Raw genomic sequence first — 60,948 nt, forward strand, 5'->3', positions numbered from 1 at the left:
TAATTAGAACGCCTTATGTTATTATTAGCAACTAGAGGCTTGAGGCTTTTCAACAAACCCAAACTCGTCTTGAAACCGATTTTATTTAAGGGAGGACGGGGTGAGACGGCCACCCTAAGCATGGGGTACAATCAAAATTTAAAAATTGAAGCAATCAAAATGTATACAAAACGTAAGCATTTGATTGTGTCAACATCGATCTTTAGGATGTTTTTCACAATCTCATTTATTTTCAGAAAGTTTAATTAGTAAAGTATAATTAAATTAGTTATATATAAGTATAAGTAAATTAGTTAAGTAAAGGACTACGTCTTTGATTTCTGTATAGGGTGGTCACTCTACGAAATTGGAAATGAGGCATGTAATGATTATTTAGTTTGAAAGGAAATTTATCCAGTTTTTTTTTTTTTGCTTAAAAGATGAACAGTAATATAGGAAAAAAAGGTAACAATTTGACGATAAAAATGGGTATGTTATTTCGATTTTACTAGCTCGTTTCCCCCACAACGCAACGAGCTTTTTTTTTATCTACATCCGGGCGTTAGCTTCCAATGTGAGTCGATGCGTACTATGCATTATTCTTCAATTGCAGATAATAGGTATTAATCAGTTGTTGTATTGTATGTTGTCCAATCAATTCGTGCTGAATTCACGTTTTTATCGTGTTAGGCTTGCTACTAAATATGTAACTGTAGTCCAGGATATCGTGATATCGAGTATGTTGTTTGGTAATGTAAAAAATGCAATTAAAGAATTTAACTGGCTGCTGATTCAGAGGTTTGATAAGGTATAATCACACATGTCAGATCATGACAGCTTAAGTAGTCACGATCTTAATAATATGTTACCCATATATGTCTTCCTCAGAAGTAATTATGTTATTTCTTTGCCCGTTTCACTTTCCTGAGTTCACTTGTCCGTTCTCCACTCCCTTCTCCATAAATAAGCAGAACCTAACACCCGAAAGATCAATTTTCTACAGCAGCTACACGAACTTCCCAAGAGAGCACTCTTGGCCATACGATACTTAATACGTTAAGACCCGATTTTTTCTTGCTGCGTTTTCCGTTCAGCCCGCATCAAGAGCGTTTGCACAATATCAGTGTCGGTCCCAGTTCCTGAAGATACCTATTGTATAAATAGAGAATAGACAGCAATTCGACTAAAAAGTGTGTGGTATACATCATTAAGGTGAAGGTGGAAGCTAGCCACAAATGGCTGCCACAATGGCGCTCATTTCTTTCATCTCCCTCCCTCACCCCTCGCCAGAAAATCAATAATTTTGCGAAACAGTGTGAAGAAAATGATCATTTTCGCACACTTCCTATCAAATAATATCAACCAAACTCTAATCGATTACTCACAAGATATTAAATTTTCATCTGCTGTCGCACTGTATAGTGAAAAACGTCGGAAAACTCGAGCAAGTGCTCTGAAAGTTAAATTTTCATCTTTCAATCTTCGTCAATGGTTTTGTTTGTGTTGGTGAAAGCATCGTTATTTTTTCGACACTGATGCCAGACAACATCAGCGAAACTGCTATAGAAACCACTCAATAAAATGTAATTTCTGAGTCATAGCGTTTCATGTCATGAAAATCAATAGAATAAAATAGTGTTGATATCAATACAATTTTTTTTTTTACGTTTAATGGGTCCATAATGTAAGTTTTAGAAACTTTAACATTGGGTAAGAAAAGTGTATTGCAGAGCTCGGAACACTGCCACGGCTGCCTATGCTTTCAAAAGCAGTAAACGGAAAAGTATTACATTCAATCAAAATGCCACGGCCAACGAAGAGAGGGGTCATGGCTCTCCAAAGTGAATATGTGAAAACAATACCAAAAGAGCCCCAATTCGTATGAGTTATAAATTTGCTCATGTTACGCTCCCGTATAATCAGAATTTTACTTCATATGCAAATGCACCTTCTATATATATTTATGTTTGCAATTGTTCATCGGAACATATCGTTCATACATTCTACTTTAGTATTGAATTGTTATTTTTTCATCAAATGTATTCAAGACTCGTGTCAATGATGCGCCACACAGTCTGATAAGTGGATTGATCTATTTACGTGTGCTTTGCTCTTCTCTCACAAACACTATTACCCCATTTTTACACGTGGGTTTACCTATACTACTACAATGGCTAGCTTCCACCTTCACCTTAAGCAAGTGTGAAATGAGCTTATTGATCTAACAGAAGTGTCAACCGAAATGAACATGACGTACAACTACTTGTATCTCATAGCAGGCGATGCTTTGGTTTACACGTACAACCATAAAGCGCGCTACACAACACCGTCCTGTCACCGTGAGGGAATGAAATGTCAAATATTCTCCCATGAAAATCGTATGGTAGCATTCACATATACCATCATCGGCAACATTGACGTCGGCAAAATAAGTCCAAGAGAATAGTTGACGGGACGGTGACGCTATATGTGTAGCGCACTTAACTCGGCCTCTTTCCTCTTTGGGCATTAGTACTAGTGAGACGTACTTTGACATCGGGGGATTTCCCTTCCCAGCGGGAATTTCACAGAAAGTAGTCACATTTTGTAAAACATCCGAAAACAAACCGTATATATTTTTATTTTATTATTTTGTAATTGTCAGTCCCAGTCAGTCAGCGCTTTCCTATCAAAAATCTCAACCTCGGCCCTAGGGACCGATGCTGGGCTCAACGTTTTAATATACATAACCTGGCTATAAAGTTAATACAACCCTCTACAAACAATATTCCGGATAACGTGGCAACGTAGGAGTAGTAGTAGTATTTTTATCCACACTAGATTTCTGCAGTTAATTTATATCTATGTAGATCTTACCTATTTAGACTTTTGTTCAAAAATGCACTGATAAATGATGACTCCTCTTCTGCATAATTCAATAAATAGAAGAAAAGGGTGGTAATGGCTTTAATGGTATTTTATCCACATTTTTGAACATAAAACGATAAAAAATTAAATAGCGCCGAGTACCTCGTGTCCGTGTTAGAATTTGGTTCTGGATTTTACCTCATCCTACCCGTTCCAAGTATATAATTTTATATGAGATGTTTTTTCCAGGACCTTCATTTAATGTATCAAAAGGGTAAAAATTACAGATTTTTAAACAATGGAAAAACTCAATTCAAATGCAATTACTACGAACAATCACAGCCCTACGTCAAACTCCTGTCCGTGGCCCGAGGCCCAGACCCATCTACTTTTTTTCATTTTATTTCCAATTTTCCGATTCTACAGCTGAGAGCGATATAAATTGGCTCACTCTTTTCGAAGACATGTTCTAGGATATGACCACAGGTGAACTGCCCAGCAAACATTAAATCGTATAATTTTGCACGTGTCAAGTCTTACAAGAAATCCGAATAAATCATAATCGCATATAATATTAATCAAAGTATGTATCGTGTATATTTGAAATCGCATAAAATGTAAAAACTCGATTTTATATACCATTATCAAATTAAGTCACAATTCAGTATAAAAAACATCAATTTTATGATGTACATTGTCGTAAAATATATTTAATCCGCATCATATGCGTATATTAAGCTGATGCAGTTTGTTTGTCGTATAAGCGTATAATTTAAATCGATTCAGTACTGTAGTAAATCGTGTTGCATGCTGAAGAAAATCATGAAACAGTAAATCATATTAGATCCTAATAAAGAACATATTGCGTTTTAACTGCTGTTGAATTAAATTTCAGATAGCCGCGCGAGATAGCTGGTGGATGATAATGGATGAATTCGAACCCACATCGCAGCAGTTTTCACCAAACATCAATCAGTGCCATTTTAAACATTCATATACCACTCTCAACACAAGTCAATCAAACAATTATTATTTCTACAAACATAAATACTCATATATAAAAATGGCGATTCGTGAGGCTATAATAAACATTTCACGAAAATATTTTGCGCCATTTGTTTTTTCTATGCCTGTAATAAATCGTATATGAGTATGGAAAAAGTCGTATTTGGTGCTTTGACAATTCATGAATATATTCACATTAGATCGCAATTCAATTCAACATGATCGCTATTATAGCATGTCAAAGTTGCATATTCATCCAAACTAATTCGGTAAGCATTTGCCATGTATGTATATAGCCTCCACTTTTGCATGCATATGCCAGTTAGGCGCATTATATGCCAACCAAATTTTAGGGTAAGGGGATCAGCTAATTCTCTCTCAGTAAACGCAATTACCAGGATTGCAGAATCACAATGCAACGTCATCAGAACCGTATCGTCCGCGTGAATATCCAACTCACTTGCAGCAAGGAGCAACATCGTCCGCAAATGTACAGAGAGTTCCCGTACAGTCGGAGGAGATTCGTCAGGCGTGGCAAATACAGACGAAGACGCCGCGCAGTGTATACATCGATGCAGTTCAGCAGTCAGCGATGCAGCCCATACCATCTTTATGTTACTCAACACAACCTACTATAGCACATCCCCCGAACCCAACCGACGTACAAGTGTCAATAAGGAATGAGGTAAGCCTACCGCGTCCATTGTTCGGAGCGTGCCTGACATCCAGTGTTCAGCCACCAGCAGGTCAGTGTACAGCAAATGTTCAATCGAATCCGAAATTACACTCAATGCAAACAATAAATTGCCATCCATTGACTTATACAACGCCTCGAGCGTATCATAATCACCAACACCCGTCTTCCGTTGCACCCAATTCTATGCATAGTACAGCGATTTGTGATCATAACGGAACGCCATCTATGACTATTTTAAATCCTCTATTATTTCTATTATTTCCACCTCGTTAGCCGCAAGTACACCTATTAATGTCAATGGTGGACCGCCAAGTCGTTCCAAAGGAGTTACCGATATTTAGTGGAGACCCTTCCGATTGGCCAATCTTCATCACCAGCTACAACAACTCTACGCAAATATGTGGTTATTCAGATTCGAAGAACCTTATGAGGTTGCAAAGAAGCATTAAGGGTTGTGCTCTCGATGCCGTAAAGTGTTTTCTTTGACATCCGTCAACTGTCCCAAATGTTGCACCAAATGTTCTCTCCACCCTATACACGCTCTATGGGAGACCCGAAATAATTACAAACAATCTTCTAAATAAAATACGATTGACCCCATCGCCAAAGGCGGACAAATTAGAGACGTTGCTGAATTTCGGACTCATAGTCCTGAATTTATGTGCTCATCTCAATGCAGTGCGAATGGAAAATTTCTTGAAAAATCCCATGCTGCTGAATGAGTTAGAAGGTAAACTGCCGACAAATATACGGTTAGATTGGGCACTATATCAACGCCAATTCGAATCACCAGATCTAGCAACGTTTGGGGAGTTTATGTCTTCGATTGTCACAGTAGTCAGCCACATAGTTCCGCCTGTATTTCAAAGTTCTCACAAAAATGAACAGCAAAAAGAGAAAAGATTCATAAACGCGCATGTCATCGAAGAAAACAGCAATGTATTCAATAACTCCGACAACCAACAAAAACCTTGTCCTGTATTCCAGAGGATAGGACATAAAGTAAAAGACTGTTTCGAATTTAAAAAAAACTTGATGTCGATAGTCGTTGGAAAGCAGTGCAGCAGAACCATTTGTGTCGACGTTGTTTAGTGCCACATGGAAAGCGACCATGTAAGAGCTTTCTGTGTGGCATAGATGGCTGAGAATACAAGCATCACAGACTTCCCCATTCAACAAAATTGCGCGAAAATACCAAACCGTCAACAACGCACGGCATAGTCATAGTCAACTGAGGATAGTCGGCTGACTAACCGACTGACTCTATCCGTAGTCAGTTAGTAATGGCTTTTGGCTTCTTCACGCAGTTTCTCCGCCAAAACGACTGAACAGTCAGTCGGGCATTTAGTCGCTATCTCCCTCTACTGACTCGACTATATCATTTCATTCTTCCCAGTCAAATTGTCCTCATTGCATTTTGAAGGGACTTCCCCCAAAACGAATTCGTTCCTCTCTCTCTTTCCCATGTCGTACAATTACTCAAAACAAATAGCGTGTTGTGTGTGAGCTATTTTGCACGCCTAAGGCGGCTCGCACACCGGAGCAATGAGCAACTAGCAACTGTCAACATGCAATAAGCAATATTATCACCAATGGATTTTTCCATTTAATCTTTGTTGATCTCGCACACCGACGCAATACGATATCGCTGTCGCCTTTACAGAGCAACACATGTCGCTAGCAACACGGCGTGTCGGTTGAATAGCAACTTATCGCTCATATTTTGACAAGTTTCGTACATTAAGGCGATTGTTTGCATAATGTCAGGGGTTTTTATTGCTCTGGTATGCGAAGAACAACAAAATATGTTTCCTGTTGCATATTGTGTACTGCAGTTTGCTAGTTGCTTATTGCTGCGGTGTGCGAGCCGCCTAATACTAAAGGCTGATTTAGACGATGCCAGTCAGCGCTCTAGTTGAAGTATCCAGTGAATAGAGAACAGACACTCTGTTGTCGGTTGTCGAACTCCAAGAAGTTAATGGAAGTGATGGGAGAAAATGCGACAGACAAATGCAAGCAATTTACTGCCGATAAAACAAGTGAATGCGGGCGAGTCCTAGGTCTACAGTGGTTTATGGAAGAAGATGCTTTTCAATTTACCTTCGGCGATCGCAATGTGGTTCAGACTCTTTTCGAACGCGATTCTCCGCTTAAAGGGTGTGTCACATCAAATTGCATCACGGAAAAAACGCTGTAGAAATTTAATTTTTAGGAATTATATCTTCAGCTTTCGCTTATAATCAGATAAGAGTGTATAGATCACGTTGGCCATGCTTCACTTTTTCGTAAATTTGGAAAAATGTCGTCGAACGAAAAAGAGCGTCGTGAATTAATCCTGCGCACTCATTTCGAGAATCCGGAGTTGTCACATCGGGACATCGGTAAGATGCTGGGAATCGTCCAATCCACGGTCAGCAGAGTACTAAAACGATACTTTGAGAACCTAACCATCGACCGGAAGGTGAAGAACGGCAAAAATGGATGCTCCGTCAGTGAAAAAGATCACAAGCGCGTAGTTAAGCAGTTTAGACGTGATCCGAGAAGTTCGGTCCGGGATGTCGCCAATGAGCTGAATTTGTCAAGTTCATTGGTCCAGCGGACCAAGCAGCGGGAGGGCCTGCGTACATACAAGGTTCAGAAGGCTCCTAACCGCGACGAAAGGCAAAACATGGTGGGGAAGACGCGAGCCCGGAAGCTGTACACCGAAATGCTGACGAAGCCGCATTGCCTGATAATGGACGACGAAACCTACGTCAAAGCGGACTTTCGTCAGCTGCCGGGCCTGTTGTTCTTCTCCGCAGAGGACAAATTCAGCGTTCCGGAGGAGATTCGCAAGCAGAAACTATCCAAGTTTGCAAAAAAGTACATGGTGTGGCAAGCGATCTGCTCTTGCGGAAAGCGGAGCGCCCCCTTCGTGATGACCGGCACGGTAAACGGGCAGGTTTACCTTAAGGAGTGCCTACAGAAGCGCTTACTACCACTATTGAAGCAGCACGAGGGCCCGACCATCTTCTGGCCGGATCTCGCTTCGTGCCACTATTCAAAGGACGTGTTGGAGTGGTACGAAGCCAACGGGGTCACCTTCGTGCCAAAGGAAATGAACCCGCCCAACGCGCCGGAGCTTCGCCCAATAGAGAAATATTGGGCGATTATGAAGCAGGCCCTCCGGAAGAACCCAAAAGTTGTCAAATCGGAGGCGGACTTCAAGAGAAAATGGATTTCTGTTCAAAAAAACTACAACCTGACGTTGTACAGAACCTTATGGACGGGGTAAAGAGGAAGGTGCGAGCATACGGGCTTGGGCTCGAAGTATGAATAAAAAGAAAATGCCAAAAGTTGTTTAATAGTTTTTATTTTACTGTCTAAAATTTTCAAAAGGATCGGTCTACTGGGCGAATTTCTTCCGTTTTTTCCGTGATGCAATTTGATGTGACACACCCTTTACTAAACGGGAAATTCCCCGCTTCGTTATAAGCCTCTATGACCCTCTTGGTTTTATATCAATGTTGGTAATACATGGGAAAATTATCCTGCAAGATGTATGGAAATGTGGTTCAGATTGGGATGAAGCAGTGCCACACGAAATATATATTCGGTGGAAACGCTGGCTAGTCTCTTTACGATGTTTAGAGTTGATCACGATTCCACGTTGTTACTTTCCCATGTACGATCGATGTAACTACAATGATATGGAGCCTCACGTCTTCGTAGATGCAAGCGAGGAAGCTTATTCAAGCGCAGCATATTTTCGGATTGTGGAACGAGGGGAAGTCCGATGTGTCTTGGTATCGTCAAAAACCCAAGTTGCTCCTGTGAAATCCCTTTCCGTTCCCCGTCTCGAACTGCAGGCTGCTATAATCGGAGTCCGTTTGGCGAAGATGATCACAGATTCTCACACCCTGGAAATAAGTGTCGTACATTCTGGACAGATTCTAGCACTGTTCTGTCCTGGATTCACTCCGACCATCGCCGTTATAAACAGTACGTTGCCGTCCGAGTAGGAGAAATCCTGAGCGAGTCAACCATGGCCGAATGGAGGTGGGTCCCATCACAGATGAATGTAGCTGATGAGGCTACAAAATGGAACCAGAACTCCGTGTCCAGTTCGGAGTCTCGTTGGTTCAAAGCACCTGAATTCCTGTACAACGATGAAGAAAACTGGCCTCGTTCGAAACACGTTGTGACAGAAACAAACGAGGAAATCCGTATGGGTCGCGTACATCAACACGAGAGAGTCGAATCTCTTATCACCTTCGAACGTTTCTCCAAATACGAACGATTGATCAGAGCAGTGGCGTTTGCCTTCTTCTTCGCACGTACCTGTAAAAAATCGATTTCGATAAGCTATCCTCAAGGATTGTTGCAAGAGGATTTGAAGAAAGCAGAGACTTATGATTACAAACAAGTTCAAGCAGAGGGATTTTCCATGGAATTGGCAATATTCCAAAGAAATGAGTCGCAGAAATGGAGCCAGTTGAATAAAAATAGTGTACTATACAAACTCTCACCGTACCTGGACGAAGACGGAATCATTAGATCCGATAGCCGCATTAGCGAGGCTTTATGTGTGCCTTACGAAGCAAGAAAGTCCTCCAAAGGATCACTATGTTACAAGGCTGCATGTCAACTATTATCATCGTAAATTCGGACATAGTAACAATGAAACAATAGTGAACGAATCTTCGAGAACTTCTACATTTGTAAAATGCGAGTAGTCGTTCGCAAAGTGGCGAAAGAATGCATGTGGTGTCGCGTATATAAATCTACCCCGAAAATTCCACGAATGGCACCACTACCAGCAGCTCGTTTGACACCCTACGTTAGGCCATTTACGTTTGTAGGCCTAGACTATTGCGGGCCATTCCTGATTCGGCTCGGTAGATCAAATACCAAACGATGGATAGCGTTATTCACCTGTGTGACTGTGAGGGCAATTCATCTAGAAATAACAGGCTCTCTTTCTACAGAATCCTGTAAGTTTGCAATCCGTCGGTTTATAGCCAGAAGAGGTTCTCCACAGGAAATATATAGTGACCAAGGAACAAATTTTCGCGGCGCAAGTAATGAGCGGTATTCTACAGAGGCCAGTTACTAAGTTAGCGGTCCTTGAATTTGAGGATAACGGTATGGCTGGGTAAAATCACCAGCAATACGGGGTGGGGGATGTTGCGAGAGAAAACCGCAGGGCCGATCACAGCCACATCATTAACCAAAGACTGTAACAGTGACGTTGCAAAAGCTGTCACGATTGTCAACAATGATAAAATGATTTGTACTGGTCAAATATATTCGACGCAAAACACGATGAGCAAATATTTAGTACTTGTTTGCTTAAACTTTTTTAGACCAATTTGTTAAACCATGTATTGACGTACGTTAAATATTTCAGTCATTTTTTTTGTATTCTTGATGTTTGGCAGTGTTTGCCACTGTTGAATTGGCAAGCCAAGTGGCAAGTGGCAAATAAAACTGCCAACAGGAATGACAGATTTTTTTATTGTAATTTTCATTAATTCCCCCTATAATGAACAGGACGCATTGAAAAAGACGAGTGGGTAATGTCGGGGACATAACCGGAGTGACGTAGGACTATACAAAGGGGACAGCTTTTGCTAAATATATATTTTAAATATATTGTTTTATTTTCTTATCCTACGTGAATACCTACCTATCTAATTGAAAAATGGATTAGTTTACTGTTTACTCTTTATGAACATGTTAAAGGTTCTGAAAAGAATCTTTGATGTTGTGTTTTTGCGTTTTTTTTACAAACTTTCTCAATTTTTTTTCACTATCTTATAGTTACTTCTGGATATTTTTTTGAAGGCTTTGTACTTATTAAATGTTCAACGCCGGTCATCTTTTGGCATATGCACATATCGTGCAATCAAAATGACGGCTATGATAGGGAATGCATAGTGGTCCTCAGCTCATTCACTATTATATATTTCACTATTGAGCACATTACTGTACCTTAAACTGTGGTTTCGGAAACTAATGAACTGTTTGTAGTCTCCGCAAACAATGTAAATAAAAATGAAAAAGAACTGAGGTTTTGGAGACGAACTCTACTATCTGTCGAGAAATAGACGAGCTATAAGTGTTCTGAAAAACCAACAGTGAATACAGGGACGGATGACCTTCGGATTGAAGTCCTTTAAAATAAGAACAGAGCAGCAGGAAATACATAGTTCATCATGTTGCTCCTTAGTTATGTTTCTATACAATGCAGATGTAACCTCAGTCAATTTTCAACATCAGTTATCAACCAAAGAAAGCAGTTCTTACTACCGAGAAAATTCGTGAATGCCATCCTGCATACAATGTGTTGTAATTTGAAGCCACTTTCAGTTCAGGAACCATGCATGGGTTTGTGAAAACTGAATGATCAATCTAAAAGACCCCAACCACCAATAAGTTCAAAAACAAGCATAAACAACATAAATCAGTTCATATTATATATCATATTATGTCACTTTAGAATGCATTGGTATTGTGAATAACTTTTAATAACTCTTCTTTAAAAGGTTTAATGGCCCTGAAAAGCACCGTGTTTTACGGTGGCTGGTTTTGCCACCAAAGCAGTCTGTATAAACAAACTTTTTCCTTTTTCTACCTGCTGCCGTTTTGCGATTGCGTTTGCCACTCGCTGAAACTAGTTGTTACCACCAAGCTGAATGTGCTCTGTTCTGTAGACGGGTTTTCTTATTGTCGTGAGCAGCTTTGCAAGCCAACTTGAGCACTCCGGCGGCCGAAATTCTATAACCGCTATTAGGTATACTGGTGCTCCGGCACCAATCCGTTGATGCGATGTGATGTGAAACGATGCCATACAACTACACTGATTTACGGTTTGAAAGAGAATGATATATTTTTCTGCGGATCCGCGCGTTTTGTACTTTAGCGGTACATGCTCACAGGATAGAGACAAATCGGCAGACTCAGCCAAAGGGGCGAGCCCAACGAGACGAACGAATGAGTGTTAAAAGGCAACGATGGAAAAAAAAACATTCACGGCGCTTTTGGATCTCGGACTGGAACGTCACCCTCTGGCGCCTTGGAAGGAGTTTGCAGATTTTACCTGTTTTTTCACACCTAAAAAACTAACTTTTGCTTCTAGCAGCCTTTCTGAAGGCTAAGTTAGTCCTCAATATAGTTTTAGTTTACAGATTTGCTGCAGCAGACGACATCCGTTTACTTCGACCGCAGTGAGCGGTGCTTACCGGCGTGCCGGAAAAGCGCGCGCTTTTCGGCTTCACCAACGCCACGCCCCCTTTTTTCTTTTGGGCAGTGTTGGCAGTTTATTTGTAGCGATTAGTGATTTTAAATATAAAATATAATTTAAAAAGAAGACGTGCGCTTACGGACAGTGAAGTGACTGGTGAAAACAATTTCAAAAGCTTATACGCGATATTGGTGGTTTTACAAGTGCTCTGGTTAAAAAAGTGTGAATTTCTGGGCACATATCCCTAAGTGTAAAGCCCCCATAAATATTATATAGTGTTTTAACCCGAAGAAAACCCCAGTCATCGGCTATACCTAGGGTGTAACCAGACAACAGCATGGCTTCAAGTAGCTCCGGGCCTCCGGGAGGACGATCTACAAACATGTACGAGGGTAAACCTACCCAACGTACCGCTCCAAGGTGGGCCGACCCACTAAACGGAAATCTGCAAATCCTGCTACTTCGTGCAACAGGAGAGAACGTAATCCCGACTAATCCGTTCGTAGTAAGTAAGACGATCGCCAACGCTGTAGGAAAAAAATATTACACAGCGCGACCGCAACGAGACGACAAGAAGAGGACTCAATATATCCTTACGGCCAAGGATGAGGATATCATTGGTAAGCTCCTTTTAATTAATCAACTGATTGACGGAACCCCTATTGAAGTGATTTACCACCCAACCCTTAACCAACGTAAATGTGTTGTTACTTGCCGTGATGTCATGGACATCAAGGAATCCGAACTGGTTACAGAACTTTCCGATCAAGGCGTGATCGATGTCAAGCGCATCACCAGGAAGGAGAATAATATTGTTGTGCCAACTGCCACTCTCATTTTGACTATTCGTGGAACTGTAGTTCCAGACTTTATTAATTTCGGATTTATTCGGGCTGGGACTAGAAATTTCTATCCCAACCCAATGCAATGCTTTAAATGCTACAAATTTGGGCATACAAGCAAACGATGCAAACGCGATAACCCGCTTTGCAGAAATTGCGGTCAAGAACATCCAGAACAAAAGGATGGAACTCAAACCTGCAACGCTTCAGCATTTTGCGTGAATTGCCAAGGGGACCATTCCTCTTCGAACAGGAAATGCCCTGTATGGCAATGCGAAAATAATATTACCAAAATCCGAGTCGACTATGGTATCTCCTATAAAGAGGCAAAGGACAAATACAATGGACAAATTAATGGACCAACATATGCAAGTGTCTTGCAAGACAAACTCTCCAACTTGCAAAAATCAGTAACCAGCTGCAACTGTAAATGCAACTGCGCTGCAACTGCCTCGGCCGTTTCGGCCTCTTCCAGCCGCGAAAGCACCCCTTCAATTGATACTACACTCGACACTACCATGACAGATTCGACAACTGATAGTTCAACAGCTGAATCTGAGAGCGAATCAGTCATCTCCATGGATACTTCCGATGTTCCAAACAAAAATAAAAATAAAAGAAAGATTGCGAAAGGCTCATCTTCAGATTCAGATCAAAAATCCGAAGATGAAACCCTAACTAATAAAGACAAGAAAAGAACAAGAAATGAACAAAAACAGACACCAACAACAAATAACAACACAACCCCAACAGAAAACAACAACAACAACAACAACACTCATCAAACAAAAAACAACAATAACAACAACAGCAACGCACATTCAACAAAAAACAACACAAACACAACAAACACCCCAAAGACTTCTACACCAAACAAAAACAACACCAATACCAAGAAAGCTTCTCTTTCCAAGGGTAAAGGAACATCGAACTAATTCTCTTTGAATAGTTCAAACATACACACAATCAAGACTTAGGAATTAGAGTTAAAAACACCAACACATTCACTCCAATACAGAAATTCGGGATACAATGGAACATCAGAAGTATCCGACAAAATATTTTAGAACTAAAAATTCTTATTTCGAGCTCTAATCCCACAGTCATAGCCCTTCAAGAAACTATGACACCAAACAATTTCAACAAACACTTCATCACATCACAAACACCGTACATCACATACTTCAAAGAGGGTCCCAACCCATCTAAACACGGAGTTGCAATCGCAATCAAGGATGGCACTCCACATGATCTTCTGGCAATTACCACCGACCTTCAGGCAGTGGTAGTACGCATTAAACACCCCTTTCCAATCACTGTCGTCAGCATCTACATCACTAATAATTCTAATCCGGCCACTCTACGAGGCCAACTGGACCATCTGTTCTCTCAACTTCCCGCCCCAATCATAATTATGGGTGATTTCAACGCCCACTCATACGCCTGGGGAGGCGCATACCTCGATCAAAAAGGATCTATAATCGAATATTTTATCTCCGACCATTCCCTACTCCTTCTAAACAACGGCCAACACACCAGAATTCATCATACTGGTACTACTTCGGCCATCGATCTTACTATGGTATCACACAAACTCTCTTCAAAACTTTCTTGGAACATTCACGATGATACCTGCGGCAGCGATCATTTTCCAATTCTCATCTCCTTCGGCCAATCTTCTCCAGAGTTTCCAACAAGGCCAAGATGGAAATTTGAATATGCTGACTGGGCTGGCTATCAATTTGATATTGAAAACCGCCTTTCCGCCAAACAAGACTGGACAGCCGAGGAATTCTCCAAAGTTGTCCTTGAGGTTGCAATGTTGCACATCCCTAGAACCAGTGGCATCCCTGGCAGGAAATGCGTCCCATGGTGGTCGCCTGAGGTGAAGGCAGCGATCAAAGGTCGACGTAAGGCCTTGCGCAAACTAAGAAAGGCCCATCCGGATAACCCCCATAAGCCCACTCTGCTCACAGAGTTCCAAAGGGCTCGCAACGAAGCTCGAACTGCCATTAATTCAGCCAAACATAATAGTTGGGCTAAATTCGTCAGCGAAATTAACCCTAACACGTCGACAAAGGAGTTATGGAGTAAGATTGGTAGGCTTCATGGCAAGAAAAGAAGCAAAGAGTATAATCTTCTTATTAACGGTCAATACACCAATGACCGGAAAATCATCGCCGAGGCGTTCGGAGATTTCTTTGCATCTGCCTCCTCCAATCAAAATTACGACCAAACCTTTCAAACCCACAAAACGGAATGCGAAAAAATTCCCATCGATTTTCATACCGATGTGGAATTTGACTTCAACAAAAACCTCTCCCTCAAAGAGCTCGATTGGGTACTGAACAAAGTCAAACAAGGATCCACCGGACCCGATGACATCAGCTACCCGATGCTAAAGAAACTACCTCATCTCGGGAAAAAAGCACTTCTGAAGCTCCTCAACAAAGTCTGGGACAGTGGAACCCTCCCCAGTTGCTGGAAAGAGGGTTTAATGATCTGTATCCCGAAACCAGACATGAACAATCATCTTCTCGACAATTTCCGCCCCATCACTCTTCTAAGTTGTGTTGGGAAAGTCATGGAAAAAATAATAAATCGACGCTTAACGACCTTTCTCGAGTCAAATAAGCTGATTGATTCCAGACAATTCGCATTCCGCCCGGGGAAAGGTACAGAAGATTGCCTCGTAGCAATCGAAAAAATCCTAGACGACGCAACTGAAAAATTACAGAACATAGATATCGTTTCACTTGACCTATCCAAGGCCTTCGATCGGGCATGGAGATACCCAGTGCTGAAAAGCCTTTTCAACTGGGGGATTCGTGGGAGGTTAGGCCTCTTCATAAAAAGTTTCCTTGAAAACCGGTCTTTCAAAACCATCATCAACAACCATAGGTCTTCTTTAAAAATACCTGAAAACGGTTTCCCCCAAGGCTCAGCACTTTCACCTACCCTTTTCAACATTGCTATGCAATCCATCTTCGAACTAATTCCCGATCACATAAAGATCATAGTCTATGCAGATGACATAACTCTCATCTCTACGAGCTGCTTCGGCTTAAATCAGAGAAAGAGGCTTCAAAAAACCTTAGACTCCATCCAAAACTGGGCTCTAAAAACAGGTTTTAAAATTTCCCCGGAGAAATCCAAGCACATGTACATTGGAAAACATCTCAGTAGGAGAACCTATCTTCAACTTAACAAAATCCCGATCCCCACAACGAGGACATTGAAAATACTAGGAGTTACTTTTGATAAGAAACTCAACTTCTTACCACATTCCCAAAAGACCATAATAGCCACCAGAATGAAGCTGAACATCATCAAGGCTATTGCAGGTAACCTAGCCTCTGGTCACAGAAAAAGACTGCTGAATATTGTAAACGTTTGGTTGGTCCCAAAAATCCTATACGGAATAGGCACCTTCAGCCGCGGAGGGGACGGTGTGTTAAACACCATTCAACCAGTTTACAATAAAGCAGTCAGGATTGCAATCAGAGCTTTTCCCACTAGCCCCACTCTTGCCGTAATGGCTGAAAGTGGTCAACTTCCCTTCAAACACCTGGCGACAAAAGCCATCACAAATAAAGCCATCCGTCACCTGTCACTTCCCGACAGTGACCACAATGTCCCACTAATACGCAGGGCCAAAACATCATTCAACAACCTCACAAACAAAGACCTCCCCAATATTTGTGAACGGCCATCTGCTACGGGAAGAAATTGGAACGTCAAACCGCCGAACATTAACCTTGATCTTCTTAAGGCTGTCCGAGCGGGAGACCCTTCTCCAAAAATGAAAGCTTGCTTCAATAACCTCATTGCATCCAATTTTCAAATTAATCACCAGGTATATACAGATGGTTCAGTCAATGCCGATGGAGTTGGATGTGGAATTTTTGAGAGTAGATACATAGGTAGCTTTTCTCTTCCACCGCAATGCTCCATCTTCAGTGCGGAAGCTTTCGCTCTTTTAATAGCTACCCAAGAATGCACCCATGATTTCCTTCCTACCACAATATTTTCCGACTCAGCTAGCTGTCTCCATGATCTTCTAAGTGGAAACAGCAAACACCCATGGATAATACAAACAGAAGAGGCTGCTTCAGATAAAAACATCTCCTTCTGCTGGGTTCCTGGTCACTCAGGAATCCGCGGAAACACAGCCGCCGACATATTGGCCGGCAAGGGCAGCAAAATGGAACCCCCAGACATGCCCTGTCCTCCATCTGACATTGTCCGCTGGGTAAAACAGCAAGTCCGTGAAAGTTGGGACATAGACTGGATAAACAGCCGTCCCACTCAACTTCATCAAATCAAAAATTCCACTCTCCCTTGGGAGGACATCTCAATAGTAGGGAAAGGCAAGTCCTTACCCGTCTTCGAATTGGGCACACTAACTTCAGCCACTCACACTTGTTCTACAGAGCCGAGAAAACCCCAATGTGCTTGCAACGTAGCACCCGTTTCCGTTAGCCATCTTCTATTAGAATGCCAACATACCAAAGATGCTCGAGCCCGACACAATATAGGTCAGAGTCTCCGAGATATCCTCAGTAGAGACGAGACCCAAGAAACCAATCTTATTGCGTTTCTGAAAGAAACCGACTTCTTTGGTAAAATCTAAATCGAAATACTAAGTACTTTTGAAATTGTTTATTTATTACAGTTCGCCACTTCACGGTCATGTATGCGTGTTCATGTGTGTATATACATGTATGTAACTACATACATATATATACACGCATCTATTAATACATATTCTCAGATATATATTCCATTTATTACATTACTTAACTGATTTCCTAACTTTACAGCCACACTCACCAAGGAGGATAAATTCATTAAATAAACCTCTCCATTTTTCAGCTCTACTATATACCATTAAATTCAAAACCACTATATTTTATTATCTATTCAAACTGTATTTCATTTCATTTCACCCCACCCCACACCCACTCCTCCCCTCTTTCCTTCCCATACCACTCCCACCCCCTCCCACTCCACTAATCCCACCCAAATCCTTTCCACTCCTTTCCTTCCTATACTCCTGAAATGGCCTTTTTGTTTTTTGGCTTTGGAGCACGCCTTTCGCTGGGTCACTTGTGCTTCGTTACTGCTTTGGTCCTCGGATCAGTAAATATTTACTTTTCTTTACAGCATATATTAAATATCTTATGAAGCATAGGATCCCTTCCTACCTTCTTCTTTAACCGAGAGTCGAGGGGACAGATCTGATGAGTGATTTTGTTGGTTTCCCTTTCGCCAGTCCCCTCTGGGCTGGTTTTATTGTGGCTCTTCACTGGGCTAGAGGCGAATGAACTGCAAAAGTTTAAAGCCTCTTAAAAACAAAGAAAGAAAGAAAGAAAAAACATTCATTACGATTTGTTCGCTCGTTGGATTCACATGCAATTGTTTCTAACAAACACGAAGGCATCGAAGAATACTGGAAAAGCCACCAAAAAGTTCGGCACGGCGCAGAAGAATATCTCGGAACCCGACAAGAAGAAAGAGAAGGAATCATATGCTATCTACATCATAAGGTGCTGAAGCAGGTTCATTCCGACACCGGTTTCTCATCGAAGGCGGTGAGCGTCATGAGCTTCGTCAATGCATCTTTGAGCATATCGTAGCGGAAGCCTCGCGTCTGACCCACTACAATAAGCGGTCAACCATTACGGCGTGGGAAATTCAGATCGCAATCAGTCTGTTGCTGCCCGGTGAACTTACATGCGGTTTCCGAAGGTACCAAAGCGGTGATGAAGTATACCAGCTCCAAGTAAAGAGCGTTTTCCGACTGCTGATCCAGAAGCAAACACTAAAAAGGGTCCTTTTCAGGACCACAAAATCATCTTTAATCTAAAGAGTTTATTGTTTTGTTATCACTCGATATCCCCATCTTGTTCGGCTAAACCTTCCAGTTTAACGATTTGTTGCCACTCGCCACAGCTTTCACAGTTGGAAAATTTCTTCCCATCCAGCTTGTGACATGTTGTACAGTAAATTACATTTAATGCCGTGCCGAAGCACCACTCAGTGTCGCATTGGAGGCGATTTTAACCTGTAATTGAACATTTGCGATGACAGTGGTACAGTGTTGACTTTCAATGTGGGGTCATAATTTGGATCTCTATGTTTACAAAAATGTCCAACTAAATATGTCGCATTACATGTCCATCCAATTAGCTAAATGTCGAACTAATTGTAAATTACTGTACTTTCAATCTGGAAACAATTTAAGAATTGGTGAAAATTGAATAATCAGGAATGTCCCCAACTATCAATAAGCTCAGAACAACTGCCAAATTCACATACTCATCATATCCTGGCAAACAAATTATGAAAAAATCAATTTGTGTTTTATTATTATTTTGGATATTATTTTAGAATGCATTGAACTGTATTTCGTAAACTCTGTTTTGAAAGGTTTAATGGCCCTGATAAGCGCCGTGTTTTATGGAATGGTTCCAATTTAGAAAACTTAGTACTCGTGGTTTGAGAAAAAAAACCATTTCGAACGCTCTCGATGCCACCTTGTTCTGGATATGCCACCAAAGCAGATTGTATAAAGAACAAACTTTTTTCTTCTGCTACCTGCTGCCGTTTTGCGATTACGTTTGCCACTCGCCACTCGCTGCAACTGCCTGTTGTCTTGATGTCCACCGAACCGAATGTGTTCTGTTCTGAATGCGGGTTTTCTTATCGTCGTGAGCAGCTTTGCCAGCCAACTCGATCACTTCGGCGGCCAAAACTATATAACGGCGGATAGGTGGACTGGTGTACTGGTACTAACGCGCTCGGCCTAGCTACCCTTGCGGGAAACTCCAGACCAACATGGTTCGAGGGGGATTTTACCTTTCCCTTCACTTTTCCTCCTTTGCCATATCCAACCATGGCTGCTTGTGTTGGTTTGTTGATGTGATGTGATGCGAAACGATGTGGAGTACGGTTTGGATGAGAATGATCGTTACGGCAGCGGAGCGGGGATGTCAAGCTGACTGGCTGGCTCGAGAATTACGCATGTGTGAGACTGCGACCAATGTTTCGTTCATTTTTTTTCTTTTTCCTTTCCAATCATGCTTCATTCTATTTCGCTGCTGCTCTGGTTGTTCGTTTTGGTCGGTACGATTTGAGGAGCACAAAATGGACCAATCAAAAATGGGCACATAGTGCATTTTGACAATGCTTGATATTTCACAATTATTCAATTATTTATCTCAAGAAAAATGAAATGTTATCTAATCAGCGATCAGACTCTCCATACCCACCGCTGACTAGCGGTAAGGACCGTCAGCCCAAATAGTGTTTCGTCCAACTCTTACCTCACTTGTCGCTAACCACTACTCCATCAATCAGCTCTCCGGTAGGGATAGTCGGGGCCCCGTAGATGCGGACGCTACAGCCCCATCGGAATCGAAGGACAACCTCCGGCATCCCTCGCCGCGAACTGTCGCTGACCGAAGCAGCAGAGCCCCAGGTATGCAGGGCCCCAGCAGTGCGGACGTTACACCCCCACCGGACCTGCTGGACAACCTCTGTAGCCTGTGGACGAAGAAACAAACCAACATCGATGAAGAACGAAACCCAGCGATATTCCCTGGTAGTCGAGGCCCCGTCAGTGCGGACGTTATACCCCCACCGGTACTGACGGTCTACCCCCGGCGCCAGGGAGATGCAGTATTTTCCGATCCAGCTTTCGGGACGCACAAGGGTGGCAACACCTATTCCTCGACGAACTACGTGGGAATTGTACCTGAACTCGAGACGCACAAGGGTGGCAACACCTGTTCCCCGAAGGACCACGTGGGACCAGCACCAGAAATCGGGACGCACAAGGGCGGCAACGTCTATTCCCCGAAGGACTGCGTGGGAACTGCATCAGATCTCGGGACGCACAAGGGTGGAATCACTCGTTCCCCGATCGATCTCACTGGAGCTTCTTCTGCCGACATTATGCAACTTCCGCTACCCTGTGCCATTATCACCGAAGTATCCACCGTCAAATCACAAAGTAGCGCAGAGGATTGCAGTGACGCCGAACCGTTTTTTCCCGTCGTCGGGTCAAGTGAACGAACGCTGGTTGAGAGTTCTACTCCCAGTCGCCGCGCACCGCTGTCTTGTTCGACAACACCGCGTATCGTTGCCACTGCGATCCTTCCAGCTGCCGACACAACACCTTCCACAGTTAATGTCCCAATCCGCCGAAGATCCGCTCGTCTCGCCGTCAGGGCTAAGCCGGCCGCCACAACCACTCCACTGGAAGCTCATGACAGGCCTGTTTCGCCTATACCAGCCGAAGCGAGGTCCGATGCCAATATCTATGATGCATGGAGACGTAGCCGAGGAGATCTCACGCAAGCTATGGTCGGGAGTTCCAGCTCCCCAACGAACCTCACCACCTTTCCTCGGCTGCTTCCGAGTGGAATGGCTGCCCAACCTGTTATCGTCGGTGGAGTTCCACCGGGAACCGTCACATTCAGTACCACTACACCTCTGATACCCCACCACACCGCCAATCACCAGGAAAGTATGTCCACCAACACATCCACCAACCTCGCTCTGCAATGGAACATCAATGGACTGTACAACAACTTGGGAGAACTGGAGATCCTTGACCGAGAACTATGTCCGTCCGTCATCGCACTCCAAGAGATAAATCGAATTTCCACAACAAACATACAGAAAATTGTCGGGGGTAGATTCCACTGGTACACTAAGCGGGGCTCTGTTTTGCAACACTCCGTTGCTTTGGGTGTCCGGAGAAACATTCCCTATTTGCGAAAACAAATATCCACTGAACTGCCAATAATAGCAGTCCGAATCGAGGCCCCGATTCCGGTGACCATCATTTGTATATACCTGCCGTGTGGCGTAATCCCGGAACTACGACGGAAGCTGCTTGAAGCGGTAGCAGGCTTGGAGGACCCAAAAATCATCTTGGGGGATTTCAATGCTCATCACCGCAACTGGGGAATGCAAACACCAGACGTCAGAGGGAATATCATCGCCGACCTCTTGGAGGTGATGGAGCTCTCGGTCTTAAATGACGGCACTGACACTTTCCGTAGAGGTACGAGCAACACAGCCATTGATATTTCAGCAGCTAGTCTCAACTTGGTGGATAGGTTAGGGTAGAACAAAGCCGACGACCTTCATGGTAGCGATCATCACCCGATAACCATCAGCTTTAACGGCCCGCCGCCGCTCACTACTCGCAGACCAAGATGGATCTTCGAAAGAGCTGACTGGACAGCCTTTCAAACATCCTCCGACTTCTTGATATCTAGAGACAACCCAACCACCATTGCCACTTTCAACAAAACCATTATGGAGGCGGCCGAAGCCTCCATCCCAAGAACGAAAACCACTCCGGGGAAAAAAGCGCTGCATTGGTGGTCCGAGGACATCAAGTGGGAGGTCAAGAAGCGGAGAAAGTTTCTGCGTACGGCCAAACGACTACCAGTAGGAGACCCAATGAAGGAAGCTGCTATGAACAGGTATCGAGCGCAACACATCAGAGCACGGCGGTTAATCCGTAAGGCGAAGTTAGACAGTTGGACTGGTTTTCTGGAGTCTATCAACGAAAACCAGTCCTCTGCGGATCTTTGGCGCAGAGTAAATGCACTAAATGGGAAGAGAAGGCCATACAATCCCATTCTTCAAGTGGATGGTATAACCCTCAGCGATCCGGTAGATACTTCGAACACGCTCGGCGAATATTTCGCGGGATCGTCCTCGATCTCCGAATATGAGCCCGATTTCATCCGTCGACAGGGAGCGGGTATCACTTCGGTCAGCAACTTTGTGGTCCCTATGAGTCGTCCTAATAATCCTCTCAACCGGAACTTCACCATCGAGGAACTTTCTGTTGCCCTACGTTCCGCAAAAGGTGAGTCAACTGGCCCTGACGGTATCGGCTATAAGATGCTGAAACAGTTGTCTCAGCTCGGACAGTCCACCCTTCTCAGCATCTTTAACGACCTGTGGAATACACACGAATTTCCCGAGGGTTGGAGACACAGCCTAGTAATACCCATACCTAAGGTCGGTCAAAGCAGCAACAACGTGAAAGGCTACCGTCCAATTTCCTTAACCTCCTGTTCATCCAAGATCCTGGAAAGAATGGCGAATAGACGCCTGGTCACCTTTCTAACCGAAAATAGGAAATTGGACTATCGACAGTTCGCCTTCCGACCGGGTATGGGCACCAACAATTACTTCGCGACCCTCGGAGACGTGATAGCCGAAGCCAACAGGAACCGTCAGCACATGGAGATGGTAGCACTGGACCTAGAAAATGCATACAACAGAACATGGATCCCGTTAGTGCTGAAAATTCTGACAGATTGGGGCGTTGACGGGAAATTACTGCACTTCATCAAGAACTTCGCCACACGCCGAACCTTTGAGGTCAAAATTGGTAACATCAGTTCCCGAGCTTTCCACGAGGAAACAGGAGTACCTCAAGCCTGTTCCAGGTCCTGTCTGGGGGAGTCTTCGTGTTTGTCTACGCGGACGACATTCTTCTGATGGCAGTGGGTGACACCCATAGGATTCCACGCATCAGGATACAGGCAGCTACCAATGCCATCGGCCGGTGGGCGGCCGAGAGAGGATTTAGACTTTCAGCGCAGAAGAGCAGCCATATGGTGATTTGCAGCGATAGACATCAGGGTCCCAACTCCAGGGTCCAGCTATACAAAAACAACATTCCCCGCCGAAAAACGCTAAAGATCCTTGGAGTGTTTGTTGACCACAAACTTAACTTCCTCCGCCATTTCGAGAAAGTTAAGAAGAGCTGTGCCACCCGGTTGAACCTTCTGAAAACCATTTCCAAACCGCACCGGAGCAACAACAGAAATATTCGGCTACGGGTGCCCAAAGCCATAATCAGCAGCCGCCTCACCTATGGCCTTGAACTGACGTTTTGGCTGGAGACAAGCTCCCAAAATCTCTGGCACCGATCTACAACAAAGCACTACGGACTGTCTCCGGTCTCCTGCCATCAACACCAGCTGCCTCTGTCTGCGCCGAAATTGGAGAACCTCCTTTCGATCTGATCATAGACTCGGCGATCGTAGCCAGGACTGCCAGTTTCTTGTCGAAAACCAGCGGTAGAGGGGAGACCCACCTAACCGCCCTTAGCAACACGATCCTGCAGCGGGTGGCGCACGCCAACCTCCCCCCAGTGGCAAAACAATCCTGGTTTGGTGCGAACGACTGGAGGTTCCCAACTGTTTCGTCGAGAACGGTATTAGGGACAACTTTCGAACCAGGGCGAGCTCGATCGGTCTGCTAGAATATGTCAAGGCCATCATAGCAGAAAAATACCGTCTCCACGAGATCAGATACTCGGACGGCTCAAAAGGACCATCGGGAGTTGGATTTGGGGTAAGCGATAATAATAATAGTCTGATTTCCAGCAAGAAACTCGAGGACATCTGCCAGGTCTTCTCGGCCGAAGTGGCCGGCATCTTCGAGGCAACTACAACTTCATCTTCCAAGCCGTTGTTGGTCGTCTCCGATTCGGCAAGCGCCATTGATGCCATCGGTGCGACCAGGTCCAAACATCCATGAGTACAGGCCATCAGGAAGAACATATTGCCCGACATTGTGCTCATGTGGGTCCCCGGACACAACGGCATCGCAGGGAATGAAGCGGCCGACCAGTTTGCCGGAATCGGTCACACCAGACCGTTCTTCACTCGGGATGTGCCGCTTGACGATGTGAAGTTGTGGATCACCAACTCTTTCCGCACCTTTTGGACCGAAAGGTGGTTTGCAGAGAGGGGGCAGTTCCTCAGAAAAGTCAAGGGCACGATTGTCAGGTTTGACGTTGTTAAAGGAATGAGAGAACAACGAATCCTGTCCAGATTGAGGACCGGTCACTGCTCGGTCTCACACGGATTCAATAGAGGACCCTTCCATCTACTCTGCGACCTCTGCCAAATCCACAACTCCGTCGAGCACTTCTTGTGTGGTTGCCCGAAATTCGATGATCTACGAAACCTGCATGGAATCAGCGGGAGTGTAAGGGACATCTTGAAGGACGATCCAGCAAGAGTAGCAGCGCTTGTCTGCTACCTAAAAGATGCCGAACTATTTTTTAATATCTAGCGTCTGAACAATGGATCAGTCAAGAAGATCCTTGTTCCTTCCCCTCCACGATGAAGGGGAATAAGAACACGCCGGCATCTTTAACGGCACGACTTCCTCTCCACTGGCCTGGAGCCATGGTCCGAGGACATCCATGCCATCTGGTCCAACAAGCAAACAGCAAGTTCTTTGTTAAGTTATGTCTCGCAAAAGGATTTATATGTGTTTAATTTTTACGTCCAATTTTTATGTGATAATTTTATGTGCAATCTGTTCCCAACGAAACCTTGCGGCAATGCCGTCGATAAAGAGGCGAACCAGCCCAGGAGGCTGAAAACCTCTCAAATAAAGAATAAAAAAAAAATGAAATGTTATTCGTTTCGATAGATGCGTATATATATTTCCTATCAATTGATGCAAAAACCTTTGTGATCTATTGAGAAATGCTTGACATATAAGCGTTCCAAATCTTGCATTTTTTCCTACTTGTTCAGTGCCTAGATTTTCATTTCACCCCCTGTATCTTCCGGTTAGACGTAGTCCTACGTCAAAAAATATTAGCAAGACAGACCAATCTGTGGCATTCATACCCGAAAGCAAATATAATTCAACGCTTTAGCGGGTAAATATTAATCTTCCAAAGCGTCGATGTATGTGTATAATTCCTTACTCTCGTTGTCGGTTACCAATGAGATTGCCACTGCACTTCCTGGACATGTTGCATGTTTTTCGTACCTAACAATCTGATGCTGTTTCGCTTCAAATATTGCCATATTCACAAACTATTTTATCAGTGCAAAGCTTATGATTCTGAATCACCCCTCGGAAACAACTCTACAAAATATGCACGGCTCGTGATTTTTTTCTCTGAACGAATCATAGCCATGCCTCGATGAAAAAGGGGCGAAATTTCGCTCCGCTTTGACAAATAAAAAAGCAGAAGCAAAAAACTGTGAAAAGCAATATGTCAATAAGGAGATTTTTCGTAAACAATCAAATGAAATTTTAAATTTACAAGTGCTTTTCGGCCTAGTTGGAGGTGAAAATGCAGAATAACTCCCAGGCGCACTTGTTTCAGATACAGGTAAGCACCTGTATTGAGCGGAATCGTCGAAATAATTCCCCACAAACATCATACTTTTTGAGCAAATTTTATCACTTTTTTCCTCTTCTTATTTCATGGCTTTGCTGCGCTACGGAACTGACCACTGGAATTCCGTGTCGATGCCAATGGCTTAACAGGTCAAATCCCTGATCAAAACGTTAAAATGTCTGCAGTCGGACGATAAATACCAGGCGCTACTGTTTCTCATCTCGGCCATTAAGTTGTACGTCAAATTCTTGTACAACGACAACCAAGAGCGGATTTATAAGCCATCAATACTCAAAGAGTTGAACAACATCCAGAATGTGATTATTGCAAATCTTTTAAAGACGCGTAGTGCAGCTGCGGCAACTTGCTCGACGATAGCTAGCGAATTACGAACTAGCGTTCGCAACAATGTTTCCAGTGCGAGTGACAGTGATGGAATTTTGTTAGTTCAGCCCAAATCGAAAACAATGCTCCACCACATACCCTATGATATCAAAGGTAAATTGTTGCGTGGTGGTGTTTTTGACAATATCACTGTTTCTAGTGCGGTTCAAATAAAATCATGCAATCGACACGCAATCATAAATTATTTCGGTAGCATCAGACTCAATCGTTCGCTGGTGCGATTGATAGCTTCGCGAAATTTCAAACTTTTATTCAACATGTTCGAGCAGAACATCTTTCCTACATGGACCATATTCAAAGAGGAACGCCCACTAAGAACTAGAACACGACCAACGATGCCTGCAGTTTGCTACAGCGGAGGATCCTCTCATTCACCGCCGGCAGCCTACATCAAAAAGGATGATTTTGATTTCGATCCTCCCTATTCGCTGGCAGTCGACGATCCGTGTTTCGAGGAGCTCAAAGACGAGGATGACGAACTATTGATGCTGAAAGATGACGGGGAGGAAGAGGATTCCATTTCCAATGAAATCTTCTCAGAGGAATCCTCCACTAACAACACATCACTAATGTTATCCTCGGATACGAACACCTTGGACACCAACGATTCCAATATGCTCCCGGGTGAGCGATGTAAAGAACAAGTTTACCAGTGTCTTTTATGTGACAAAAGGTGAATTTAAGGTTTATTGACAAACTGTTTACCTTTTTCTAATAATGAATAAATTTACAGCTATCGGAAGCGAAAGTCCTTAGTAATCCATTTTAGTCATCATCCGGGATTTTGTCCTGATTGTGGAAAGCAGCGTGGCATTTCTTCGGAGGTAAGTGTTCATTCGAATATACAAACCAAACCAAAACTGTTATTTTGAATCGAAAACTCATCCAAGTATTGATAAAAATGACCCAAGTTTTACAATGATTTGAAAGCGAGGTTTTCTTAGCAAAGTTAGTGCTGTTTAAAAGAGACGGCACCGTTTTTGGTGCTGTTTGAATGTTTGAATGCTACGTCCGTACTTCGTGCTACATATTGCACCACGCGAAATATTTAGGATTAAAACAAATATGAACTTGCACAATCATATCTTGTTTACACAATATCTTATAAGAATTTTACACATCTGTTTCTTATTATACCTTTCACATCCTCCATTTGTTTGGTGTAACTTGATAGTATATTTGGAACAAAAGACAATGTTTCACCTCGCATCCAATTGGGATAGCTGATTCTCGAAAATTTCTCTTGAGGCCATAGACAAAATCAGGTTGTAATCACTTAGTGTCAGAACAAGACTATAATAATGATTCATAAAAATGTCCCTATCAAGTTCCGGGAGCTTCTGTCACTATCCTTATGTGTATTCATTCCGGCCGTTTCGAATGATTGTCTCTTTCAGACGGTCCAATTGTTGAAAGTACATGTTCCAATTGAGAATCTGACATACTTCTCAGCACCATAGATGGAAATTCGGTCCATGTTTTTTTTGTTTCGTTGCGTTATCTGCGGTGACCTTGCCACTCAACTCCGCGGATAATCGGGGTTCTGTTGTATTTTTGTTTTTCTATTTTATATGAGTGACAATTTTTGCCAGAAAAACCAATTTATAGCCGTCATTTTGGCAATTATTTGTGTTTTGATAAACCGCCACGCTTCACGTTGGAGAATGCAATTTTATATATTCTAGCCGAACTTCAGCTAAATTGGCCGCATAGTTCCCAAGATAAACGTCCCGTAAGCGAGAAACCCACTTTTACAAGGTACTTACGGGCACAACTATTATCATCCTAATAAAAAACATTTCTAGTTCATTTTTTTTTAAACACATCTACAAACAGCACACCGCAAGAGATTCGAACACTTGACTAAGTTTCAAATGGCACAATGAATCATCAGAAAACTTATGATTTTTTGTTCTCCAGGTCGGAAAAACTACCACTTATTTTTTGAAAGACGGTACGGGACAACCCATTTTTGTGAAAAGAAACGGATGAAACATTGATTTGAAAGCTGTGCGCGTCTATTCGTATGCGAAATGAAGTTTTTTACGATTGTAATGAATGTAAAGTCTATGAATCGAATTAGAATGGAGGATCAGTTCAAATGTCTCATGTTCGTCTTGCCAGTTGCTGAGTAGATTTGACGAACGGAATGACATCACGCTGGAGAATTCCACCGACACACCAAGCGAGGCTCCGTTCTACAACACTCAGTTGCCTTGGGTGTACAGAGAAACATTCCCCAGTTGCGAAAACAAATTTCCACTGACCTGCCAATAATAGCAGTCCGCATCGTGGCCCCGATTGCGGTGACCATCATTTGCATATATCTACCATGTGGCACAATTCTGGAACTACGACGGAAGCGGCTCAAGGTGTTAGCAGGCTTGGAGGACCCAAAAATCATCTTGGGGGACTTCAATGCTCATCACCGCAACTGGGGAATGCAAACACAGGGGGTCGACTACCTGGAAAATTCTTGAAATTGGGAATTCAAACAGTGTCAGGGAATATCAGGGAATTTCGTCACCAATCTGGAAAAAAATAAATTCCGCCAATTAGAAATTGATTGAAATTGATTATTGTGGTAATTAGAAAGTTCATGATACCAAAATAAATTGTATTTGACTAGTTTGACTCTCTGTTGGAAGGTGTAGGTGCCTGTAGTTAAACTTAGGGCTTGATTCTCGAATACACTTCACGGTGGAAACGAAATAAACGGCACGCCATTGAACTACGTTTTACGAGTTAGTGAAGTGTCGAAGATAATGATGAGTTTTCAGGCAGAATGAACACTTTTCAAATAAAAAATCATTAATGAAAATTAACCTCTTCGTATCAAACTGGTACTCGATGTGAGTGGAAAACTTTGTTTTCTTCGTGTGATATAATAATCTCATACAAAAATTTCATCTGAAGATAATTTGATATTATAATGATAAATTTAGTGGGAAACTAATCTCGCATCCAGATGTCGACACCGTACCGTTGTCATCGGGAATGCGTTTCATACCGTTTCCACCGTGAAGTGTATTCGTGGTGTATTCGAGAATCAGGCCCTTAGTCCTTCAGAAGGGTAAACAGCGCTGGGAAATATACAGTCAATCTCAAAATTGAGTATACACCTCATGTTGTTTGTTATTTTTTATTTTTTCGGGGTAAAAAGTAAATAATTAAATCTAATTAATTTACAAAACTAAAATGGTCACATTTCTACTTCATATTTGAAATACAAAACAAAAAATCTCCACTTAAGACGTGGCAAAATTGAGTGTACAGTTCAAGTTTTTCTTTAAAAGAAAATTGAAATCAGTTCAAAAATGCTAACAAACAACAAAAATCAATCCCCTAGATATCATCGAGGCGAGATATCTGGTCACTGTAGACGGAAGTGCCTCCCAGATCTCCGTAATCGTCGTTTTGAGTACCGCTTCGTTTTCTGGATTTTTATTCTTCAGATGGTTCTTGATTTCCCACCATATATACTCAATAGTGCTCAAGTCCGGTGATTGAGGAGGTGTTTTGAGTTGATTGGGATATTATAGAGCAGGCTGTTGAAAGTAGTAATCATGAGGTAGTCCCAATTTCTGAACGGGAGACTACAGGTTATGTTTCAGGAAGATCATTTAAGCCATCTTGTCCAACGCCGAATCAATAAACTCCATGGTTCCAGATCCAGAAGCTGCCAATGTACCATACTGACTGACTGCTAACTGCTGCTGCCGTGTTTTACTGTGGGAACCAAATGCTGAACCAGGAGCATCGATCCTGATTTCCTCCACATTTGTCTTCGAGTCGATTCAAAGATATGGGATTTCGGCACATCCGTATAAAAGACCTTGTTCCAGAGCTCCTTAGGACTGTTTACAAATGCCATAGCAAACTGTAGTCGTTTTTTCATATTCACCTTCGAGATTTGTTCCTGTATGTTGTTCTCCTGACAGTGTCTGCGCTGACAGGTCTTCCAATGAGGCCGGTTACTTCGATAGTCAATTTAGGAATGCTTGTTATAGGGTTCTTCCGCAATGTTCGCAAAATTACTCTTTCATCAACAGGAGATAGGATCCATTGGCGTCCTCTACCCGAGATATTTTCCATGGTTTCTTCGTATTTCCATTTGTTTATGATTTTCTTTACTGTAGAGTGTATTCTTCCGACAGCAGCTGCTACTTCCCGCAATGTCTTTTATCGACAAGTTTCACTTATTATCATTATACGTGTAACAATATCTATCTCTTTCCTCTAACTGCCCGAGCAGGGGTTTGGTATTGACATCACCCATTGACGAAAAAAAGTACGCTTATTCGCAAAGATCTTACTTAAAAAGTTAATTTATTTGGAGAAATTTAAGGTGTACACTCAATTTTGCAGCGCTTGGAAAAGAGAAGTCACTATTATCTGAAAAATGAACGATTGAACAATTTTTGGAAACCAATGCTTTCATGAAAACAAAACGTGTGAGGAAACGGTTGTGCTATGCGACAAGTTTATGATGCTATGTTTCACTTCGTAGGGATAGCACCAATAAAAATGTCGAGCTAGTTAATTGAACGAGTTCGCAGATCTCATACTCTTTATCTAGAAGAGAATTGTAATTTGTTTGGAGAAATTTAAGATGTACACTCAATTTTGCAACGCTTGGAAAGAAGATTGTTTTATTTTTTTTAGAATAAATAATTAGCAAAAAACTTTTCGCGATTTTTTCTTGTGCGCATAGTTAGTTAAATGTGTGTGTTATCAATATGGTTTTGAAGCTTATGATGCTTTGATGTATCGTGCGATGAAAGCCGTATCCTTTTTTTAGTTCGTCTCCAACCATTCTTCGTTGATTCCGACCAAAAATTGGCTGGAAAACTAGTCGAGTTACATTATTTAGCCCCCGGTGTACACGAGCTTATAGATAGTTAGTTTAATGATTTCTGTATTAATAAAACAAAAACTTCTCATTCTCCACATTTCATAGCAGAGTGTGAAGAAACACACAACTTTGACTAAAGTGGCTGCCCCGCTTGCTATTGCAAAAAACTGACCAAATTCAACGTTGAAAAACTCCTAAAACGTTGTTACGTTTCATCCACTTTCTCACCATCACATTGTTTACTTTGAAGTTTTGATTTGTATCGCGAGTACCGTATTTTGCTATTAAAAGTATCAGTTTTCGATACCAAAAGCATTTATTTATGCTTCCTACAATTTCAGAAGTTTAAAAATTTCAATTGTAATCGCAAAAAAGACTAACAAAAAATAAATGTCGCTTGCAAATCTGGCAACTCAGTCTCTAAGTCCGTGAGATAAAACGTCAACATCATTCATTTATATGAAATGTCAAGATATTGATGCTCGAAAATCAGAAAATCCAGAATTCTGCGTCGTCATCTGTGTTCAGCTGTCATGCTCTCAAATGTCATCATATTTTCAATAATATTTTGACCGTGTAAGGTCCGCTGCTGTCATTTGCGAAGAAGGCCCCCGGAAGAGCGTTCGAAGTAAAATTTCAATGCATTGACATGAAAAAAATTTCGACATACGATCATAAGAGTGTATTGTTCTGTGAGGGCAAGAATGAATCATCAATCAATTATCGTCAACTGATTCTACAATAAAAAAAATCAAGGCGATCAAACCATTTTACTAAACAGTTTTTTCAAAAATTTCACACCATTATAAAATAATATGAAAAGTTATAAACAAGCGACTTATATAAAATAACAGCGTAGTTCAACATCAACAATGCGGTCACATCTTGGACGCAACATCCTATAATTTTTTACAAAAAAAAATGTTTTTTTGGAACTTAACGATGCGAATTTACCACATTTACACGAATGTAACAAATACCCAAATACGACAGCCACCCGAATATAATCCTAATGTAACATTTACCCGCAAAATTTACTCGAACGCATAATTTATTAGAATGTATTCGTTTTCGTGAGGAAGTTGAAACAGAACTCGATTGATAGGAACAGAACTCGACCAAACTATCGGCCGAAAAAAAGTCTGCAGTGTGCGGGGGCTTCAAGTGTAACCTCTCAGATTATTATCCCTGCACAGCACACAAACAATAACCAAAGAATTGTCATGGGATAGGAACAGGTGGAAAACGAACCCGCTATACAATGAGTAATTTTGTTATAGAGAATATTCCAGGCGCAATCCAAACAAAGAATGACTATGGGACCGTTCGTATAAAAGGGCACGAAATGTTCAGAACAAGGTCAGTTGCAAATAAACCTTCGAATAGTATAGACCAACCAGCTTTGGCTATATTCGTTCTTATCTCTACATCTTTATCGGGTAGCCAGTCTACTCTACTCATCATACTGGAACTCTGCTCAGATACCTCTATGGGCGGAGACATGAACCATGCTTTAAACAGTAGCTTATTATTTACAATTTACAATTAAATTGTGAATTCTTTTAAAAATGATCAGTTCCAATCATTTTTTTAAAGTAAGATTAGAGTTGTTTAAAAACATTGTCGATTTGTGTGACTGAATACCGTCTGTGAAACGGTGCGATGCCTATCCCTTATACTAAAAACTTATGAATCTTAACAGGAAATCATCGAACACAACAGAATCTACCACAAAAACAGGCCACACATTTGCGAACATTGCGGGGAAACCTTCACGCGTAACCAACAGTATCAAGTCCATGTGCAGGGTCACTTCATCAGCAAAGCACGCGTACAGGAGCAAAATTGCAAGAGTAATTTACTATGACAAATTTAGTGACATCATAACCAATATTGATGATTGGCTTTCATCCCCAGAAACATACAAATATAGCTGTCGGACGTGTGGCATTGTTTTCAACAACCAGAAATATTTGGAAAAGCATGTTCAAAAAACCGGACACAAAGCTGACGGAGTGGTTTGCGAAACTTGCGGTGCATTATTTTCCTCCAACATTAAACTACACCAACATGTCGCTAGGACTCACAAGAATGGTATTATGTTGTTCAGTTTTGTAATATTTAAAATTTAACATTTATGTTTATCAATAACAGAAAAACGATTCACTTGTGAGCACTGTGCTAAAGTGTTTAATCAGAAGGCGAATCTCGATCGACATATGCTTCTTCACACGAACATCGCCGAGAAGAACTATCCATGTGAACAGTGTAGCGCGTCCTATTTGTCGATGGCTTCACTGAGAGAGCATACGAAAATCGCTCATAACGGGGTAAGTGTCCTTTTTTATCACTATCGCATAATAAGACTTCAACGAACATAAAAATCATTCAATTAATGTAGGACGAAAAGTTTGAATGCAATATCTGCCAAAAACTATTTGCCGCGAAACGATCGCTCAAACGCCATAAACTTTGTCACTCAGAAGAACGACCGTTTCCCTGCACGGTAGAAAATTGTAAAGAGGCCTACAAGAACCAATCGCACCTGGCGCGGCATATGAAAACAGCCCATCATATCGATCCGCCACCAAAGCGAATACAGAAACTAATCAAAAACGATCAAGGCGAGTTTATGCCGCTGGATCCCATCGGTACCGGGGATTCGGTTACCAGTAAGGCAATCCCAATGAGAAAACCAGTGACTGGTGCTGGCAGTGACAAATCAATCGGCGACAGTAGCACCAATTTCAGCGACAACTTGTCAACGTTCAACTATGATTATGTTGATTCTGTTCCGGCGGGTGCGAGCATAGATCCAAATCCGCCACGAATACACATGTTAGGTCCAGCCGCCGCCGGTAGAATAGGCACAGCAGCCCATTCAAATTTCAGTGATCCGAACGTGGGATACGGTGGAGCAACGGCTAGTGAACAATTTGAGTGGCATAATCTCGAATTTGGTAACACTAGCGGTGGAGGTAATGCCCCTGCTCCCCCGCAACAAAGCATTAGGATTGATCAACTGAACCAAGGCTACATAGAAAGTACTCACAATACTGGTTATATTCCTGGTGATATTCCAGTAATGAGAGCGTATCCTGTAAGTGAAGAAGTGAACCAAAAATGACAAGATAATAAAAATTTTCTGTTCTAAATTCACAGGACCCGAATCTCATATGTGAACACTGTGATGAAAGTAATTTTCTTAACAGTCAACAATTGCAAGCTCATGTACAGGATCATTTCTCAGTCAAAGACGGCAAGGATCCTCCTGGAAAAAGTATGTATCCGTAAATTCACGCTTAGGTTTGGGTGTGACGCAAACAACACTTTTTTCTCTTCACAGAAACGCTTCGTTTATACTGCAAAACCTGCAATTTAGTATTTTCAACTAGCCCCCAACTGGATCGTCATATCCAAAAAACGAATCACCACACCGACAGTATCGCGTGTGATCTTTGTAGTGCAATATTCAACGCTAATCTCAAAGTTTATCAGCATATGCTCAAGTGTCACAAGAATGGTAAGTTATTTTACTCATCTTTTACTCATGGCTCTATCATTGGAGCAAATATAGGAGATGTAAAAATTGATATTGATAGCAATTTGGGTGGGAAATGTAAAAAAAAAAAAAAATGTAAAAGTTTGAAACGTGTTCGAAGATCCCCGCTTCATATACACCAAGTATAGCGCTATAATTGAAGTAGATGTTGACACATATACTAATTTATTGAGTGAATTATAGCAGGTTGTGCCCAAAATACGACCGCATTGTTGACGTAGAACTACGCTGTTATTTTATATAAGTCGCTTATTTATACCTTCGGACATTATTCTATAATGCTGTGAAATTTTAGAAACAACTGCTTAGTAGAATAATCTCTGAAATGTTTTTTTCATTGTAGAATCAGTTGACGATAATTGATTGATGATTCATTCTTGCTCTGGCAAAACCATACACTAGCTGATCGTATGTCGCAATTTATTTCATGTCGATGCATTGAAAATTTACCTCGAACACTATTCCGGTGGCTTTTTTCGCAATTGACATAGACTCGGCTACAGTCGATTATATACATGTTGCACCAGCACCATTATTCCACATCTCATAACTACATCAATATATCTTTGGCACCGCATGGAAACAACAACAATGACAAAACTTGCAAGTATCAAATATCATGCTACATGTTATTTAGTATTGCCTCAAAGGAATCGCACCTCTAGGCATCGTTCGTACAACGTAAACCAAGCGCCAAACAAGCGTTCGCCATAGCATGCATACAGAGCCATACATTGGTGGTTTGAAACTACTAGGAATACACACACTTCTCATCATTTCGCGCTATTCTCAAACGAAACGCTCCTGTTAATATTACTGGCCACGGATAAAGTTGCATTACTTTCTCATGCTCGAGATAAGCGCAGCTGTCATCCTTAGTGGAGGAAGTTTTGCTACTGGCAAGCGAAACCTAATCACATACAAAATTCCAGCACATTTACTTTCTTGGTGACTAAACAAGAGAAATAAACTCTATTTGTTAATAACAACCTCTAAAACAGTAGCAATGCTTATTTATGATCAATATTAGCGCAAATGCAATACTAGTTGAAGGCAGTTTTGCGACTGGCACGCGAACCCAAATAACTTATAACATTCCAGTAAGACATTCAAGATACTTGGTATTCCCCAAATAAATTTTTGGCGCCTGCTTCGCCATAACGTCAGTTTAATGCATTGATGCATTCTCAAAGGCACCAACGAAGCTCTTATAATGACGGAATACAAACAATGTTAACTGCTTGGAAAAAGACTGAACTATGCCACACAGCTTGTACTCTGCTGTAACACTCATCGATGCGAATTCGCTGATGAGTTTGTCAAGAGCGACCACCTTCACCACCAGCGGGGGTAGCTTGATTTAGGTTGCTGCCTGGGTAACGGCGTTAACATTTCCGACCGGCGCGCCGAAATCGCCCATTTTGCTGTTGTTCGATGCGGTGTCACACTCGCGAAGGCTCGGTTCAGTGCGAGCGCTTTTCACTGCACCAACATCGCGTGCATCATTAGATGGCGCTTGCTTCGAAGTTTTATTGTCCCTGGCAATGCGTTCGTTTTCAGCAGGGATCGAGCCTGCCTTCCTCTTCTTCTTGCTCATCACATACTACGCGAAGCGTTCAATTGATGACGCGGAAAGAAAAACCGCGTTAATTGGAAAATCCGCGTAAAAAAACCATGTAACCTAATGATAGATATCAAATGGGACTATCCTTACGGAACGGAACGGAAGTAAAAAGTTGATTGTAACTCGCTTCCGAAAACGGGTAGTTTTTTCCTGCAATTTCGTTGGTTACTGGTAGCTATAGTTCGGTTTTCCTCACGAATGAGGACATCTGCTGTTGCTAGAAGATTCCTTTGTGATGTGTACACTCTACTGCCGAGGCACGTGCAGTACCACTGTTGGACCGTCCAGAGCTAAGTAGACAGGGATATCCATTCACGAATCGCTGCCCGTAAAAACCCCGCCCCGTTGTACAGCCCGCTGAGCTACCCGTTACCTAACACCTAAAATCCACGTAAGAATCGTGATAAGGTGCAGCACTAATTTCTTTTATAAGCGCTAAGCTCCGTTACAAGCACTAATTACCGCAATATGCTCTGAGGAAACATAAGAGAAAATGTGATCCACTGTTTATACTCTAGGCAAGTATTCCCCTTCATTCTTCTACTTTTCCTTTGTTCACGGAGACTTTAAATCATACGATTTCCCCTCCGTTGGTCGTCGATAAGTTGCTCGTTATTGACAGCTCTGTTCTGGAAAGCACACAAATGGACAGAACAAATGTATGCGAAAATGGAAACGCTTTAAGTTTTCATGAATTTTAACCATTTACAAACCAGGGGATTCTAATGTGTAGCATATTAAACAAATCTTACGGAATTTCCGATTCGTTTAGTTTAGTATTCGTTAGCCAAAATCCGTTCACGGCAAAAATAGTTATTAACGTTAACTTTATTTCATAAAAACGTGACCTGTTTTCTGATTTGGCACCCTTCATGAAAGACGTAGTTCTACGTCAAAAATAAATGTGACGTTTGATCGGTACTTCGTAGTTCCCGTGTATAGTGTGTTAAGATACCTCAAATATGGACCATTTGGACATAAGAGCACCGATTGCAATAATTGTGATACTGGCTCTAGGTGTAGTCAAAAACCCAAACTATCTGAGTGCAAGTCAACTGTATTGAAATGTCTTAATCGTTCAAAAATGAGCAAAGAACGAAAAGTGAATTTCCACGTCAACCATGCCCATCAATTTTGTATTTGAATATTGCGGGGTTGTCAACAAACTATGTAGCAATACGTCAGATTGTTGAGGAAAAGCAGCATATTAGCAGAAACACACATTGTTGGAATTGAATCATTTGATAAATGTAGAACTCTGGGATATAATGTCAGCTGTAACAGTAATTAATATTTTGAAAACGTGCTCAAATCGGCTAGTTACGCAAATGTTTGTATCTTTTAAAAATTCGAATAAGGCGGGTCAAGTGGCACATATGTGCAATCCGGTATTGCTGCAGGATTTGGTAGAGAAAAAACCGGCCCAGCTTCATTCGGATTGGGCGTTGTACAAGCGGAACTTTCCCGCAGTTGACCTTCGTACATTCTTGGCGTACTTGTCCACTCTTATCGTAGCAGCGTCTGACGTCATCGTGGGGGCTGACACCAGATTATCTAAGGTAAACAAAAGTGAGAAGACAAGGGAAAAGAACCACATCAACGCTCATTCGGAGGAGGATTCGCCAAAAAAAAAAAGAAAAAAAGATATTGAGACGGTGAACGCACACCACAACCCAAAGCAATCAGTTCTGTTCAAATTTCACAAAGATTTCTTTCTACATCGGGAAGATCCCTCGCGTGCAATCTAGGTGTACGTGATTGATGTGGGTACGTTTGGATCTACGAGCTCGCCGAGTCAGGCACAATTCATTAAGAATTTGAACGCTGAAGGTCACAAAGGCGAATTCCCTAGGACAGTTGCAGCAATCGTATCCAAGCACTACGTCGACGACTATTTGAACAGCTTCGACAGCGTAGATGAGACCATAAAGTGGATTTGAAAGTAAAATAAGTACTCGCGAATTGAGGATATACGATAAGGAACTGATGTATGACGTGGATGTGAACGTGAACGGAGTTACGCCGACGAAGCGCAACCTGCTACGATGCGTTATGAGCATCTTCGATCCATTGGGATTGCGATCTCACTTTATGGTCCACGGACGGATTATCATCCAGGATATCTGGAGTACCCAGGCAGGTTGGGATGAAGGAGTTTCTCATCTCATTCGCTATCCATTGTGCACCGCGTATTGTGGACCGATTCGGAAACCGTGCTTGCCTGGATAAAATCGGATCATAGACGTTACCGACAATTTGTCGCCTGTCGAATAGGGGAGATCCTGGATGGAACCAATGGTTAAGATTGGAATTGGATCCCATCGAAGTAGAATTTGGCGGTTGAAGCTACTAAGTGGGGAAAGGGTCCCTGCTTCAGTTACGATTTCAGATGGGTTCGGGGTCCCGAGTTTCTACGTCGCTCGGAAGAAAAGTAGCTCAAGAAGACTACAGTGCAACCGTTGAAGACTGCTGAAGAGCTACGTGGTGGATTTAGTGGATTTCAACCGCTTCTCAAAGTTGGAGCGTCTGCTACAAACGATTGCGTATGTCGTCCGATGCAAGATGAGATACAGCGGTCGGAATCAGTTCTTCGGTGTATGGTGCAAGTCGAACTCTATTTGGACAAGGTCACCGTGCTGCTTAGCGGGGGTGATGAAGATTGATAAAACGAGCAAAATCTACAAGTTATCGCCGTTCGCTGACGAGAAGAGTGTCCTACGCGTGGACAGTCGAATTGGAATCGCAACAAGTGTGTATGATTTCAAGTTTCCCACATTACCACTGGCTTACTGAACTCCTCGTCGACTGGTATCACCGGAAGTTCCGACACGCAAATAACGAGATTATCGTGAATGAAATCCGACAGCTTTTCCAGATATCGTATCTCTGCACAGTGCACAATGGTCCAGGAGATGCATTTAAGTTGAAAATAGCATTTTGAGCTCGATAGTTGTCCTCTAGACAAAAACTGTTTTCGACAAAGTTATTACATATGTCAGAGCGCTTATTTTTATGTTATCAAAATAGGGTGACCAAAATTGTCGATGAAATAAAAAATCTAACTTTCTTATGTTTAAGTACCTTATAAAAAAAACGTGTTTCCTAAAAAAATTATCTTGTTGTTAGATTTTTCCTAGAAATTATAAACTTAAATTTGTAGAATCGATGAATTCGTTCGGATCCTTAGAAAAAGAGGTTATTTGCCAATAGCTGGTGTGATTTGGATCTTTTGCGCTCTCAAACTAAGAGAGATAGATGGTACAAAAATACAAAAAATACACGACCGCACGCAATAGATATTCATAATCGATTAAGAAAACTTGTTGTGAATATATTCATTGAATAACATCAAAACAACAGCGAGAAGTTATGGATTTTTTTTAAATCGTCATTGAAACCTAGAGAAAGCAAACGATGGTCCATAACCTTTAATGGCCCACTTGTACAATCTGAACATGCTATAGTATCTAACTTTAAAGATTATTTTGTCAATAGTGTTTCATTGATTAATCAATCCATTGAATTGGTCGATGAACCTGATGAAATAAAACAGCCAGTTAATAGAAGTTGTAGATTTAGACGTTTTCAACCAATTACATTAACACAAGGTTTACGGGACGTGTCATTTTGGCGCATTTCGAATTTTATAAGGAAAATTACAAAAATCGTTTGCATTTTATTCCATCTCTTTTATGCATTGATCGAGGTAAACATATATTGAGGTCTATTTTTGTTTTTTTTAAAGCGTTGAAATAATGAAATTATCAATGTGGTATATCTATCTCTACGGATATGCGTCAATTTGACGCGATCGAATTCTAGACAAAATATTGCGTTAACTTGCAAACATCACAACAATAATAAATAAGAATGTACCGACAATAATACGATCCGTTATCTTCGTTATCCGATAACGCTATCTCAAATTAAAGAAGCGATGAACGACTGTTGCCGAGAAGCAACAATAGAAAGAATATCAGTTGACGTCAGAGTGCGAAGAGATTTCTAAAATTTCAGATGTTTAGTTCGAGTATTGAAAAATAAAATACTAAAATATGTTTTGATCAGTATCAAATATTATGTTATTGTGAACCTCAATCATACATATTTTCATTTTTACTTATAGTATACTAAGTGTTGTATGTATTTGTACACGCGTCAAATTTACGCGTGTTCGTAGAGATAGATATATAAGAAACGTCCGTAAACCTAGTGTTGAATGAAAGTTTCAGCTATTCCACCTTAGAAATGTTTCATGCCCCCTAAAACCTCCACATGCCTAATTTGGTTCCGTTTGCTTCAATAATTCATGAATTATGCAGAAATGTATGCTTCATTTGTATGGCAGTACCCACCACTCCCAGCTCCCTCAGAGAGAGGGGAGGAGTGTCTATTTACCATAGAAATGTTCCGAGTCCCCTAAAACCTTCGCATGCCAAATTTGGCTCTATTTGTTTGATTAGTTTTAGAGTTATGCAGAATTTGGAGCTTCATTTGTACGGTAGCCCTCCCTTAGAGAGGGGGGGCGGAGTGTCTAACCATCATAGAAACATTTATTGCACCCTAAAACCTTTATATGCCTAATTTGGTTTCATTTACTTGATTAATTCTCGAGTAAAGTTGCTAGTAGCTGTCTTGACAGTGAGCAGCTACTGAGCCGGTTAACTCGCTTGACAATTGGCAGACAGAAATCCATTTATATATAGATGTACATCAATGTCATGCGAAATGTTTTCAACTTGGTGCCGAGTGTCACTCTTACAGAATTCAAGAGGCACTGTATTTCACACGTTAAAGCTGTATATTCTGAACAGCTGAACGATGTTTTTTTTTAATTTGCTGACAATGTTTTACACGTAGGGATAACCTAATGTGGACAGTTTATTGCAGATTTTATATATATTTTTTCAATGAATTTTTTTTATCTGACGAAGTTTTTTTCGAATGGATTATACTGTGTTGAAAATTTTATTTTTATTATTGTTATTTTTAATTTGCATTTATCAGTATTGTCATGATCCCGATGGTGATGGGTTATTTTTATTTTGTTGTTTTCTAGTTAAAAAAATAAAAGTAGTCTGCATAAGTTTAACCCAAGCGCGCGTTACATGGATTTAAAGGATAAAACAAAAGTTTTATGAGGGTCGTTCTAGGATTTTTTCGTAATGGAAAATTTTTCGACTTCTCTGCAAGGAGATATCCACTGTATATCTAAAACTAGGCTGACGGTTGGACTTATGCTCTGGTGAACCAATTGGCTGCAATGATAATGTAATAATACAATGGGCCTGATTCTCGAATACACTTCACGGTGGAAACGAAATAAACGGCACGCCATTGAACTACGTTTTACGAGTTAGTGAAGTGTCGAAGATAATGATGAGTTTTCAGGCAGAATGAGCACTTTTCAAATAAAAAATAATTAATGAAAATTAACTTCTTCGTATCAAACTGGTATTCAATGTGAGTGGAAACTTTGTTTTCTTCATGTGATATAATAATCTCATACAAAAATTTCATCTGAAGATAATTTTATATTATAATGATAAGTTAAGTGGGAAAATAATCTCGTATCCAGATGTCGACACCGTACCGTTGTCATCGCGGATACGTTTCATTCCATTTCCACCGTGAAGTGTATTCGAAGTGTATTCGAGAATCAGGCCCAATAAAATTATGATTTTTTTTATTTTTAGCTGTAAGTAAAATCAGTTAGTTTTCTTCTTTAAACTAATTTCAAAACTGGTGAAAAATAATATTATCTTCTAGATAACTCGTCTTGCTCAAGCCTTTGTAGGGGAAGGTAGCGGAACCACCATCATCACTATCTGAAACAATACTTCATTCAATTTATTTTCTTCCACCAACTTTCCACAGAGTCCTGGTACGCGTGTGAGCAATGCTCCAAAGTTTTCATATTGAAACAGGAATACGATAAACATCAGTTGATTCATCAGACAGTCACCGATAAGTCTGTCATTTGCGAGCATTGCGCATCGTCTTTCTTCTCACAGGAAGCTCTTAAGGAACATATCAAAATATCTCACACAGTGGTAAGCTATTTGTAATGTAATCTTATTTCGAACCGTAATACTCCATGGTTACAGGAAAAGAAATACGAGTGCAACATTTGCAACAAGCTGTTTGCAGCGAAGCGCTCGCTAAAACGCCATAAACTATGCCATGAGGAAGAAGGTGCATTTCCTTGTCCGGTCGAGGATTGTAAGGAATCATTTAAGACTCCTACCAGCCTGGCTAAGCACAAGAAAATGGTACACAGCATTGGTCCAGAGCCTAGCGAGAAAGGTGCGAGTAAAGGTAAAACCTCAACGGCTGCGAAAGCTGCCAATGAAAAATTGCTTCCTGAACCCCCACCGGTTATGCCAGGAGCGTCTGGTACACAAGGGTTGAGTACGCCTACAGCTAATGCAGCACCTGGAACAATAAAACATGAATCCCGAACACCTACTAGCATGTTGGTTCCTCCTTCCAGAACTAGCAGTACGAGTAGCGCAGGCGCTGGGAGCAATCCAAACACAATACCGTACGATCCGTATGGCACGGGAATACACTACAATAATGTCATGAGTCAAAACCAGCAGCAGCCTACACATTTTGGTGTACAAAATCCGAATAGTGCCCTCCATTATGCATCGAGTGCGAGTGCGGTTCGAGTTGGAAACGAGCAAACCATGACATATCGAATAGAGCCTGCCGCCAATACTGCACCATATGGTCATCCTGCTGGGGCTTATGGACAATTGAATAGTTCTTTCGAGTGGCGAAATATGGAACTACGAAACAGTATTGACCCAACTATGGGAGCCTCCGGGACCGCTGGACCTACCGTTCAGTCAGTAGCTGCAACAATGAAAGCTAACAAATACTACCCAGTGATGGGATCCAGTAGCGTCGGAGGCGGTGGTTTTATTCAATCTCAACAACAGTCACAACAACACCAATCCCCACATCATCAACCACAACAACATCCGCAGCATCCTCATCATCAGCCAGCGCAACAGCAATCACATCAAACTACTTCTCTCCCAGTGAAGAAAGAACAACCACAGCAACAGGCACAACAGCAGCAAATAATGAGTATGAATAACCAGGAGTTTATGGGTTATCAGGTAGACTATTGCTTTCGTCATTGCTTGCTTGTCAAAATATTTATTCTTCTGTCTTTTAAAGGAAATCTGGAATGCCAATGTTGTGAAAATGGAGTACCAGGACGATGTGCAACAACGTATTGTCAAAATGGAATACCAGGATGATGGCCAGCAAGGAATGGTGAAGATGGACTATCAGGAAGATGTGAATAGTCCGAACGTATCGGGAAACTCGTACAATAACATTGGGAACATTTTATCTAACCTAGAACTGATAGGTAACAATAGTAGTTATGAGCAAAACTATGACATCGTACCACCTGCCGGTGCTAACGACCAACAGCAACCATCAGTTCAACCTGTTGCCCAAGTACAGCAAGTCCCGCCTAAGAACAATTATCATAAGCAACAGCATGTTCATCCACAACAACCAGGCATGATGACTGTCGACAATCAAATGGTTAGTCAACATCATCACCACCAGCAGCAACAGCAGCAGCAGCAGCAACAACAACAACAACAATATTTTCAAGAGCACCACTCTCATCAGGCTCCTCACCATTCACATCAGCAACATCATGGCCTTCATCACCAGCAGCAGCAGCCACATCAGCCACATCAGCCCCATCCTGGCCATCATACCCAATTGCACGCCCATCCTGGCCAACAGCAACAGCAACTTCAGGGAACGCATCAGCAACTGCAACATCAGTACAATGCACATATTCCAGCACATCACCAACAGCAGCAGCAGCATACTCTTCATCATCCGCATGTCCCCGGACCTCCTGTGGTGCACCATCCTACCGCTGGTCCATCAGCATCCGGGCATCCCCATCTACAACATCCACATCACCAACAACAGTCACAACAGCAGCAACAACAACAACAGCAGCAGCAGCAGCAGCAACCAGGAATGAGTTATCCCAACCAACAAGATCACACCCTAACGGACATATCGAAAACCAATAATTTGCAGTTTGTGGACAGCTTTACGGAATCAATCGACTACCTTCAACAGTCGTTTCAGTATGTGTAATACTGTTTCCATGCATTTTTTCACTGAGTTGAGTTCCCCCAAATTCGAGATGACTGACTGCTCAGGAGTAGGTGGATTGTTTTGACCTCTGTTTTCTTTTGTTTCCTGTCTTTGTGTAATGGTCGTATGACAAATTTTCTTGTAACCTTCAGATCCGTATTGTGAGCAAAAAAAAATTTTGTTTTCTTTCAACTCTATCAGTTAGCAATTCAAAGTGTTGATTATTTTTTGAGTTTATTTTAGTTATTTTTTTCTCTTGAGTTTTTGAATAACAGATTCTATCAGCGAATAAAGTACGATTGAGAATTTTGCGATCCACAGCGCATTTTACACGGTCAGTACTTCCATCAATCTATTCGATATATCAATATATTTACAATCAAGTATTGCTACGACCGACATCAATACTCGAGCTAACCTCAATCTACATTTCAGCATCTTATATGGTCAATATTTTTGTCCATTTTTGTTCACTTTAAAATTACACCGGCACATCATTGTAAGTTTTGAGATGAGATGAGTGAGATTCAGTGTTGTAAACGGTCGACATTTCTCTCAACCATCACATACTGCTCTTGCTCGAGAGTCACAGCTCAATATGTATCGCGAATGTGACCAAGAAAGCATAGCTTGGTTCCAACAGTCACCTCAGAAATAAACGCACAGCGCAAACACGACAATCAATTGAACGTTGATATATTTTCTCGAACGTACCCAGAAGAGCGGTGAAAATATGCTATTTCCATTCTTCCATTCGTGCTCATAACCATCCTTTAATCCCGGCTACTTTGACTGTAGTTTTAATGTCATTTGACATTAAAACTGCAGTGGTATGCGTTCTTCTTCTCTCTTTATTCTGCATTCAAGCGTAGCTGCACACATGCATCCACCTTCTAACTCACACATCCATACACGATGGATGATATTTAGACGGATTGTTTAGATCAAAGCAACCGACAAACTATTCCCTATCAAGTGCGAATGTGTTGAATGAACGTTTCAAGCGGGGAGCGTTCCCCGTGAACACTGTTGTTTAATTACGGGACGATGAACAGCTAATGAATAAGACGGAAAAAACCGAAATGTCATATGACATTTTTGGGTCGACGGTACTTTGACTGTTCATGTTATGATGTTCATTAATGACACAGTACATACGTCTCCATAATTAGTGATACGATGGTAACCATTAACAAGACTGGTGAGATTTCTTTACAACATAATTTCGCTAATCACCACTAAGTACTCCTCCACTTGGTCAAACCAAGCTAGACTCCTTTTCTTCTGTCTGTTTCTTATTGAGCCCACTCGTTCAGACTTGTGGACTTTTTTGAGCTTGATTTGGCGTAAAGTTTGGACATCCATTAGTTCTTCCTTTTCTCCGTGCCCCATTTTCCTATAGTTCGCAGTAGTTTGTTCTGCGCACACGATATTTGAAAAAACTATCTGCTTACGGGTCTTCCTCGAACATCGTCCGTACTTCATGCCTATTTACATTTACATTTACATTCTATTTCTTGTATCAAAAGGCCTGTACATTAGTGCCCTAATGATATCTAAATCTAAATAAAGCTTTTCTTGATGTCTTAGAACGGCGAGGAACATTGTTTTTGAGATTTGAGCGAGACAGGGGAAAATCGAACGATGAAAAACATCGGTTGAGCACTCAACACATACCCGCTACGGGCTCGTTGTGCCCGTAATTTGTGCGAGAATGAGGGATATAAATAAATGTGCAGTAGCGTAGATTTCGATAGCAAATGTTGAAATTGATCGTTTGAAGAAGGTCGGGACAGTCGATGTTCAAGCCCAATTAATTTACAGCGGCTCTCGTAGCGAGGAAGATTTGAGGGATCATTCCAAAGCAGATAACGTAACTCGAAACGAACAAATTCTCAGTGAAATCGGAGTTTAGCGACCGCTATTTCGTAATTTATTTTATCAAGTGCAGTTGAGAAATCTGTGTAAATAGCATCAATTTGTTGACATGACTGTAGAGAGCGAGCGACGAATAAGGTGTATAGTACAAGATTGGTCGATGTAGATCGCTTGGGAACGAAACCATGTTGTTGATGTGAGATGTAACTACTGTAAGCATGGAAGATGAATTCCAAAAAAAATAAGTTCAAATAACTTGGAAAACGAACAAAATCTGGCGATTCCTCTGTAATTCTTGACATTTTTTTTTGTAGCCTTTTTTGGACACTGGAATAACGAAAGAATTTTTCTATGCTTTTGGAAAATTTCCACAAACCAGTGATCGAGAAAAAAAGTAAACTCAAAGGCGACGATAGACTACTAGAGCACTTTTTCAACACAATGGATACGATCTGGCCCCGGATTTGTAGATTTTTTTATTTCGCGAGCTAGTTGTACTCTGCTAATAGTATCAAGACTAATAGTATCAAAGGCGCTGACAGATGGCAGGCGAGGTACATGTCTTATTGCTTTGAAAACTTGATCGTTGTTGGGATTTTCGCTAACAAAAACGTACCAGAAACAGCGCACATACTTTCGGTTTGATGCCTCAACATTATTATGTGTCATCACGAGAGGCAGTCCGAGCTCCTTTCTCTGTTTATCTACATATTTCATTTGGACCGAGTCGTAGATAGAGCTTTGAACGCTATTCAAATTAGTACAAAAAAACGTTGTTCAATCATTTGTAATTTTTGTTAGCGATATAGTAGCATTTTCTCAAAAATCAGTTCGGAATTTTGAATATGTTTTCAACGTAAGTCGTTTTTCTTTTCGAAGACGCTTCTAATGATAGTTTGTCCTTGATAGTTTCCTTAGGAACAAACTGGTCAATAGCATAAATAAGTACATGAGGCATGGACATTGTTGCTCAATCAATATCGCGGTCGTTTAGAATGTCACTCCAGTCGATAGTTGAGATGAATATAGGACTACTGGTTCGGTTTGTTAAACCTGAGGAATTTGTTGAGCTATGGGCGTGGCAAGACTTCCGTTGACTATTTGTCTTCGACTCTCATGGCTGTCATTATTGATTATTATTATTATACTTAATTTGTTCCAGTCGGCTTTAGCCTTTCAGGACATTCGCCGTTTGTCGAAAATAAAAGGTTTTACAAATGTATACAATATTAAAATTACACGTCATAGTGAAAAATGAACAAAACCTTGAAAAATACTTTCAACTTTGAACCAGATAAAAATCCGGGTTCCCCCCACAATAGCAACAGCCGACGGGGATTTATTAGTCCAATCACCTCTCCGAACAGGGCTGCTGCGGAGATGGACAGCGCGCATACTGCGAAGATTGTCTCGTCAGTTAATCTTACTCGGTACTCATCAGAATTATATCCAGGCTGCCTGCAGCACCTGCCGCCAGAGGTTCATCTGTTGAAATCGGGACCTCTTTAGACAGGGATGCTACGGGGAAAGTGCGTGTTTAAATTTCCCAGAACAGATCGATTATTTTCAGGATCTATCTGCTTGGAGCATGGCATTTATATAAGAATACGGTTTTGCCCGTCGAAATACGACGTCGTTTAATCAATTCTGAATCCGCCATGAAAAAAACTACGGACGGTATTGCCATCATTGCTGTTGCCAGAGCTTCCAGGCTTTGGTTTGTCAATGATGAGATCCATTCAAGTTTTGAAGCTTTCCTAAATGTGAAAATTCCATTGATTGGGATTGCTGGGATGAAATACCGATTTGTTCTTACCTGTTTTTTGTGGCATGACATGTGTTGTTTTCGCCAGCGCTTGAATCCCAGCCGATATGAAATATGATTCATGCATTTAAAGCAACCTATCCAACTATGTTAAACTTCGATATTGTAACTTTACAAGCATAGCAGCGTTGCGCAGAAATTGTATTTATTAGGGATTTGACGCGTTTCATTGTGAGGAGTAATGAGAATGAAACAATGCCTTTACTGCTTTTCATCATTAACTCCCAGGGCTTTAACTCATTAATTTCATTTTACTTTTTATAACTTTTTAATGATAAATTTTGTTACGTTTAGCCCAAATTTATATTTTATCCGCTACAGATTATTGTAATACGAAAATTTTCTTCAATGGATTATTATGGCTTTGATTCAATTAAATCCTAGATAAACATTCAATATTAAAAAAATAATAAAAAATGCTAAAACGACAATTTGTGCAGTTTTGCGCTACAGTGTTCATTTGAAAGTTTATGGTTTTACCCAAATTTTGTGTGTGTTTGTATTGAGCTGTTTTTTTTACAAAAAAATCCCTGTTTTTCATTATTTTTTTTCTGTCGGGCTTAATATGATCAAATTTTACATTATCTTATAAAAGAGGTTTGTTTTGTATAGTTTTTCGAGCAACCCTTCCGTTGATGCAAAAAAAAATGTAAGCAGGCCCTATTATGTACATCGAATTGAGAAGTCGATACAATCACTATCGCTATCACACTGAACAAAATTTCGTATTTTGGAAATCGAGATAATTGCTTACCGAGCTCGAATTTTATGTGTAGCAATTGCATATATTTAAGCGTTTGTGAAATGTTTCCCAAAGGAAAATATCAGCGACGCAAACCAAAACAAAATAATTCTTTGAAAATATGCAACAAGCAAACCAAACAACTCGAAAAGTTCTGACAGTTGCACCGATAGCTTCCACTGGGTCGATGCTATCGATATCGGTATCTATAATAGCAAAATAAAGAAATTCTTATCGTCTCGATTTCTATAATAGGGCCCATCATTGAAGCAGCAGAGCGTTTCGAAGTGATGTAATGTAATGTATTTCTTTCATAAAATTGTCAAAAAGCGTCAGTATGTCAGTCTTTGAAAAGTCATGAAAAAATTATATTTCGTGATATTACATCTAAATTTGGGATTTAAGCACTTGAAGATTATAGCAAGGAAGGAAAAATTTTACGAAACAGCTGAGGTAATTTCCGTTTTTTCCCTGATGACCAGCGATTCTCTACTGTGCACCGGGAGGAACTCTCTAGTGTAACACAATGTTAACGATAGTTGCATTTTTAAAGTTCTTAGAGATGTCAGTCGAATGAACGATGTTCGTTGTGAACGCCTGTGCCGGTTTACCAACCTTCGCCAGTGTGTTCGCCCGCTCGTCGCCACGAATTACCGGAAACCCAAACAAAGTTCCTCGGTGCGCAGTTCAACTCTACTGTCTGAATGAACTCCGTGACACCGTGAATCCGGACTATATATACACGAATTCTTACTCCAGCTTAAAACTAAAAGGGAGAGAAAATATCTCCCTTTCCTACTCAGATAACAGAAACCATATCGGTTATCTGTCTGCCTATTTGCTACATAAAACTCATCCCATGACTTCCATCCTTCGCTATCACTAAAGGGGCTCAATATGGTGAAGATTTTACGACCTAATTATTTGCTGACTGCCAGCAAATCTATATTTTCCTGTTCTTATCCTCCACTACGCCAACAGTGTGGGATCCTGAATCAACATTTTTGTTTATTTGCCCTATTCCTTCTCTGTCCTTCGCGCTCATTCCATGCGCGATAAAAGGCAAGACCTAAACAAAAGAATTTTTATCACCTCTCGAGTGGCCCATACAGCGCTCTCGCCTTGAGTCTTTTCAAAACATGCTTCCCACGAAGAGGGTTAAAGTGGGAAACATCTAGCTAATTGCCGGCAATAAATATTTACTTCTATTCCTTCGTATAATGCGCTATCTCTGCTATACAAGGATTGAAGTAAAGGAAACGAAGCATGTGGTTTCCTCTTGCTGGCATTATTTTGTTTTTCAAATGCGCGTTTCGCTACAAATTTGATATTTGATTATTTTAATTCATTTTTAGCCCTGCTATCTATGCTGGGTCCGTAACATGACCCAAGCCGCCAAGATGACGCGATCCGAATCGACCGCCGACCAGCCGTTGCAAGAAATATATTAGAAATATTTTCTATCAATTCATCTTTGCGATCTATCAATTACAACGTTTGAAATATTGCACTGTTTCCCACATGTTCGGTGCCTAGATTTTCATTTTACCCCCTATATCTTCATTTCTATGATAGGGCCCATAATTTTGTTCCACGTTGTATGCGAAATTCGACTGGTGTTATAGAAATTGTACAAAAAATATCTTGGTCACTTGATTTATTATTTCGCAAATTAACGTGAAAGTGAAACAGTTTAAACTGATTTCATCAACGATGATGATCATTACCGTCTTGAAAACAATAAAACAATTTATTCATTGAAAATCTTCTTCCAACAATTCATCTGTAATTGTTGTTGATTCAATGTTGAGTTTAGATATATCACTCATCCACGAAAAAAAAATGCGTTTCACATAAACAATAACGTACCATCAACGTCAACATAAAGCTGAACTCAGAGCGCCAGGTTTGCATCACTTCGTGTCAGCTGTCAAGGCTTGCTGTGATCGCCTGTATCAACGCCTGACCCAAGATGGTGGAGTTAACAGGTGGCTCTTAATTTACACTATTTAGAAAAGACGTATGAGGAATGGCAAGACGAAAAGTTTGGATTTGTTTTTGTTATTACTTACGTTGGTATGGTTACATTTGATTTCGTCGAAGGTATTTGAAGCAGTATAATAAATAAACAGTTGTCGTTGAAAATAGTAACCTAGTAACCTTTATGCATATGCTTCCGCCAGCTGGCTCGGCTAATGTGATTAAGGGAGTGCTTTGATCGTGGTACCGCCACTGGCGCATAATTTGCAGCTTTGTTTTTTGTGCTGGTTCATAACGACAACCAACCGTGCCGGCGAAACTGTTGTCAATGTTTAGTGTTGTTTGGTTACCATCTATGTAAATAAGCTCAAACTTACGGGATACGTCCGAACGGCAATTCTGACATTACGTTTTACCTTCCACTTCACTTTCCTTGGCCTGACCCACAACGCTGTATTCTAAGGCCGAGGTGACATTGGATCGGAGTACGCACGAAAATTTGATTGTACGATCTGATGAAGAGAAACAAACTATTTTGTTCGTAGAAGCTGTCGAATTCGAACGAAGCAAAGGAGGAAGCAATGAGCCTTAGGCCGCGGTGACACTGCTTGCAGCTATTGATCGTGAGAAGTAAACAACTACATAGAATTGTATTGGTGTGGTTACATTGCTTCATTCTCGCTTCGTTAGAATTCGTCTGCTTCAAGCGAACAAAATACATAGTTTGTTTCTTTTTGTCAGTTATCGTGCAATCGAATTTTCGTGCGTACTCCGATCCAATGTCACATAACCTAAGCCGGCCTAAACCCATCTTAACTTTTCGTTGACGTTGCAATTTGTATGTGTGTCGCACTCAATTCATTAAGTATCTTCATGGTTAAAATTTATAATCGATAACATATAAGGACACCACTTCAAATCTCACCTAGGGATGGAACTATTGTCGCGCCATTCGCCTACGGGAATGTAGTGATTCGAGCTACCTCACGTCGTTCGCCGCGCGGAATAAAGGGGATCTGGTCATTTTCAATTGACTAAATCGAATGTTAAAAAAGATGCTCGAATTCATATCGCATAGGTTAACAGATCTAGGAGAAAGAAAACACACAAACTGAATTATTTTTCTCGTACAATCTCAACTCACCACTTAGTCTCGAGCATGTCAAAGGTCCTATTTCGAAGAAACAAATGTTCCGTACTGTAACCAGCTGTTTGAATTGTCCTTCGTCAATTTAAGAAAGCAAATTCGCCGCTTTAATTTTACTCCATATCCACATCAAGCATCTAGTTAGTGTGTAAGAGAACTACGAATGAGCATAATACATAAGATTTCATCACCATCAAACTACAAACTACAATATCCACACATCCATCAAAATATAAGTTCACAGAGATTTTTTTTGCATATATAGCTTATAGGAGAACAGTAAAAAAACAAGGCATATTTCAACACGACACAGATCACAGTGACCGAAACACGGAATACAGCATATATTATTTGATTAGATGAGGAAATGTAAGTTTTAAGTATAGGAAGCACCAAACGAATGCGTGTGTGCGTGACGGATGATTGAGACCAATAAAATAGAGGTTTATATCGGTGTGTCCGAGTATTAAATACGAGTATGTGGTATCGTGGTGTAGTCGAGCGAGTTTTTTAAACTATGATAAACGATAGTTTTTACCTTTCGTAAATCAATATGATTAAGAGAATTTAATAAAAAAACGAGATGAGAACAAATTCTAATAATTGAAGAAAAAAAACAGAAAAAAAACGGGATGAGATGCAAAATTTAAAGAGACAGGAAATGTTAGAAAAGAGAATTGTAATTATAATATTAACATGTAAGTGTTGAAAAATTGAGTACTCCTTGTATTAGCACCACAATTTAACTGTGGAAAGGAGGCACTTATGCAAGCAGAGAAAAAAGGTATGTTTAATCAGAGAGACATAATATATATTTAAATATCCGTACAGACGGAAAAAAGGCACATGTGAAGTTTTATTGTAACATTGTTGGCGGTACGCTTTAAGTCAACAGTAAAATAAAAAATGTATATCTCAAAGTTTTACTAATATATCTCAGACATTGATTTTTTTTGCATAAACATGCGTAATTGAAAAGAGAAAAAAATGAACACACATACAGAAATATTTGCTAACAGTAACCAGAAAATACACACAAAAGCATACTGTAATAAATAATATACTTGGATAAAAATAATGTATTGATAAACAAGTGAACAAAACTATTGAAAAAAAACTATTATATACACAACACATTTATTATATTATTGATTATTATTATATAATTATTACTATTATTATTGCAAATAAATGCTAAAATAATTGTGATTATCAACTACTTTTATTGAACTATGAATTTGTCTTCACTAACGTAGAATGGCAATGCACGCTGCCACGGAACTCCGTCGTCAGCAATACTTGACGATGCCGTCTCCTTCTTTTTCTGTTTACTTCGAGCTGCCAGTGCCGATTCTGCTTGGTTGTTCAGAGGCTTTTTATCGGTATACCGTTTTATCCCTTGATTTGAAAATGTCCCCTAGACCTCGATATCCTCAGAAATTGTTAAATTGCTTCGAATTAATTGGAATTTTGACAGAATTAAATTGAATGTTGTACCGTTTAAGTAATTTTTAATATTATAATTATATTATCAACTATTCCTTTCATTTCTGTACTGGTGTGTAAGTTCAAAGTTTCGAAAACGAGAGCCTTACATTGGAGGTGCAAGTTTTTGAGCGTTAATATCTCTTTGTCTGCTAAATGATGTGGTACGTACGAACGCGCTTCGTCCTTCGTCCAAATCCACCGCGTTAACCAATCAGGGAGGCCAAGCCTTTTCAATTTTTCGACGGCAAGACGGCAAGGCTTGATGTATGTTGATGATCTGAAGGTTTTTCGAAGTATAACGCATCCGATGGATTGATGCGCCCTTCAGTCGGATATTGATGTGCTTAGTGAATGGTGCGATATAAACGGCATGGAAGTAAATGTACGGAAGTGCAATGCCATAACATTCTCCAGGTCTCGTTCACCAATTACTTTCGGCTACAAAATGTCATCCTCCAACATCGAACGAGTCACCGTAATAAAAGATTTCGGTGTATATCTGGATCACAAACTGAGATTCACGGAACAAGTAGCATTAACTGCCGCCAAGGTTTTCTCATGTTCGGTTTCATTTGTAGGAACACCGTATCTTTCGAAGATGTGTACTGCCTGAAAACCTTGTACTGTACTATAATTCGCAATATACTAGATTATGCTGTTCCAGTATGGGCGCCGTTCCATAACGTTCATATCAGGAGAATAGAAAGCGTGCAAAAGTGCTTTATCCGCTGCGCTCTTCGACCGCTACCGTGGTCCGATCCTCTACACCTGCCTGCCTACGAGAACCGCTGCAGACTCCTTCATCTGCCAACATTAGAGAATAGGAGAATAATTCTTCAGCGGCTGTTAATTTTTGACGTCGTTTCCAACAACATCGACTGTGCCGAACTACTAGGAATAAATCGATTTCACGCACTATTGAGACCGACCCGACATGTTGAGTTTCTCCGACCACAAACTTACAGAACTCAATATGGACAGAACAACTCACTGGATAAATGTTGCCGTTTATTTAACGAAGTTTTCCAAAAATTTTACTTTAACATCACAAAAAATACGTTTCGATCAAGAATTAGTTAAGTATAAGTGTCTGTGCGATGTATTTTGTTATCGAAGACTAAATATATTATTAACATATAATAATCATTTCTTTCCAATTGATATATGTTTGTTACTAATTGAACCGAAAACTTGATACAGTCAACTCTCCATAACTCGATGTTCTGTTTCTCGATATTTTCCCTAACTCGATGGATTTCATGGCACCTTCGATTTTACAAGCATTCTTCTCTCAATAACTCGATACCTCCCTAACAGGATGCCTCCCTTACTCGATGGGTTTTGATTAATTTTTCCATGGATTTTCATCGCTCTAACTCGATTGATTTTCGCGTACTCACATGTTTTTGTGCGTTATTACCTCTTGAAAGTGAAGGAGTGTTCGTGTCATCAAGCATTTTCTTTTCAAGTATGGAAAACCACGAAAAACCTTTCAAGCGAACAATTAAAACGCTAACCATTGCGCAACGTTTGAGTATCATCGAGCAGGTCGAAAAGTGTGGACGGAAGGAGTCTGAAGCTGCAAATAATTTCAGTATTGCACAAAGTACGGTATCAACACTATTCAAACTAAAGTAAAAACGGAATCGGAATAGAAAATTGAATCTAGACCAAAAGCATATAAGGTTGGTCGGAATCGAAAAGCTGTTCAATGGACTTTTGTCTTATCAAGCCAGAGAGAATAATTTACCTCTCTCAGGTTCTGTTCTTCGGGATATGGCTTGCGAATTTGTCCAGAAACTGGGAATTCCCAACTTTAAAGCACAACTAACATGGACGGGGGCTACAAACTACCGTTGCTGACAGGAAAGTTCAGATGATTGTGTCGAAATTACATCTTCGAACGTTAAATCAAACCTGAAGAATATGTCCGGAATATTGAAATCAACTGAAAATGTTCCTGTGAAACTATTCGAACATTTCTTTGTGATTGAACAGTTCCTGCGTGACCGTTACAATTTAGTTTGAATAGCATACTTAATCAATATTTTCTTTGTTAACCTGATTCCTCATGCAGGTCGGACTCTATTATATATGATTCGATTATTTAAAATTTAGGACGCTATTATATACTGTTTCAATAAAAAGGTTTTTTTTTATAAAAAATTTGATCTTGAGCAATCCCAATCGAATAAAAATAAATGGATTCAAAATCATTATCAGATACAATTTTTAGTTCACAATTTTTAAACACTTTCAAAGAAATGTGCTGCTATCACATAGAATACATATTCAATACTAGAAAATTAATTACGTTCACAGCATAACTTCAGAAGTGTTCTCATTCAATCTTAAAGGTTCCTGAGGCGTTAGCAGTAGCAACAACAATCTTTGAAGTGAATTGTATATTGAATCATAATGTGTATTCCATCAGTGCCGAATTTTCCGAGTTTTTGAAGCGCACAAAAACGAACAGAACAGTTTTATATGCATGAATTATTTTTTATCAATCAAAAAGAATTTCAAGAAAACAAAATATTAAATAGAGAGCATACACTGATATCTATTGATCCTTTGTCAAGATTGAGGAGTAAAAGGTAGAAATTTTTAAGGGATTTTGGAACACCTGTAGCTTCGATATAAATGATGACATGAAGATAAAATAATACAGCATACAGCATACAAATTTCTAGTTCAGGGATATCGTACGTACATATTTTTAGTGTGATGTGTATAGGCTAAAGTGACCAGATGGTCAGAGTTCTAACGCGGGACACAAAAACAAAACGTTATATATATATATATATATATATATATATATATATATATATATATATATATATGTGTGTGTTATGTGAACATAAACCATAGTTTAGCGAGTCTAAACTGATCTGACTGATATGTGTTATCGGCACTCGATTGTGATTTTTCGGTGGTTTAGATTTTGCTTACGCCTGAAAATCGCTCAATCAGAGTATTTACGCCTGGCAAGCATGATTCAAATTCTACAATTTTCTTCAAATTACCGAATGGAATGCTCGAAAATTCCAATTCATTTTTCATCAATTTTAGAGTTATCGTATTCAAAAAAAAGGACTAATTTCGGATGGCGATGAAAGATAATTTAATGGATCAAAATTTCCATAAATCTTACCTTTATTAAGCCTACAACAAAAATGATTCTAGGCTGTTGATTCGCAGCAGCAGCACTGTCAAGCAATTTAAAGATTTTTTCATATTGCAAGCTCCACCCCACAGCGGAGGATTTGGACATTCTGAGACAATTTGTGTCCGCCAGATATAGCCGATCCAGTGTTTACAACATCATCTCCCTGTCGCTCCTTAAGCCGGGAGATAGAAGCAACCGGCCAAACGGTGAAGGAGAATCAGGCCAAAATGGACATTTTTATGCGGAAGCGTCAGACGAGACCGGCCGTATCTGAGCAGCAGGCAATCACACAGAAGGAGTAGCTTGAGATGCTGGTGAAAAACTTCTTTTCGTGCTCATAACAAAAGACGAGACATACTTGATGCTAGAATTCAACGCGTACTTTACGTTCCCCAGATAAGCGATGACGTCGTATATATCATCCACATCAAGTTCTCGAAATAGGTCCTTCTCTGACAGACGTAAAGGGAATGTCCAAGCCGCTCTTCTTTCGAGTCATATTTCGAGTCACGAAGTGCTTACTGGAAGTTGCGAAGGTGATGTGGTCTTTATGCCGAACGTGGGATCAGCCCATTATGTCAAAAGATCACTGGAGGATGGATCGGCCAACCTTCCGAACATTCCCCAGCTGCGACCTATAGAAAACTTTTGGGCGAATGGCCAAAATGGAGAGATAGTCGACCACCAAAGCCACGAAAAGGTAAAAGAACACGCCGACATACAGCTATTCATTGGTCATGGTTGAGATTCGAGCCAACTTCCATAAGACCGCCCAGCGCTTCACTTACGATATTTCATCAAACAACCCTGCCTCTTCCTGTCGAATATACACTAGTTCTTCGGACTTATATAAAACGTTAAGCCCTGACCGAGGTAGGGGACCAAAGATGAACTTTTCGTCTGACTCACGTTGATCCCTGCGGATCAATAGGGGGCTTTTATAAAAAACATTTTCCAATTTTGTTGCTGTGGCTTCCAGTTGACACTCTCTAAACAAAAAGCCCACTGTCGGTGCGATGAAACCAGCTCAACGTATAATTCTTTGGATGCACTCTTGAACAGTCTGCTAAATAAAAGTTTTTTATTGAGGTTCATCCATTTAAGAAAATCAACATAATCAAGTTCTAATATTGAAATATATTGATATCGTGGAACATTTTCGTTTCTTTTGCCAAATGCGGGACGTAATCTTACGCGGGACATTTTGTTGAAATACGGGACAGTCCCGCGTAACGCGGGACGTCTGGTCAGTTTAGTATAGGCGTTGTAAACAAAAGACATTGTAAGAAAAGATAATGCGTTTTTTGCTTGCTTTCACAGTTTCTATGAATTTGAAAAATAAATGCCCAATAACAATCCAATCAACCTGATAGTTTCGCTTCCATTTGGTTCATAGAAAGTTTCAGTAGAACTATTTACTACAGAGGTATTCTCTATCGAATAAAAAATTATCCTTCAATTTTGAATTAGGAATATTTCATGAAATAATGAACGCACAACAAATCGATGGTCAAAAATGCCCACTTGAAAATATTTTATACAAGGTCCAGTTGTGGCTTTGACGAATGCACGATTTTATAACAGAGTTATAGCGTTTTTTCGATGTCGCATTTTGCTCCTCTATTTTTATTTTTAATTTTTTTTCATCCCATTTATTTATTTCTTAGGCTCATTAGCATTTTATCTGTAACAGAGCCGGGTTTTTATCGTGTACATGTAAATATGTTTATGTTTCTATAAATTGTAAATTACACAGTAGTAGTAGTAGCCATTTAGGCGTTAGGTTTTTCTGTTCCATTACATTATGGTCAATTACACTGTAGTAGCCATTTAGGCGTTAGGTTTTTCTGTTCCATTACATTATGGTCAATTACACTGTAGTAGCCATTTAGGCGTAAGGGTATTCTATCTGTTCTTCCATTGTTCAGCAGACCGGACAGCGGAGACAGTTGATATTGATCATTGTTGGGTTATTTATAGAACAGCAGCCCGATGTTTCTTGCAGAGCAGAGCAGTTGTATGGATGAATCGATCTTATTTCGACCGTGGATCGTTCTCCATCTCTGATAATGGTTGCGTGGACGTACTTATTCTATAACAACACAAAGATGGTCAATTGTTTGAGTTTGAACTGAGTTTGAACTCACGATCAACCGCTTAGTAAGCGAACGCATAACCAAGTGGCTACGAAGACCCCATTTTTTTTTTCTTGTCGAGTGTAGTTCTTTGCCCACTTCGGAATACGATCGGCCACAGGAAATGTCGGATCATTTACACACTCTATTCACTTTTAGTCATCAGCGCAAAACGAAACTGCTGATCCGGAATATTTAAGTGATAGAGGATCGTGAAAAATCTTCCACACCTAACAAATCTCAACTACGAAAGAATTATTGAACTTTTCCTCGAGACCGGTTTTTACCTTAAACTGACTTTAATTCGAGAAGTACGCTGCTTATCACAATTCAATTGCTTCCATTTGAGGAAACTTTGCATAAAATTTTGTTGTGAAACATTCAAATTAGTGGAAGATAACAAGAAGGATAACAGTGTGGTGTCAAGGAAGGAATTGTGGAGTGGTTGGAGAGCTTTAATTTAGTTGATAAAAACAATCCAGTTTATCATGCACTTTTGGAAAATTAACAAAAAACACAATATTTTAAATTTGTTCTTTTCGCTACATCTAAAAGTTACTTGGTTTCATTAATTTCAATGTTCTACAACTGCATTTAACACAAAATTTTCTCATTGAATGAGCAGCGAAAAAATGAGCAGCATTAGTATTCTATGTAGTGTACTTTCTAAATTTTAGTCAGTTCAAGACATAAAATTAGGCTCAAGAAATGTTCAACAATGTCCTAGTGACTAGTGATGCATGGGCAATCTCATGCAAATATGAATATTGATTCCTAGAAATTTCTGAAATTAAAATACTTTATAAAAATGATTTCACACGCAATTCTGTATGAGAAAATATACAGACATTATGATCCTAAGACTAGCTGTTCTCGAGATATAACAAAATGTATAGAAAATTGTATTTGATGAAAAATCATTTTAATCATTTACAAAAATCATTCATTTTGAATGTATAGTGGTTGTATTTAAAAAAAATCTTCCTGTCCACGTGGACCCAGTCTGTACCACCTATCCACCCACCCCCCCTCCGTGCACAAGCGTGGACATTTCCCTACCCCCTACCTCCCCTAAAGTTGTCCACGTGGTATGTGGACAGCCCCTTATGTAGGTATTTTTGATTTAAAAGAAATAAAAAATGAATATTGAATGATAAAACATGTTACATATTAGGCTGTCAAAAAAGTCCTGCGGTATTTCCGCGAGATGTCGTTGTAAGCGCGTAGTTCTAGTTGTATTCATTGTATCGAGTCATACTATAGCTTGTTGGAAAGGTATTTATAATATAGCTATAATATAGTCCTTGACAGTGTTTTGTTTGGTTAAGTCGTTCGTGAGTTATAGTGTCGCAAATATGGAGCAAAATAAAGAGAAAATCCGACATATTTTACAGTACTACTATGACAAAGGCAAAAATGCATCTCAAGCTGCCAATAAAATTTGTGCAGTTTATGGATCCGATACAATTTCCATTTCCACCGCACAACGATGGTTTCAACGTTTTCGTTCTGGTGTAGAGGTCGTCGAAGATGCTCCACGCTCCGGAAGGCCTGTCGTCGAAAATTGCGACAAAATCGCTGAATTAGCCGAGAAAGACCGGCATAATAGCAGCCGTAGCATCGGCCAAGAGCTGGGGATAAGTCATCAAACCGTTATTAACCATTTGAAGAAGCTTGGATTCACAAAGAAGCTCGATGTATGGGTGCCACACTCGTTGACGCAAAAACACATCTTTGACCGTATCGACGCATGTGAATCGCTGCTGAATCGCAACAAAATCGACCCGTTTCTGTAGCGGATGGTGACTGGCGATGAAAAGTGGATCACTTACGACAACGTGAAGCGCAAACGGTCGTGGTCGAAGCCCGCTGCAGCGGCTCAGACGGTGGCCAAGCCCTCATTAACGGCCAGGAAGGTTCTGCTGTGTGTTTGGTGGGATTGTCAAGGAATAATCTATTATGAGCTGCTTCCCTATGGCCAAACGCTCAATTCGGACCTGTACTGCCAACAACTGGACCGCTTAAAGGTAGCACTTATGAAGAAGAGGCCATCTTTGATAAACAGAGGCCGCATTGTCTTCCATCAGGACAACGCCAGGCCACACACTTCTTTGGTGACGCGCCAGAAGCTCCGGGAGCTCGGATGGGAGGTTCTTTTGCATCCGCCGTATAGTCCGGACCTTGCACCAAGTGACTACCA

At 40.7% G+C, this 60,948-nt stretch overlaps 2 protein-coding genes across 4 annotated transcripts in view; one reads left to right on the forward strand and one right to left on the reverse strand.

The window, feature by feature from the left end:
- LOC129766553 (astacin-like) overlaps window positions 1-8,495 on the reverse strand; it is a 16,653-nt gene extending 8,158 nt beyond the window's left edge. The window contains exons 1-2 of the mRNA XM_055767126.1: window positions 8,427-8,495; window positions 6,629-6,677 (exon numbers count right to left, since the gene is read on the reverse strand). Coding sequence (XP_055623101.1) covers window positions 6,629-6,677; window positions 8,427-8,495 — 118 coding nt within the window. The remainder of the gene's footprint in view (window positions 1-6,628; window positions 6,678-8,426) is intronic.
- A 17,145-nt stretch (window positions 8,496-25,640) lies between these two features.
- Window positions 25,641-53,168, forward strand: LOC129765303 (uncharacterized). 3 transcript variants are annotated; one of them, XM_055765464.1, is made up of 12 exons: window positions 25,641-25,781; window positions 25,940-26,868; window positions 26,929-27,019; window positions 32,753-32,903; window positions 32,968-33,144; window positions 33,205-33,380; window positions 33,452-34,150; window positions 34,213-34,330; window positions 34,397-34,573; window positions 42,114-42,289; window positions 42,344-43,366; window positions 43,428-53,168. In XM_055765464.1, the coding sequence occupies exons 1-12, from the start codon at window positions 25,743-25,745 to the stop codon at window positions 44,382-44,384; spliced, it is 4,713 nt and encodes a 1,570-aa protein (XP_055621439.1). In that variant the 5' UTR covers window positions 25,641-25,742; the 3' UTR covers window positions 44,385-53,168. The 3 variants fall into 3 exon arrangements, with proteins under 3 accessions (XP_055621439.1, XP_055621440.1, XP_055621441.1); XM_055765465.1 differs by having other exon boundaries at window positions 42,350-43,366; XM_055765466.1 differs by lacking the exons at window positions 25,641-25,781; window positions 25,940-26,868; window positions 26,929-27,019 and adding an exon at window positions 32,428-32,645.
- The last annotated feature ends 7,780 nt before the right edge of the window (window positions 53,169-60,948 follow it).

Source organism: Toxorhynchites rutilus, chromosome 2, assembly GCF_029784135.1.
Source record: "Toxorhynchites rutilus septentrionalis strain SRP chromosome 2, ASM2978413v1, whole genome shotgun sequence".
NCBI classification, from domain to species: domain Eukaryota; kingdom Metazoa; phylum Arthropoda; class Insecta; order Diptera; family Culicidae; genus Toxorhynchites; species Toxorhynchites rutilus.

What these genes read in the sequence shown, in the direction of transcription:
- LOC129765303 (XM_055765464.1), top strand. Translation starts at nt 25,743, where the DNA reads ATGCAGAATAACTCCCAGGCGCACTTGTTTCAGATACAG. An exon ending in CAGTAATGAGAGCGTATCCT is followed by an intron (nt 34,151 to 34,212) that starts GTAAGTGAAGAA and finishes CTAAATTCACAG; the next exon opens with GACCCGAATCTCATATGTGA. An exon ending in AGGAGTTTATGGGTTATCAG is followed by an intron (nt 43,367 to 43,427) that starts GTAGACTATTGC and finishes TGTCTTTTAAAG; the next exon opens with GAAATCTGGAATGCCAATGT.